Source organism: Sarcophilus harrisii, chromosome 4 (assembly GCF_902635505.1).
Source record: "Sarcophilus harrisii chromosome 4, mSarHar1.11, whole genome shotgun sequence".
Lineage (NCBI taxonomy): Eukaryota > Metazoa > Chordata > Mammalia > Dasyuromorphia > Dasyuridae > Sarcophilus > Sarcophilus harrisii.
In genome coordinates, this window is record NC_045429.1 from 413,483,335 (window position 1) to 413,555,423 (window position 72,089).

A 72,089-nucleotide genomic window follows, 5' to 3' on the forward strand; every position below is an offset into this window, starting at 1 on the left:
TAAAACAGTGAAGTCTGCCACATTGATTGACCCTTCATTCCACAAATGATTTCTCTGTAGCATGTGATGCTGTTTGATAACATTTTACCTACCGTAGAACCTCTTCCAGAATTGGAGTCAATGCTCTCAAACTCTGTCACTGCTTTATCAGTTAAGCTCATGTAATATTCTTCAATATTATTGTGTCTCAAGAGAGAGATAGGGGAACTCAAGGACAGGGAGAGAGATGAGGGAATGGGCAGCCAATAAAGCAGTGAGAAGACATATAACATTTATTGATTAAGTTCGCTGTCTTATATGGGTGCAGTTTATGGTGCTCCATGACAATAATAAAAGTAGATCACTGATCATAGATCATAGATCATACATAGATCAATAATTTGAACTATTATAAGAATGACCCAAATGTAACAGCACGTGCTGTGGGAAATGTGAGCTGATTCAACACAGAGTTGCCACAAGCCCTCACTTTGTAAAAAAAAACCACAATTATCTATGAAGCACAATGGAAAGGGTTATGCTTATATAAACAAGACATATCTGGGGTAAATTGGAGATAATCTCAGAGGGAAGATATTAAAATTATAGAAGACTAGGAAAATTTTCCTTCTCTCCTTTCTTTTTTTTTTTTATAAACGAAACTGATTACAAATCTGTTGCCATCTATAAATGTGAGATATCACTGGGAACTGAGATCAGGAAGTGAAAGGTTGATTTTTGCCCCAGCAACATTTTCTTTGAGAAAATGAGAGGTGGGGTGAGGGTTGTTTACAACCTTACCCTAGTATAAAAATAAATGAAACTTATACCTGCAATACAAACCAAAGGAAGTGCTCTGCTCCCTGGGCCTTACCCAGTGGTTGTATTTCCTGCCAAAGCACCCAACAGCACAGCTGTTATTTCCACTGCCTTCCGAACCTTTTGTTCTAACCACTGACTCCTTCCATCCCTAACTTTCCTGTCTTCTCATGAACTGGACCAAGCTTTCTGTTCCTGCCCCCAAGCCCTGTCACAGGTTTACACATATTCATCCAATGACTGGACCCTCACTGCCTTCCTTAGACCATTCTCCCTCAACTTTAACAATAACAATGATCACAATATGACTACAGCATTGTAAGGTTTTCAGAACCCTCTTCTTCAGTGAGATAGGTACTGCAAATGTTATTATCCACATTTTTCAGACTTGGAAAATGAACCTCAGAAAGTCATTGAAGAGCTATCATATGGAAGGATTACACTTGTTCCATTTGATTCCAGCAGACAACACCAGGAGCAGTGGATAGAAGTGGTAGAGAGTCAATTTTAGGCTTGATCTCAGAATAGATTACTTAACAATTAGAGCTGGTGGTACCTCAAAGTGGTACCATTACTCGCCTCTCAGATTGGCTAAGATGACAGGAAAAGATAATGATGAATGTTGGAAGGGATGTGGGAAAACTGGGACACTGATACATTGTTGGTGGAATTGTGGAATGATCCAACCATTCTGGAGAGCAATTTGGAACTCTATTTAAACGTTTATCAAAGTGTGCATACCCTTTGATCCAGCAGTGTTAATACTGGGCTTATATCCCAAAGAGATCTTAAAGGAGGGAAAGGGACCCACAAAAATGTTTGTGGCAGCCCTCTTTGTAGTGGCAAGAAACTGGAAATTGAGTGGGTACCTATCAGTTGGAGAATGGCTGAATAAATTGTGATATATGAATGTTATGAAATATTATTGTCCTATAAGAATTGATTAGCAGGAGGATTTCAGAGAGTCCTGGAGAGACTGACATGAACTGATACTGAGTGAAATGAGCAGAACCAGGAGATCATTGTACACAGCAACAAGAAGATTATACTACGATCAATTCTGATGGATGTGGCTTTTTTTTTTTTTTTAACAATGAAACTATTCAGGTCAGTTCCAAAAGACTTATGATGGAGAGAGCCATCTGTATCCAGAGAGAGAGGGAGATTTAATGTGTATCACAATATAGCATTTTCACCTTCTTTCCTGTTGTCTGCTTGCTTTTTTTCTTTCTTTTTTTTCCCCTTTTTGATCTGATTTTTCTTGTGCAGCATGATGGATGTGGGGTTGCACATGCTCAACATATTGGATTGCTTGCTGTCTAGGGGAGGAGGGGGAGGAGAAGGGAGGAAAAAAATTTGGAGCACAGGATTTTACTATGTTGTATTGTATGTGTGTGTGTTGAAGATGAAAACTTATTATTAAAAAAAGAAAAATCTTTATGGGATTCCATTAATCAGGCTCAATTTAAAGACTCCATTCATTCTCTTTAAAATATGAAATGGTAAATAGAGGAGATATTGTAACTTAGGCAAAGAGTGTGATATATTAGCAGTTCCAGTGAAAGTGGCAGATTGAGGTTTGAAATGGCAAAAAAAAATGTGAAATGGATTATGGATTATGCAGAGGACTTCATATGAGCAATAGCAGCAAAATAAGGGAAGCCATCATTAAAATATATAAAGAACTGACATCAGAAACATTGGAAGATGAAAACAAAATACAAAGTTATAAATGTGAGAGGAAACAGAAATAATAGAGTGTTGGTGTTATAAAATAAAAGTTATGTTTTTCTCAAAAAAGGAACAAATCACTTCATGTTGAAAACTATTTTTGCATGTATTTGAAAAAAGAAAAAGCTATTTAAAAAAAAAAGGAAAAAAAAAAAAACAATTAGAGCTGTTCAAAAGTGAATGAGCTGCCTGGAGAGGTAGGCTCATTGAAGGAGTTCAAATAGCACTCAAAAGAACTACTTGTCAGGGATATTTTAAGGTTGTTTCTTTTTTTAATAACACGGACTAGAACTCTGCTACTAGATGACACTCTTTGAACTCTAAATTCCATAATTCTGCCACTTGCCCAGAAAAATTCCCAGTATTTCTGATTCTAAAATTAATGTTTTCCCTAATACATTACCCTCTTCACATCTCTACATCAAACAAATCTGCCTTCTCCTTCAAAATCCTATTCAGAGCTTAATTTCTCCATGAAGAGTTTCTCTGTCTATTTTCCTACACCAAGTTCCAGTTGTTTTAGCATCTTCTTAATTCTTATTCAATTTTAAAAGTATCCAGGGTATCAAGTGCTTAACATGTTACTAAGATTTTTGGGCCACTCTCTATAATTGTGCATCTATTATATAGTCTTTTATATGTAATATAACACTATACTATTCATATTTGTACTTATTGAATTAAACCCAAAAAGCCAAATTAGTTTATTGTTATAACTAACAATAATTAATGATAACAGATTCTATTTCTTTAGTCCTTCACAGTTTTCAAAATCTTTTCCTCACAATGACCCTATAAGGTATGCATTGTGAGAAGTGGTACATTTCTAGCTCTGAACAAGATTTTGCAAAAAGTATATTCTTTGTCAAACTATACTCCCCAAATTTTGGTTCTGAAAATATCTAAAGACACATAGGCCATCACTTTGCTGCCAGGAAAGTTGACGTCTCTGATGACCTAGAGATAGGTAACAATTTACAGGAAGGGATTCGGTTGCTTTAAGAGAGAGAAATTGAGACAGAAAAAGGAGAAGTTATTTAAATACTAAAGGACGCAGAGCCAGACTGAGAACCCAGGTATTCTGGGCCCCCAGATCATCAATTCAAGTTTTTTTGTTTTTTCCCAAAAATCATAGCAGCTGATCATGTATGTGGAGGGAAAACACACTTTTCCACAGTAAATCATAGCACTTTTGCTAGCACATATAACATGGAAAAAATTACTTTCCCAAATTAAACAGAAATCGAGGAAAGAAATTTGTTTCTTCTTTAATGCAAAGATTGTAAAAAATAAAAATTACTTTCATGTTTTAAGCTGCACTTCCTCTCTCCCAGCTACAGCTTGTTTTCTAGTTCCTTGTTGACCCCACAGCACAAGTGTTTCAGCCCAACACATGAAATCTTCTATGAACAAGAGTCATCTGGCTGGGCTTCTTGTCATGAGTTTCTGCCCACTCTAGTCCCTACTTCATTCAACTGTCAAAATAATCTTCCTCAAGGGTAAGTCTATAACCATTTTAAATGCCATTAAACTCCAATCACTACTACTAAAATAATTTGGCCATCCATTTTTATCTTGAGAGATGAGTAGTGGGATGTTAATTAATAGTCATCAAAATTTGGTAGTATCAGGACTTAGTTATGTTATTACTGGGTCAAAGGGTATGCACAATTTTATTGCCCTTTGGTATAGTTCCAAAGGGCTCTCCAAAACTCCCCCAATAGTGCACTAGTGTCCCAATTTTTCCACATCCCTTTTTCTAAATTCCATATTTGTCATTTTCCTTTTCTGTTATGTTAGACAATCTTATTTTGGTATTTCATCATTATATGGATAACACTTCTATGATAAGGAGTTGAATCTCCTTATCACAGTCCTTCAGACATGAATCATCCTTCAAACACATTCTTATTTCTTATTTTGGTATTTCATCATTATATAGATAGCAGTTCCATATGAGTTGAATCTCCTTATCATAGTCCTACAAACATGAATCATCCTCCAAACACATCCTTATTTCTTATTTTAGTATTTCATCATTACATGGATAACAGTTCCATGACATGGAGTTGAATCTCTTTATTCTTACTTCTTATTTTGGTATACATCCTTACTTCTTATTTTGGTATCTTAGGCTGGGGTGAGGGAGGGGATGGATATCCCTAAAGAGAATGGGTTATAAGTGGGTTATAACTGAAGTCATTTACCTATATTTGAATACAAATGTTTTTTTCAAGACAGCCTTGGAGAGGAAAAAGAGTAATAATATGGTATCCTGAGATGTGGGTAAGGGTAAAATACTTCCAGAGAAGCCTCAGCTTTGTGTAGCTTTAAGATAGAGAGAAGGTTAAGAGCTTATATGTGTGTCTGGGATTACTTGCTCCCCCCCCCCCCCCCCCCCGAGATCTGACTCGCCACCTGGTCCCCAGCAGCAATGACCTGGAAGTGGCTGTGGTCCTAACTCAGGTGTTTGTCTTGGGCTCTGTGCTCACAGCAGACATTAGTGACTGAATACAAGCCTAGATAGGATGATTGTTGAAACAAAGGTACTTGCAGGTTTCTAGGTAAGGTGAGAGGCCCCCAGATAGCATCCCACATCCTGTCTGAGTGTGTTAGGTTCCCACGTTGGGTTTTCACCTAATAACCTTCTTATACAACAGGCTTCTTATTTACAGCCTGCTCAGAACCACTGAATCATTAACCTCAATAGGTCATATGGGCAAGCTCCCCACCATTAAGCATGTCAGTATTGCTACTAGTTAACTGGATGGCTTTGAGTACGTCATCTGGGGTACCTTGGTGTCAACTTTCTCATCAGTAAAACGAGGGGGATTGAACTAAATAAACAGAAATGTTTCTTCTATCACTAATGTTCTAGGTTAAACCATCCAAAAAAAGATTTTGATCTAGTTTGCTTTGAATTTGTGACTTTTCTGGTAGATATTGAATCTCAGTCCCATTTCTCATTGCTGCCCATTTTCAAGACATGTGAGTTTATTTTAAAATGATCCTTAGTAAAGCATATGTAGGAAGGCAAGTCTCATTGGGAAAAAAAGTATTATTAAATTATTATTTACCAAAGTAAAATAGAAATACTTTGGATTATCTGCTGCTGAAGAAGGTCATTGTTACTTTTTCCTTTTTCAAAATGATACTTTTGTTATTACTTTTAAAAAAAAGTTAGTAATAGTTTTTAATTTTCAAAATACATGTAAACATTCATCCTTGTAAAACCTTGTGTTCCAAATTTTTCTCCCTCCCTTCTCTCCATTCTGCACCCCTTAGACAACAAGAATTTCAAATTTGGTATTTAATTGGAGATTTTTAATTTGTTCTTTTTCTAGATTTTTAAGTTGCATGTCTAATTAATTGATTAATTGATCTTCTTTTTCTCTATTTTATTTAAGTAAGCATCTAGAGACATAAAATTTGCCCTAAGAACTGCTTTGGCTGTATCGCATAAATTTTGGTATGTTGTCTTATTATTGTCATTCTCTTGGATGAAATTATCAGTGGTTTCTATGGTTTGATGTTTCACCCATTCATTCTTTAGGATTAGATTATTTAGTTTGCACTTAATTTTTGGTCTATTTTCCCCTAGTCTTTTATTACATATAATTTTTATTGCATTATGATCTGAAAAGGATTCATTTACTATTTTTGCCTTACTGCATTTGATTTTGTGGGGTTTATGCCCTAATTACATGATCAATTTTTGTGTGGGTTCCATACACTGCCAAGAAAAAAGTATATTCCTTTTTGTCTCCATTCAATTTTATCCAAAGGTTTATCATACCTAACTTTTCTAAAATTCTATTTACCTCCTTAACATCTTTCTTGTTTATTTTGTGGTCCAATTTATCTAGTTCTGACAGAGAGAGGTTGAGATCCTCCACTACTATAGTTTTGCTGTCTATTTCTTCTTGCAACTTATCTCCTCTAGGAATGGATGTTGTACCACTTGGTGCATATATGTTTAGTATTGATATTACTTCATTATCTATGTACTCTTTAGTTTCTTTCCTTATCTCTTTTAACTAGATCTATTTTTGCTTTTGCTTGATCTGAGATAAAGATCACTACCCCTGCCTTTTTTTTAAACTTCAGCTAAAGCATAATAGATTCTGCTCCAGCCTTTTACCTTTACTTTGTCTAAATCTCTCTGCTTCATATATGTTTCTTGTAAACAACATATTGTAGTTTTCTGGCTTTTAATCCAGTGCAATTCCATTTTGTGGGAGCATTCATTCCATTCACATTCACAGTTAAAATGACTAACTCTGTATCTTATTTCCTGCCATCTTATTTCCTCCAAGTTATACTTTTCTCTTTACTTTCCCCTTTCCCTCCTCCTCATTGTTTTGCTAGTAACCATTACCTCCCTCAATCTGACCTCCTTTTTTTCAGCCCTTTGCCCTTTCTTAACCCTTTTCCCTTCTACTTTTGTTCTCTTTTCTTTCCCTTTCCCCCTCCTCCTTCCTTATAGCATGAAATAAGTTTCTATATCAAACTAAATATGTATAACATTCCTCTTTGAGCCAAATTTGATGATATTAAGGTTCAAACAATGCTCACCCCCTTCCCTTCTTTCCCTCAGCTGTAATAATAGGTCTTTTTTGCCTCTTTGTTTGATGTAATTTACCCCATTTTACCTGGGTCTGTTATTCCAAAATCTGTTCAGAGCCTTGATCTGGTGTTGATTCTGAGGGAAAACAGGAAGAACTCAAAGTGCTATCTACTCTTGACTAGCTTGGTTCCACCTTTTTCATTACTTAAAAAAATAAATTTCCTCAACATCACTTCAGATATTTTCTCCTCCTTCCAGTACCTAAAATCCTGTGCCTCTTTCTGTAGAAATCAATTTTGGATCAGGAAGGAGATTCAAGGATTACCTAGTCCTAATACAATTCATTTTTCGGATGAGGAAGCTGAGGCTCAGAGTCTCTTAAAGCCACAAAGCCTGATTCTTCAGTTCATTTTCATCCTTATTTAGGGTTGGATCACCAATGACATATTCCAGGTGCTGAGCTTCTCACAAACCACCAGAGGGTGCCACCTTCCTCTATTACAAAAAGGAGAAATTTCTTTCCTTCCCCTCACCCCAAACAATTCCTCACTCACACTGGGCAGAACCTTGGAAGGCACAGAGCTCTGTGGGAATTTTATGCCAGAGAACTCAATGTCCAGGCCCTGGCCCAGACCCTTATTCCTAGCCAGCTCTGTCTAAAATTCTGTGTCTGATCACCCCATAGTTACTAGAATAGTAAAAAAAATGCGCAGAAAGTTTCTGAGAGGTGCAGAAAGAGACATGCATTTTCAAACTTGGCTAATATGTTGACTTCTTTTCTTAACTATTTTAATTTGTTCCAAGTGAGGGATCTATTGATAGAGAACAAATTAGTACATAGTGATAAGGGTGCAAAACAAAGGAAAGGAAAGGAAAAAAGTATTAATAAAACCCAAAAAATACACAAAAGAAAATGAAAAATTCAGAAAGGGGTATAATATGGGTCAATTTATTGCTTTCTTAAGTTTTATAAATAATTTAAAAGATAAACTATGTAACAGTTCATGGTTTCATATACAATCCTCTTTTTGGTTCTTTGTATAACTAACTATTCACTGATTATTATTAGGTTGATAATAATGGTAAATAGGAGAAGGGAAAGAGGAAGGAAGGAAGGAAGGAAGAAAGGAAGGAAGGAAGGTGAGAGGGAGGGATAGAAGGGAAAATGGAGCAAAGAAATCTGTTAATATCTTTTGTCTACTTGTCTATCAGGTAATGGCATTTGTTATTTCGATTATATCTATAGCTTGGTTATCAGACATTTCTATATCTTGGTTATCAGACATTTAGTAGTCAAACTTTCTGTTAAAATGAATTTTTTCCAGTCAATTCTTTTCTTACTTTAGACACATAAAGCTATTTACTTCATACAAAAACATTTTAATTTGATCTAGTAAAAATGTTCAATATTAATGTGCAATACGAATAAATTATATTATCATATAATTTATATTTTATATTATCATATAATTCATAATTTTAAAAGTCTATCTGCTTTTTATTTCCATAGGGGAAAAAAAAACAACTCAGAATAAGAGTTAGCAACTTAATTACTATTATTTCAATCTGCTGGGAGGCTGATATGTAAAACTCATCAGAACAGAAAATCACTTTATCGTATTCCTGAGTACACTGTGCACTTTGGTTCTGCACTATCTGCCTCAAAGTCCATGTCTTCTGGCAATTAAGCCCAGGAATTTGGTCTCCTTCTGTTGATGGTGATGACAGCCAACAAAGAAACTCCCTGTTTCCAGCAAGAGCGTCATCTATGGACCCAGGACTTCAAAACTTCTCCCACTCACAAGGTTGTTTCAACCCTGGGCATATCCATTTCAAGGCTGATGCTCAGTTACTTATTTAGGGAAAGAAACACAAAGCAGAAGATGCATCTAAGGAGACAGTTCAGACTCTTCCAGGAGACTTCCCTACTCTAGCATAAAAGCAGTTAGCATTAGATAGTGTGCTGGTCCTGTGAGAGGAAAGGGACAGCTCATCTCTTAACTTCCATTGGACGTTTTGGAGTTACATGATGACACCTGGAGGATAAAAGGAAAAGGAAAAGAGTGTGATCTCCAGAAGCTGTCTCTCTTTCCAACTCCCATGGATCCTTTCCCACTTTCATTTTCCCAAGTCCTTGAGCCACCACATATCCAGAGGAAGCCATTAAGTTCATCATCCTCAAGAGACCTAATCACTGAGTCACCATATTCCTGGAGTCCCCAGAAATTTCTAGGGGAGCCTTATGTACACAGTCCCTAGGCTGACCCTAGTGGATACTAATTCAACTTCTGATAGGCCAGGTTTGTTAAACATTAGACTGCTATGTTCTGTTCTTCTGAGTCTTGCTTACATAGTCTATTCTATTGATAAATTTTTCTATTTTTTAACCATATCAAAGATTTTAATGATTACTGTCATATAATATAATTTGAGTTTTGGTAATGCTATGGTCCCTTCAATTTGACTTTTTTCATTGTTTCCTTAAAGATTATTGACTTTTAGTCTCTTCAGATGAATTTTATTATTAATTTTAGTTCTTTAAAGAAACCCTTTGGTAATTTGATTGATATGGTACTAATTCTATAATTTATAACATGTATGATATATTACATTATAATATATACATTATGTTAATTTATGCATTCATGTAAATTAATTTGGGTAGTATCTTTTAAAAAATATATTGATGAAATCTAACTCCAACTATAACACTTTTTTTCTATAAGTAATGTTTTGTAGTGGGATTCATATAAGTGTGAGTATGTCTTTATAAGTTAATTCCCTGATATTTTACACATTTTGTAGTTAACTCTGGAATGGAATTTTTTATTTCCTTTTCTTCTTGAGTTGTGTTAATAAAATAGAGAAATGTGATGGTTATGTGGGTTTATTCTCTATCTGCTATCTCACTGAGTTTTGTTGGTTCTTTGAGATGTTCTATGTAAAAGTTCATCAATTTCTTTTTCCTGTCCTATTGCTGTATTTAGCATTTCTAGAGCTACATTAAACAATAACCCTGATGATGCACATCCTTATTTGCTCCTAAACTTCTTTTATTGCTTCATAACAAATAATGCTAGCTCTTAACTTAAGAGTCAGTTTTACTAAAGAAAAGTTGAGTTATTTCTATGCATTTTAATGCTTTATTATAAAAGAAAGTTGAATTTGTTGTATCTCTTGATGTAATAATCTTTTTATATAAGCCTTTTATTTTAATTTCTTTTATTATTAATACTGAAAAAGGCAACCAAGAAAACAACTACCTACCAACTTTTGTGGTGTGTGGGACAGTGACTTTTACCCAAATTAAAATCAGAGACTTTTAAGGTCAAAAGCAAAAAGGATTTATTATGATCTCCTAAGAAAGGGCAGTTCCCAACAAAAGTAGTGTCTGTATAAGAGTGTAAAGTGCAAGCTGCAAAATATAGAATTATACAGACCCTAATATGGAAGCTCCATACCTTTCCTGGCCTTTCTTCCCATTGACTGGGAATCAGGATTTCCATTTTGAACGTGGAAATCTACCCCATAAATAAAGAATAATGTGAATGAAAAGTAAGGGGATACAGAAGGGGAATGTAAGTTTATCTAAGATAATCAAGCACCTGTGGCTTTTGGCTATAGTACAATTTGTTAGTGCAAAGTTTCAAGTTATAATTAGAATATAGGTTGAGGTCATATTCTTATGAGAGGCCTTCACTCAGTTTATTTCATTCAGTTCCTCTTCTTATTCATTAATTTATTATTATCAACAATATTAATAATTTATTATTATTTAATGAAGACCCTCACACCCTTCTTGATACATTTCCTCAACCAGTCTCCAATCCTTCTGGGCTTAGTCTGCTAATAAATCCAATGCCTTAATTATTTTGACCATGGTCTGGAGTCTAATGGACCTATTCAGTTTATAAATTGGGGTTCTGTACCCCCAGCTCCCATATAGGGACCATGTGTCACCCCAATCATTTGCATCCTCAGTCACTGTAGTAGATAACCCTTCACAAATAAAGATGCCATATAGTATCATCAAAACTGATCCGTCAGACCTCAACCTGAGAACACTTACATGACAGGATAAAATATCCTTTATGTAACTTTAGGTAATTGTTTATTTTCAACCAATCATTAAATAACAATTCCATCTTATAGCCAGACTCAGGAATAATCAGGTGAGCTCTTATTCAAAAGAACACCACTGGGAAACTGAGTCAGAAGGACCTCACCATAAGTGGAAGCTAAGGTTGTCCTCCTTAATTCAAAACTCCAAATGAGATCAGCTACAGTTCCAAGAAATTTTATCTTAAATAGCAATTCTAAGTTTCAGATGAATTTAGTTCTCAGGGATCACTTATCCTAAATAGGTACTGACTATAATTTTACATTGATAACAATAAGAGATTCATCCTAGAAAGTTCACAACTCATTTTCATATCTAAGTAGATGGTTTTAAGCTCAACATTACACAAACCATTTTATTTAAGGAATTTGTAGATTTTCAATAAACCCATTTCTTTTTGGAAACTAATAGCTTCTAACAATTTTCTTTATTTCTCCTTCATTTGTTTCAACTTCTCCATTTTCTTTTTTTTTTTTAATTTTGACAATTTTATTTCTTTCTTTAAAAAAATCAAAGTAGCTAATGGTTTCTTTATTAGTCTTTTTAAAAGTAGCTCTTGGTTTGATTACATCAATAGTTTTAGTTTTGTTTTGAATTTTAGGATCATAGATTTGGAAAAGGTCAACTAGTCAACTCCCTCATTTAACAGATAAGAAAACTGAAACATAAGCAAGTTAAGTGACTTATAGCTATGGGCAGGGGTGGGACATGAACTTATAGCTAAAAGGACATATAAAAACGGAGAGGCAGAAATGGGATATAACTCAGGTCTTCTGACTTCAAATCTAGCACTTATTTTATTTTACCACTGATTTATCTCTCTTGGATTTTTCCTAGCTAATATGGTTGTGTTTAATTGTAGCTATTAATTTGATGGTTTTTAAAGGTTTTTTTCTGTTTGTTGGGGTTTTTGCTTTTTGTTTTGTTTTGTTTACAAATCTGCAAATTTTATCAGTCTTCTGGTTCAATCCCTTTATTTTGCAAATGGGCAAGGTAATATTTAAAGAGAGAAATTTTTCCAAAGCTACATAGGCAGAAAGTAGAAAAGATTGGGTTTAAATCTAAATTTTCTGACTCCAAATATAAGCTCTTTCCATTCCTTCTCTAGGGAATTCTTGTTCTTTTTGTTCTCTCTCTTCTCCTTTGTCTTCATCTTCATCATCATTTTCTTTTTCATCATTATCATCTTCTTTTTTAAGTTTAAACTTTAAAGTTTAATCTACTATATTTACATTTTTCTCTATCATTTTAAGTCTAGAAAATTAGCCAAACAATAAATCAAACCTTCATTTTCTGGAATTTGCTCATTTCTGAGATGAAAATGCCCACAATTAAAATTTAACAAAACAGTTCTCCAAGTCAGTGCCATCTGGGTAGAGACCAAAGTAGGAAATTCATGTACTCTACCCTTTCCATTTCCCTCCAGGATCCAAAATAGGGTAGAACCAGGGCTGGAGCAGAGGTACCAAAAATATGGTACTTTTGTCTTTTGTTTGGATAGAGATTACCTTGCAGTATTTTCTTTTTTATGTGCTGATCTTTTGTTTCTTCTAATTCTTGCTAATAAGTTTCTTCTAATTATTGAGGATCTATTGAAATTAAATTCTTACCATCACCTCACTAAGATCTTGGTCCTCCTACTAGCAAACATTAATATAGCATTTTAATATTTACAAAACACTTTACATATGTAAAGTATGTACATATCAGCTCTGTAAAGTAGGTGTTATTATTATTCATATTTTACAATTGAGGAAGTTGAGACTGATAGAGCTTAACTGACTTGCCAAGAATCATGCAACTTGTAAGTATTTGAAACTTGATCTCAAGGGTTTCAAAGTCCTAGAACAATATTCTATCCACTGTGCCACCTGGTGGTCAAGATGCATTTAATTAGACTTGACATTCTTTTTTTTCCAATATTTATAATCGTTGTCATGTAAATTCCTTTCCTAGTTCTTCATTAGTTCACACAAGTCTCTTCAAATTTCTCTGAATCATATGAATCATTCATAATTTCTATCATTTGTATATATAAATATATATTTAAAATATATAGTATCATTTTATATATTTATTTTTCTATCATTTTACAATACAATTCTAGTATATTCATTTACTAAAAAATAATGTATTCATATCATAATTTTCTTTAGGTATTGACCAACATGGTCATTTTCTTGCCAGGTTCCCATCACTTGACTTAATCAATCAGTTCTTCCTTATTAATCAGAATCAGACCTAGAATAGTAATTTCCCTTCTTGGTTCATTTCTCCCCCTCCCTATTTACGATGCTTTCACACTTATCCTAAAAGATATGGGGAGATGTCCCAGAAGAATAACAGAAACAGATGTACAAACTGGGCCACATCTTAACAGCCTTACCACCACCCATATTGGAAAGGTGGCCTCCTACAAAGAATAAATGAAACAGATATACAAATTGGGCCATGGTACCCACTCTAACTGGAAAGTTGGCCTCCTACCATTGGAGGAGGTGTCAAATTTTACTACAGCAATACTACACCTGGACAAGGAAAATAAATTTATAATTAATTTGCTTACTCAACTAACTTTAGCAATAGTTGAACTGGGAAAATAAGCAGCAAGATATCCATTGAGCGGAGATTGTGACAATGAATTGATGTCCTTCCTAAGACCCAGAAGTTATCTCGAATCCTATCCTCCCCAAATAACTGAATATGCCGAAGAGCAGGGCTGTTGCAAGCCTAATAATCTACTGATTCCATGAATCTCCTTTTTTTTTCCTCCCATAAATAGTCCAGCTAAAGGTGACATTTTAGGACATCTAGGTCTAATTGTGACAGCCAAATGCCTATACTGTCTATACATTTACTAGCTATAGTATTTAGCTTCTTAGAGATATTGATTTCCTTATTTATTTTACTAACACTACTCCTCCAGAAAAAGTGGAAGGGGATTCCCAGGGCACCCGATTATCAGGGAGATTTCTTTTTATTAAATAACATGTCTTCAGCATGAATATTATCTATTGGCATTCTTCTTTATATGAGATCACACTAGTTTTGCAAACTCCTATATTAGTGTCAAGTTATTATTTTTATTGAGAGACACAATATGAGCTAGTAAATAGAAAATTGGTCTTAGAATCAGGAAGACCTGGATTTTAATACTATTTCTTTTTTTTTTTTTAATAGCTTTTTATTTACAAGTTATATGCGTGGGTAATTTTATAGCATTGACAATTGCCAAACCTTTTGTTCCAACTTTTCCCCTCCTTCCCCTCGCCCCCTCCCCCGTATGGCAGGTTGACCAATACATGTTAAATATGTTAAAGTATAAATTAAATATAAAATAAATAGACATGTCCAAACCGTTTTTAATAGCATTTCTAATAAACATTGATTCTGTGATTATGGGCAGGTGACTTAATTTCTCATAATTCCAGCCAACCCTCTAAAACGATATATGCAAGAGGAGTTGACAACCTGCAGTGAAGTCTTAGAGGTAATTTCTGTACCAGAATTCCACATTCTAATATGTAGAATATAAATAAGTTTAGAGTAAGATAGTACCACCAGGCCAGCTTCTATCACAAATCTAAAATATCCTGTACCTTATATTCTTCTCTATTATGTTCTTTAAAACTTCCTTATTTTCTTCTCCAGCTATCAAATTCTCCAGAACCTCATATTCTTTTCTTCTTTAGATCCCAGCTATAGGCTGTTAGCATTGTTGCTGTGGAAATGGAGGCAAACATACTCACTGGAAACATAAAATGACTAGGTGAGTTCCCCAGAATTGTGGTGACTTGTTGTTCTGAAACTGAGTCTCCCTATATCACTAGGGTGAAAGTACGTTGTAACCAGGTGCTGTAGTAGACAGTGCGCGGGACTTAGAAGCATCTTCCTAAGTTTAAATCTGATTTTATATACTTAATACCTGGGTGACCCTGGGCACATCACTTAGCCCTTTGTCTCCATACCTCATCTTTAAAATGAACTGAGGAAGGCAAAGGCAAATCATTCCAGTATCTTTGCCAAGAAAACCCCAACTGGGGCCAAGAGGAGCTGGACATGACTGAGATGACTGAACAGTAATAACAACACTTTTCCTGTTCCACAGACCTAACCCCAATATTGATCTTACTTGCCCAGAATTTCCTGTTTGGACTGGTTCTCCCTTAGCCCTCGTCCCTCAGGAGCTCACTGTGTTTGTGCCAGACTCAGATTGGATTCCCAGTCACCCTTAGCCACAGTGCAAGCTCAGAACTTCCAGATTCAAACAATTCAACTGGTTCAATCTCTTCTGACATCAAGGATTACACGGTCGTGGTAACTGTCACTCACAGATTACAGAGTTCAGTCACTAAAACATGACGAGATTTGTGTAGTTTTTTTTTTTTTTTTTTTTTTTTTTTAATGAGCCTGTGACTTTATTGATGTAGAGAACTCTCTACCAATAGAGATTTATCTTCACAGAGTTAATTCTCTTGGATAGGGGTTAAACAGCTTGCCCAGGAGGTCAGAGGAAAGACTTTAATCCAAGGATGTCCTCCTCAGGAACTGGCTTCCCATCCACTCAGATACACTGCCTCTTTTATATGTATGTACATGAACTTGTACACATATGCATTTGTGTATGTATATGTATACATATACATATACACACACATACACAAATATATGTACATGACAAATTTATTTATTTATTTATTTTTGAGGCTGGGTAAATTTTTTTTTTTTAATAATTATAACTTTTTATTGACAGAACCCATGCCTGGGTAATTTTTTACAACATTATCCCTTGCACTCACTTCTGTTCCCACTTTTCCCCTCCCTCCCTCCACCCCCTCCCCCAGATGGCAAGCTGTCCTATACATATACATGACAAATTGAAATGTCATCCTATACAGAACAAAAGATGCTATGTAAAGAGGGGGTGATCTAGGCTGACCCAGGCTCTGAGTTCAATAACTGAGTCTTTGTTCTTTGCTGATCCCTTTGTTGCCTTCCCTGTTCCTATAAAAGATTTAATGCTACTTGAGTGGCCCGGATTTCCTTTTGCAGGTATTATCCCCAGTTCATTAAGCCTGGCACTTACTGAGTCTCTAACCCAAACAAGATTGATTGTTTGGTACTCTGAGGGCAGAGTGCTTAGAATTTTTCTTTTCTTTTCTTCTTTTTTCTCTTTTCCTCCTCTTCCTCCCTGAAAAATGTATCAGTTTGACCATTTATCATTGGGGAATGTTTCTTATTTTCATAAATTTGAATCAGTTCCCTATATATTTTGGAAATGACTTTTTTTAGGGAAATATTTCACAAAGAATTTTTCCTCCAATTCCTTGTTTTCCTTCTAATTTTAGCTGCATTGGTTTTGTTTATGCAATATTTCTAAAATTTATATAATCAAATATGTAGATTAGATAGATAAAGATATAAATGCGTGTATATTAGATATAGATATAAATGTGTATATGTGTATATATATATGTGTATAATTGATATAGATATAAATGTGTATATTAGATTCTGTATGTATACATTAGATATAGATATAAATGTGTGTGTATATATTTTTATATATATAAAAATATATATTATATATATTTTTTTCTTTCATTTCTTTCGTATTTATGACTTTTTAATCACAAAATAATATTCCATTATGTTAAAATCTTTCTCCTCACTTTTGGGGAGATGTGATTTCGCTGATGCAGATTAATGGGTCTCTACTAATGCAGAGCAGTGACTGTTCTGAAATTCATAGCTTGGATAACTGAGCAATGAAGTGACCTGCATGTGTCCTATCAAACTCTGAGGTCAGCCCCTTACTACTCTGCCTCTCCAGTGTTAACCACATGCAATTATCCAACCATTCTCTCATTATTTGGCCATATAAGTTGCTTCTGATCTTCTTGCTGGTACAAATAGAGCAGACAGCAATGTTTTTTTTTTTGTTTGTTTGTTTTTATAAAGATAGTTTCTTATTTCCTTTGCTTTTATAATCAATTCCTAGCAATGGGCTAGATAAAATTGAAGGATAATGGTCCTAAAGACTGGACATGGGAATGGGTGGAGGATAAATATACCCTGTACTGGTTAGCCTTCAGAGGAAAGAAAATCTCAACAGCAGTCCATAATTAAGGAAAGAAGCACAGAGTGCTTAAAGACAAGGTACAGGAGAGGTTGCCTGAGACTATGCTTCAGACCAGAACAATTACAAAGTATTTAGTCTAGTTCTTCCTTTCCTTCAGACCAGAACTCAGTTTGCAAGGGGTTTTCAAGCAGACCATGTAAGAGAATGGAAAGTAAAAAAAGAAAAAGAAAAAAAGAAAAAAAAAGGAAAGTACGCAGGATTTCTCTTCAGAACCACATATTTTATCCTTTGGAGAACCTGTGTTCAGTGGTGGATATTTTTATCATAAATTGTACCTGAGGCTATTTCTGAGATTTTCTTTTATCCTAGGTGTGGGTTAGCTAGGTGACAGTAAATCGAACATCAATTAGGAAGACTCATCTTTCCAATTTCAAATCAGGCAGAAAGGTACTAGCTGTGTGATCCTAGACAAGGTATTTCATCCTGTCTGCCTCAGTTTCCTAACCTGTCAAATGAGCTGGAGAAGGAAATGGTAAATCACTCCAGTGTCTCTGCCAAGAAAACCCCAAAAAGGGTCACAAAGAGTTGGACAAGACTGAAAATGACTAATAGCAGTAACAAGACAAAATAATTGGGGAAGGGGGAAAGGGAAGATTACAAGAATGAAGGTTTTTTGTTTTGTTTTTTGTTATTGCATCCCAAACTGTCTGAAAAAGAGATTGGTCATCCCCCAAAAAGTTATCTAGTATTGTTAATGATAAAAATTAATATTATGTTGTATCATTTAATAGTATTACTCTGTAACATACCCTTTACCTCATTTTGTCAGACCCCATTTCTCGGTAGCTTAAAAGATATGGGTGAATAATGTGATCACTCCTTGCCCCCAAAAATTTACTAATCACTTTAAGGAGGACCCTTGTTTCTATTTACAGATAAGCAGAAAATCAGCTTGTGTTAGACCCTCTCCAAGGGACAACTCTTTTGTCTTTTTGTCTTCATATCAAAATTAGGGGAAATTTGGTTTTCAAGGAGGAGGCCAAAAACGGGGAGGGGAAACCTGATTGAGATAGTTCTGACTTTCAGGCCAAGATTACTTGAGGCAGCTGAGACCTATAAAGCAATTAATCTTTCTTTCTTTCTTTCTTTCTTTCTTTCTTTCTTTCTTTCTTTCTTTCTTTCTTTCTTTCTTCCTTCCTTCCTTCCTTCCTTCCTTCCTTCCTTCCTTCCTTCCTTCCTTCCTTCCTTCCTTCCTTCCTTCCTTCCTTCCTTCCTTCCTTTCTTTCTTTCTTTCTTTCTTTCTTTCTTTCTTTCTTTCTTCCTTCCTTTCTTTCTTCCTTCCTTCCTTTCTTTTTCTTTCTTTCTTTCTTTCTTTCTTTCTTTCTTTCTTTCTTTCTTTCTTTCTTTCTTTCTTTCTTTCTTTCTTTCTTTCTTTCTTTCTGTCTGTCTTTCTTTCTGTCTTTCTTTCTGTCTGTCTTTCATTTTCTTTCTTTCTTTTTTTTCTTTTGTTAGAGAGACCATGATCAGTCACACCTGAAGACCAACCCACTTTCCCTAGCTGCAGGTTAATATAAAATGGGTTAGGAACAACAGGATCAAAGGAGACCACACAGTTATTAATAGGATGCAAATCTTATGTAAATTTTAAACAAATCTGTTTATTAGTTTCCCATCAGCAGAAAATTTCTTCACCTTGGGTATGGTAAGTTACAAGGCGTGTTTCAAGGATATCTGGTGGGATCCATTAAGTTCTGGGGAATGAAGTCATTAATAATGGGCACCGCACCTTCCTCTGTCTCTTGGGACAGCAGGTATTGTTTTCAGGATGGAAAGGACAAATTTGGCTTGAAGGGAATAAAGATGAGGTTACCCTGAACTGGCTAACCAATCTCACTGTAGGCCCAAGGAACCAACCAGGAATCACTGGACTCATTTTGAAGTGGGAATTCAAACAACAGAACCAACAGTGGGACTGGCAAACCAGGAACGTGCAAATGGAGGGTATCATTGGAGTTGTGGTTAGTATACTCCCTGAGACCTAAAAGATCCTGGTCCAGATGGCTAATGGGGAACAAGGACTTAGAAGGAATGAGTGAAGACTTAACTCTCCTCTCCCAACCAAAACAGTTGGAGCAGGAACATGAGGGGGCATCCATGGCTAAAACAGAAAAAAGAAGCCCCTATATCCAGGGGATTAGGGACCTTTTTCCCTGTGATTTCTTTTTTCTTTTTTTTTTTGCTGAGGCAATTGGGGTTAAGTAATTTGTCCAGGGTCACACAACTAGGAAATGTTAAGTGTTTGAGGCCAGATTTGAATTCGGGTCCTCCTGACTTCAGGGCTGGTTCTCTATCCACTTCACCACCTAGCCGCCCCTTCCCTGCAATTTCTAGGGAGAAAAATAGGTTGCTCAAAGTAAGAAAAAGGGAAAAATTGTGATCTCTATCTAGCTATTTAGTTGGAGTCCCTTAGGATACCTTGGCAAGTCTGTACTAGGATTCTCAGGCTAATGATTGAGGCATTTGTTTTTCTAATGACCCCACTGACAACAGACACAAATATTCTGAGGGAAGAGGGTCTTCTTGTCAGTAGAGTGAATTATCCACTTTTGATATGAAGACAGACAGGGACCCTCAGAACTGGGGGACAAGGTGCCACCTCAATTCTCTTCCAATGACTGGATTGTAACACAATTATCCCTCGTTCTTTCTGTTTTCTCCTAGTAGAAATGGCCTGAGGTCACCCAGGTAACGTCCTCCAGGATAGCTTCTGTCAGACTCAAAAAGCATTTCTAGTAGTCTGACTACAGAAGTTCCCTGAGATCTTTAACAAACTGAAATTGGAAGACTTCCTTTCCTTCTGAAGGATCCTTCAATCTGCTATAGTTGTGGCAACAGTGATGGAAGCATCCAAAATGCCCCTTGGGTTTCATTCTCTTTCTGGACACACCAATTAATTTTTTCCCAATCTATTTTATGGGGAAAGAGCTTCCTGATGTCTTCCAAAACAGCCCTGTGAGTCATCTCCATGGTATTAGAGTTACAGGGAAGGCTCCTAGGTTAATCAGACTTCTGGCTTAGATCCAACCCAAAGAGCCCTTCCCACAACTACTCTCATTAGTTGGTTTGTGTCTACCCAGGTAAATCACTAAGCTTTAAACATTTACAACTTTTCAATGAATTCCCCTGTATTCTCTATGATTTGGGGGGGGAATTGGCTCTCTGGGGACATAGATCAGAGAATAAGAAACATAAACCAATTGTGGGGGGGCATTTAATTAAAGAATTTTTTTTTAAATTTTTTTTATTATAGCTTTTTATTTACAAGTTATATGCATGGGTAATTTTACAGCATTGACGACTGCCAAACCTTTTGTTCCAACTTTTCCCCTCCTTCCTCCTATCCCTTCCCCCCAATGGCAGGTTAACCAATACATATTAAATATGTTAAAGTATAAATTAAATACAATATAAGCATACATGTCCTAACAGTTATTTTGCTGTACAAAAAGAATCAGACTTTGAAATGGTGTACAATTAACCTGTGAAGGAAATCAAAAATGCAGGTGGACAAAAATAGAGGGATTGGGAATTCTATGTAATGGTTCATACTCATTTCTCAGAGTTCTTTCCCTGGGCGTAGCTGGTGCAGTTCATTACTGCTCCACTGGAACTGATTTAGTTCATCTCATTGCTGAAGATGGCCAGATCCATCAGAATTGATCATCATATAGTATTGTTGTTGAAGTACAGAATGATCCCCTGGACCTGCTTATTTCACTCAGCATCAGTTCGTGTAAGTCTCTCTAGGACTTTCTGAAATCATCCTGCTGGTCATTTCTTACAGAACAATAATATTCCATAATATTCATATACCACAATTTATTCAGCCATTCTCCATTTGATGGGCATCCACTCAGTTTCCAGTTTCTGGCCACTACAAACAGGGCTGCCACAAACATTTGTGCACATACAGGTCCCTTTCCCTTCCATTAAAGAATTTCTTAAAGAAGGATTGTGTATGCTGTGGGGGTGATCAGGTTTTATATTTCACCTTTGGAACACTCATCACATATCCAATGTTCAATTTGTGAATTTAAAGGAAACCCAGGGAACACGAGGGTAGAATCTCTCCTGGTGGTCTATGGCATTCTAATTAACAGCTCTTGCAATTGAGATTGCTGTTACAGAGTCATGTTCAAGACAGCCTCGGGATGATTGTCATTAATTGTAGTTTTGGGATGGACATCTGGCTTATGAGTGAGAAATGTTAATAGGATGATAAAGGATCCATTGTTCAAGAGCAGGGAATTCTTCTACTAGAGAACAACTCTAACTGAAATCATACCCAAAGCAGACAGATAAATGGATACTTGCTAGGGAAGTCAAGATCAAACCAAAAGTACTTTCTAAACATAAACTAATTCTCTTCCTCAGCTGATTAGGTCAAAGGGGTTGTCATTCATAGACGAATGAGTCTTGTCCAATTGGGACCTGCCTGAACAGTGATCCCATCCGCTGAAAGAAAATGGGTTAGAAATAAATTCTACTTAATCATTTCCTTATCCCTGACACTGAAGTAGGCCATTTCAAGTGGATAAATTCTGCCACATCCTGATTCATGATTCTGAGATAATCCAGTTGTCTAGTTGTTTCATTTACCTTGAATCCCACTGCTTTCACCAACTTTGGGTAACTTGGTATTAATGAGAACCCAAAGAACCAAACTTGTTTTGGGGATCATTAAGTTTTCCAGCAAAGGCATCTTATTCAAAGGGCAGAGACCCCCCCCCAAAGTGTGTTTACATGGGGCTTATATATGCTTAAATAACAAAGGAGAGGGGTTAGTTTCAGGCAAAGGAAATTGGGAAAGGATGTTGCAATTAGAAATGTTGACCTGAATGATCAGGGAACTTTTGAAGTCTCCCTAAATAGAAATTATTACACAGAATGTTCTTGTGGAGGAATCATTGTGGTGAGAAATGTGGCAAAAATTCTGAGTTAATGCTTGACACAAAATTAAGGGGCTTGGCTCAATTTACCAAGATGGAAGGAACTGTGCTCGGTTTATGATCCACAATGGCCAACACTAAGTACCTCTGACCACAAAAACAGAAAATGGCTTTTTGTTTAGATTTTCCCCTTCTTTGGAGGGAGTTAAAGATAGATCTTGGAGAAGTTGCTTAGTTAGAGGTGGTAAAATAGAAGTGTCTTAATGGGCAGAGTCAAGTGAAGTAATGACAGGAATTTGCCTGAGCTCTCCCAAATTCCCCTCCAAACAACTTTAAATAATACCTCAAACTGAATTTTAGTGCAGCAGAATGAACAAAAGGATGTGATGAAACAATTTTATAGCCCAGGACCACTTAGAGGTTCTACAGGAAAAGTCTGTTTCACTGGAATGAATATAGCACAGTCTAGTATAACTAGAAAAGCCAGAAAAAGACTTCCCCAGAAAACCAGTGCAGTTTTTGAGGGTCAACAACAGTGACTTGTAGAGCACTCAGCCAACTCACAGAAAGCAAAAAGTCAGACAACTGGTCAGAAAGAGATTACAGTGGACACTTAGCCCGTGCTGGGTGCAGGAATCTGTTGCATTGCCCAAACACAGTTCTGGGATGCAGTTCCAGAGTAAAAGAGGATCACTAACACCCCAGGCCACAGGGGAACAAATTCCAGGGCAGAAAAGAATGTTTGTGGTCACTCACAGACCAGAACACAGGCAGGAGAGGAGTGAATTCATCTGTCCTCAGATCATACCACCTTGGAAGAACTAAAATTTCCAAACCCCCGGAATTAGTTCTAAAAAGAACATCATGAAAAACATGAAGCTTGGAACAGCGCCTTCTCCTTTTAATACAAAGTTAAAAGTCATGAAATAGGCTAGAAAAAGAACAACAACAAAAAACCCAACCAAAAAAAAAGTTATTGTGGTGATAGGGAAGATCAAAACACAAACTCAGATGAGGATAACAATGTTAAAATGGTTACAGGCAAAGCCTCAAACAAAAATCAGGAAGAACTAATGAATGAACCATTGTTTCTCCTATTCTAGTATGTTGGAGAAATGTGAGGAATAAGTACTTTAGAGTAGAGAGCAGCCTGAAGCAGATTAATATGTAATTAGGAAAATTTAACAAAATAAATAAAAAATACAACAAAACATAGATAATATTACATTTTAAACCTGTAAATATGCAGTTCCTAGGTATCCTTATAAATGGATTAATGGTTCTTCTTTCTGAGTTTAACATCACTATTGTAGAGAGTAGGCAAGGGTAGTCTCCTGGAAGAAGCCAAATTTCTATTCTTGCAATAGTTTAAGGTGTTGTGAAAAGAAAAGATCTCATATAAAGGGAAATTTGAAGGGAATTATAAAAGGCATAGTGGAAGTAGAAGGTAAAGTGGGATTATAATTGCATGGGTAGAGCCGAGGTGGAGATAAGGGAATAGAAAATTATAGCAAGGGAGGGGAGTTTCCATTTAGGCATTTTAAACCTTTGAATCATAGGGATTCAAAAAGGAGGAGAAAGAGGAGAGGGTTTGTTAAAGTTTTCCATATCCCTGATGCTTTGCCCAGTATCATCCACGAATAGTTGTTTAATAAATGCTTATTGACTTAAAATATCTCTCTTTACTCTTACCATTGCCAATACTTTAATTCAGATTTTTATTATGTCTGACCTGAATTACTGTATTAATCTCCTCACCTCCATTCCTGGCTATTCCTATATTTCTGCTCCAATCTTTTGTAGACATTGCCAATGCAATCTTTCTAGTGCTCAACAATGATCATGTTCAAAAGATCATTACTTACTGAATAAAATACAAACATCTTAGTCTTTTTTTGATATTTCTAACTTGTCATTCCATTCTCATATCACACTAAACAGTCTGTCTCAAATACCCAATGTTTTACAAAACTATACTATTCATCAAGTTTAACAAACCCATTCCTTTGCTCAGACATGGAATAGCTTCCCCCATTATCAATTTATACTTTTTGAAATAATGCCTAATTCTATGAAACCTTCCCTGAGGGATTTTTCCAGCCTCTGTTACACATCATTGGCTCTTCTTTTATGCCTTTATCAAAATCTTATTTAGATGAATTATATTTATCTGCATATATGTTTATATGCCATGGTCTATTACTGTTCTATCAAGAGATGGAAGATATGCTTCATCATTAATATTTAAAATTATGACTCTGCTTTAGTCTAAGTTCTGTGGTCTTTCAGTGCTGTCTCTCCTTACATCATGAAGGTCAGTGATAAATTTTCTCCTGATTCTGCTCAATTCACTTTGTATCAGTTCATACAAATTTTTCTCTGTTTCCCTGAATCCATCATACACATTATTGCTTATGGTTTAATAAAATTTTATTGCATTCATATACCATCATTTGTGCAACTATTTGCCAATCAGTGGACACCTATTTTGGTTTTGGTGTTTATCACAATATAAACTGCTGCTATACATATTACACATAAACCCTTTCCTTCTGACCCTAACTTACTCAGAATAAATACCTAATTGTCTATGACTACATCAAAGGGTATATTGTAATTTAGTGAATTTTGGCATATAGTTCCAAACTGTTTTCCAGAATGGTTGAACTAATTCAGAGATCCACCAAGAGCCCATTAATGTGCCTACCTTTCTACAACTCTTCCAAAAATGCCTGTTTTTCTCTTTTATTATTTTTGCTAATCTGCTGAGAGTGAGGTAGAACCACAGTCATTTTTATTTGTATTTCTCTTATTATTGGTGACTTGAAACTTTTTAAAAAATAGAGCTTGCTGATAGCTTGCATTTCTTCATTTGAGAACTGCCTATTCATAAAAAAAAGGAAGGTTTTCACAATTATGACAAGATGGAGAATTCTTATCAAACAAGAGTTAAAGGTTAATTAAAAAAATAAAACAAAACCCTTTAAATTATATGAACTGAAAGGCTTCTGTTAAAAACAATAAATACAATTAGAGTCAAAGAGGAAACAATTATTTCGGAAAATTTCCCCAACAAATTTCTCTGATAAAGTCCTAACATAATTGATACAAATATATAATAATAAAAGCCAATCTTCACAATATAAGTTGTTTTTTTTTATGAATAGGCAGTTCTCAAATGAAGAAATGCAAGCTATCAGCAAGCTCTATTTTTTAAAAAGTTTTTCCACCAAGTTTTAAAAGATATGATCTTTTTAATTTATGCAATTTATTTCTTTGTAGTTAATTATAGTATACAGTACAAAGAGTGCTGGTGTAACTCTAGTTTCTCCCAGTTTACTTTTCACTTTTCCCAGTAATTTTTATCAAGATGGAAGTTTTTTTTTTTTTTTAAATAGGGAGTCATTTCCTGAACTTATCAATCATTATACTACTATATGCAACTGTTTCATTTACTTGTCTAATCTAGTCTTTATTTCATATTGAATAGTAATGTTCTGTTACTTCATGTATCAAAATTTGTTTAGCTATTCCCCAGTTGGTGCATACTTACTTTCCTTCCAGGCCTTCCAGGCCTGTACTATGACAAATTGCAACTAATATTTGGGGAATTATAGAATCTTTCTTTGCAATCGTTTCTTAGTTTGGTTTCCAGTTCTTTCTCCATCCTCTGGTATCCAGTAATCAATCTTATGGATCTTGTCCTAAAATTATATTTTTAAATATTTTATTTTTATTTTTAAATGGCTCAAAACATCCAATTGTTATCCAGTTGCTTCAGTTATATTCAATTCTTCATGACGCCATCTGGGATTTTCTTGGTGAAGATACAGGAGTGGTTTATCATTTACTTTTCCAGCTTATTTCACAGATGAAGAAACCGAGGTAAAAGGTTTAAGTGACTTAACGTAGGAAAATTTTCCTGATTGCAGGCTGGGAACCGTGCCACTTAGTTGCCACATGATTTTCCATGGCCCACATTTTAAAAAAAAATATTTTGACACTAGAATTCTTGAAGTCAAGGTGGTAAACTCAGTGCAATGTTCTTAAATGCCGCCAAACCAAACTAAAATCCAATTAGGAAATGTTTAACAAAATAAATAAAAATACAATAGATTTTTGTTTGTGATTTTCTAAGTCAACACACCACCTTCAGGGATCATTTTCTATTTGAGTTGGAGTATCTCTCCCAAATAATTTCACATGGCTCTCTCACAAGAACCCTCCCATCTTTCCAACTATCTGGGGAAATCAGAATTCCCTGAAACATTTCTCTAGAATTTCTTACTATACAAACCTTCTCATTGTACTTCCCTTGCCTGGAATGTCTCCCTTTTTTTTTTTGTTGGCCCATTTGCATCATGCCCTTCCCTTAAAGTGCAGCTCAAGTCTTTATGTCCATGAAGCTTTCTTTGACTAGATCATCAGGAAGTTGAGGGGAAAAGGAATTTTGTGTGGGAGGTGATGGAGGAGAGAGATGGCAAGTAGTACAAAGGGTTCTCTCAAGTCAGCTTTGTAAATCATGATGTAAAAATAATAAATATCTCCTATATTTCATGCACCATGCTAAATGCTTTTTACAAATATCTCATTTGATCATAAAAAAGGGAAAGGGACCCACATGCACAAAAATATTTGTGGCAGCCCTGTTTGTAGTGGCAAGAAACTGGAAACTGAGTGGATGCCCATCAGTTGAAGAATGGCTGAATAAGTTATGGTGTATGAATCTTATGGAATATTATTGTTCTATAAGAAATTCTCAGCAGGAGAATTTTAGAGGCCTGGAGAGACTTATAGGAACCGATACTGAGTGAAATGAGAACCAGGCGATCATTGTATGCAGCAATAGCAAGATTATACAATGATCAATTCTGATGGACATGGCTCTTTTCAAGAATGAGGTGATTCAGATCAGTACCAATAGATTTGTGATGAAGAGAGAGGATTATAGGGCCTGAGTATGGATCACAACATAGCATTTTCACTTTTTGTTATTGTTTGCTTGCTTTTTGTTCTTTTTTTTCCTCATTTTTTTCCTTTTTGATCTGATTTTTCTTGTGCAGCATGATAATTGTGGAAATATGTACAGGAGAATTACATATGTTTAACATATATTGGATTACTTGCTGCCTAGGGGAAAGGGTGGAGGGAAGGGAGGAAAAAAAAAATTCGGATCACAAGGTTTTCTAAGGATGAATATTGCAAACTATTCATGTATATGTTTGGAAAATAAAAAACTTTATAAAAAATCAAAAATTAAATAAAAAATATCTCATTTGATGCTCATAATAATCCTGTGAGCTGTTATTGTCCCCACTTTACAGTTGAAGTAACTGAAGCAGACAGAGGTGAAATGACTTGCCCAGGTTTACACAGTTGGTAAATATCTTAGTCTGAATTTGAATTCAAACATTTCTGATATCCAGCCCATCACTCTCTTATCTACTCTGCCATGGCTTCTGTGCTACTAAAGAATCCATATGTGCAATGTTTCTGATTTTCATACTTCAGTTCTCTGGAGATATTTCTGGTACCTCTTCTCCTCCTGTTGTTACTATTGCTCCAGTTGGGCATAGGGAAGTCTGGGAATAGAAGAAAAGGAGACACTTGTGTAAAGCAGTTGGAAGAACTGGTTACAGTTTGATTAATGGATGAACAGTTGGGAAAGAACGATATAAGAAGTAGGAAATGCAGGATGGATTTCAAGAGAAAGTCCTTTGAGGAATAATAGAATTCACAGAACTTGTATAGATCAGTTGAGGGCTCAGGAAAATAATGTAAATAAATGATGAAGAGACAGGGCTGAGTGTGCTATCTTCCTTGGCACTTTTCTAGAGAATAAAGTCTTTTTAGGAGGCTACCTATTGCTTTAAAAAACATCTATTTGCAAAGGGTTCCCTTTAACACATGTGAGGAAGACCCAGGACCTTGACTCCAGAGTAAGGCACGTGAAACTAGGGAGAAGGTCAGAATTGCAAGACTATCTCAGCCCTATGGGGCTGTCCTTCTAAATCCTTGTGACATAAGAGTGTGAGAAGATGCTTTGAGACATGTTGAGAAAAGATATTGCTTAAGTGACTTCCAGAAAATTTCACAAGGTAAATAAAGCCAGGGAGGGACAATGGAATGATTGGGTGGATGCTACAGCTTCCTTCCTGAAAGACAGGCTTTTAAAAAAATCTTGGATTATAAAAGGACCCAAGAACATGAAAAAAACAGAACGAGCTGTGAACTGGGAGTTGCCATCATGGGTCAGAAGTTCCTCTGGTGGGGTGAGTATGGATCTAATAGATTCATCAGGTGTAGGATTTGGATTGGGGTAGGAACTAGATGGAAGGGAGAAAGGACACTCTATGGAAAAAAAATTTAAATGAATATCATGTTCTATCCCTGGAGAGTGGATTATAGTGGAATAATTGAACCAGAAGTTTCATTTCATTTTATCTAGTTTAGTCCCTTCCTTACTATGAATAAGCAAAATTAAGCCCAAGGAATTAAAACCTTTTTGAGGATAAAATGGAGAGATGTGGACTAGATTACAGGAATTTCGTAGATTCAGAATTGGTCCAGAGACTTGACCCATAATGATTTGATTTTGTAATCATACAATATTTCATGTATATATCTTTGGCCATGTGTGTTGGATGTTCTTAAAATCATGGATTTAAATGAGTGTGTAGATGGCATATTTATCAAATTTGCAAATGATACAAAACTGGAAAGGATAATTAATAGGTAATTTAGAGGGGGGAGAGTCAGGATTCCCAAAAATTAGGTTAGAGTACTGAGTCAAATCTAATAATATAAAATTAAATGGGAAGAAATGTGGTCACAGGATCATAAAGATGGGTTTTCTTTAGGAAGTAATGGAGCAATGTCTGAAAAGTTCATTGTGAGAACATAGTTTTTTATCTCTTTCTATCTGTAAGTGATGACCAGTGACTTGGTCTCTTGGAAAGATGTCAAGAAAAGATTGGGGCCTATTTGGATTGGGGCCATAAGATACAGGCTATGCATAAAGATTGTACATGAAAAATAGGACAAGAGAAACACAGAGAGTCTGTGGGTCTCAGTTTCCTTATCTTTAGAATGAGAGAATAATCGAACTAATTGAATTCAAAGGTCCCATCTAGTTCTAACATTCTATGAGATCGGTCCTGAGAAATAAGGAACAAAGGAATCCCTGCATTTCCCTCTTCTATCTTCATTGACAATAAGAACTGGAAAGATTGTTTAATGGGTATGGGTAAAGGAAATGAGAGGGAAAGTCAGCTTGGCAGAGGTAGGACTGCAAATCTCTGATTTGTATTCCCTTTTCCCTTATAATTTCTAATTATGTAACTATCTTCATGCCCACAAAGGCACCTAGTACCTCTGTAACTTCTAAAGCAATCAACCCAGACTCATTAGCAAAATAGAAACTATGGAGGTGACCTCCACCATTTGGGAATGACCTCTCCCTTTCCCCTTGAAAGCTACTTTTCTACTACCATGCCATCTTTATTTTTCCTTTTACTTCTAAAATTCGTGGGGAAAATGTCTATACCCAATACTTCTACTTCATTCATTCATACATCCAATAAACTCTTACCTCAACCCTCTGTATTCTAATTTACATTATCACTACTCTACTGAAACCATTCTTTCAAAGGTCATCAGTGATATCCTAATCATCAAACCTAATGGGTTTTTCCCTTTAATCCTTATCTTGCTTCAGCCATTTTTGGTAGCCATTTACTATCCTCTTGTTTTAAATATTCTCTTCACCCTTGGCTTTAGAAATACCACATTCTCATTTCTCTCCTACTTGTGTAGCCTCTCCTCTATGTCCTTGGCCAATTCTTTGGCTTTTTTTCAACTCTTTAAGATGTGTGTTCTCCTAGGATTTATCTCTGGTCTTCTTCAATTGTTTTTCTCTATTCTCTACTTTTTTAATCTCACCCTTTCCCACAAGTTCAGATCTACCTTTATGCTGATATGAAGCAGGTATTTAATGCTTTCTGCATTTTGCATAAACTGCTCAGGATACTCCCATAAAGGGAATGGAAGCCAAACCTTTCCCTGTGAGTGGGAAGATTCCCATGGCCAGTTCCCTGAGCATGGGAATTATTCTTTCCCAGCCTGGTTGGGTGTTAAGTCAGGCTAGAAAAGATGAATAGCATCCATTAACCGAACAATAAATGGTACTAGTTCCCTCTTCCCACCATTTTCCCAAGTACAGAGTTCAAGGAAGGAACTTGCTTCTCCCATAATTAGAAAGAAAAAGTTGTTACTTCCCTCTCCCTGGGCCTGCTTTTATTTCTTTGTATGCCAATGGGTGTTTCCAGCTAGATAATTCCTTCCCTACCTCCACAAGCAATCTCAACTAATTTGCAAAAGATTAGATTCAGGAATAGACATTATGAGGTACTCAGATTTCTGCTGCTCTATCAACCTTCCAGAAATATAAAGCAAATAGAAGTGATTTCATAGTCCAGTTCGGGGAGAAAATGATCCATTTGCCCCTAGTGAGAAAAGTGCCCTGGCTTAAGGCTTAATGAATACTCCCAAGGTTGCAATGAGCAAAGCATTTGAGAGTCGGGAGGCATTTAGGGTTAGGGTCCTTTGCTAAGGTCAGAAAGTCCTCAGAGGAACAAAAAATAACTCGAGTTGAATATATTGGGAGTTCTTGTCCATGAAGGGATATTCATTTCTGGACTTATAAACATCCCTTTTTTGGTCTTTATTTCTGCAGGGTTTTTGGCCTTGATGCTACTTCAAGGTGGTAAGTAGTGATTTTGTTACATTATCTTTCTCTAGCTTTTTAGGTCTGGTATAATGGGTAGAGGGTTGAACTTGGACTGAGGAAGACCAAAATTCAAATCCTGCTAGTTATTTTAAGTTCTTCTAGCCTGAGTTTCCTCTTCTGTACCATAAGGATTATGATAGCACCTATCTCAATGAATTGTTTAAAGGGTAAAATGAGATATTTCTAAATCACTTCACAAACTTCAAAGCACTATCTAAATACTATTGATGATGATGATAGTGATGGTGATGATGGTGATGATGTTGGTGATGGTGATGATGGTGATGGCAATGATGGTGATGATGATGATGATGGTGAGGGTAATGATGGTGAGGGTAATGATGGTGATGATGGTGAGGGTGTTGGTGATGGTGATGGTGATGATGGTGATGATGGTGAGGGTGATGATGGTGATGATGGTGATGAGGGTGATGAGGGTGATGAGGGTGATGGTGATGATGGTGATGATGGTGATGGTGTTGGTGATGGTGATGATGGTGATGATGATGATGGTGGAGGTGATGATGATGATATAATGGAGGTGGTAGTGGTGATATAATGATGTCTGTTTTTTTGCCTCTGCCCTCTGACCTCTCTGTACTTCTCACTTTCTTTCTATATATCTCTACTCCTGTGCTTTAATCTCTCTATGTTTAAATATTTTCATTAATGTCTGTTTCTCTACTGGTTGTCACAGCAAACATTCTTGGAGCATTTACAATGTGCAATTTGATGTATTTCTTTGTTTTGAAGAGCCTCTCTATCTTTAGATCTTCCACTATCTAGAGAAGGAAAGTCCTATGTGTCAGGACCAAGACTCAAATCCAGTTCTTCTGACTTTGAAGCTTTCTCTTTAGCCACTATGGAACAGTAATTCTCAACACCATGATCTAAATTGGCAAAAATCTAATGGTACTTTAGGCCAAATAAATAGAGGAACAGTGTCTAGGATCAAGATTATTATAATCCTGCTATATTCTTCCCTACTTAGGCAAAATCTGAAATGTTGTGCTCCCTTCTTGGTGCCATATTACTGTGCAGAGGAAAAATTTAGACAGGATAGAGCTACTTCAGAGGAGAATGAATAGGTTGGAGGAGATGGGAGAAACTAGAAACCATTCCAATAAGAGGGATGCTTGAAATAATTGGAGATGTTTAGCCTGGAAAACTGAAAGCAATGGGGATATGATGGCTTCTAGCATTTGAAGATCTGACCCTTAAAAATGGTATTGCACTTCTGTTTGGTGCCAAAAAACTAAGAACAATGGGGCAGGAGGGAGGAGTGACTGTGATTTTGACTTGATATAAATACTTTCTAACAATTGAAGCTATCAGAAAGTGAACTAAACTGCCTCAGGAGGTAGTGAGTTCTTCATTTTATTGATGCTCTTCCAACAGAGGCTGATTCATCATTTGTATTTGTATGTTGTAAAGGCGGTTCCTATTAAAATATGGGTTGAACTAACTAGGCTTTGAGGTTCCTTTCAATTTGATGATTTTGTTATTTGTCTAAGAAAGAATCTGGCAACTGACCAGTCTGACTTGTTCTCCTTTATAGGTTCTGCCTACAAATTAGTTTGCTACTTCACCAACTGGGCTCAGTACCGAGCTGGGCTGGGATATTTCATCCCTGATTCCATTGACCCACAATTATGTACCCATCTTATCTTCTCCTTTGCCACTATCAGCAAAAATAAGATCACCCCTGAGGAGTGGAATGATATTACTCTGTATCACAACTTCAATGATCTTAAGAAGAGGTCAGTGGGATGAGAATGATGATGGATGGGATGGAGGGTGAATTAGGCAAACCCATCTTGAGTTGATCTAGGTCCTTGACTGCTGTGGATAAGAGGAAGATGGGAGAGCCTTGATATTGGGATTCCCAGGTTATATAGAAGAATAAAGCAGAAAAGATGAGAAAGAAACACCCCTCTCTCATTTCTCTTTGGTAACCTGGTTACCTACAGGTAGGACAAAACTTGGGCAAAGTTATATAATTAATGAAGTTATATTCATCATATCCTGCTTTTCTTTCATCTGTCTTCTTAAGTCTCATACTTGCTTTCCTTATACCGACCCTGGCTTCTCAGGACACTCCACAACTCTAATTCTAGCCAATACTCCATCAAAATCTGCTTGTCCTTTGTCCCTCAAAACTATAATTGGGTGTCTAATTTTTGCTAATATGACAGTGAGTGGTGATGAGTTAATGCTTCTTCTCCTAAGTCATTATGAAAAGAATCTATTAAAGACATTACTGAAAAAGACATGGAGCCCTAAAGAAATTTGGCTGTTGGGGTCATGACAGTTTGAGCTGTGAATAAACTAGCCCCAGCTCAGTAAGGAGTAACTTTCAATTCTGGAGCTAAGAAAGAGTTACTTGGATGTTCCAAATGCAGAAAGATTCAATGGATCTTTCAAGAGTCAATATTAATTAGAAAATAGTATATTAATGAGGATCTTCTAGAAACACAATATTTGAATTCAAAGAAATATTTCTAAGGGGGACATTCGGGGTCCCATGACAGGATGTTAATGAAGCCCTCAGTGAAATAAACTCATTATCTTTCCACTGCAGAAATCCCAGCCTGAAAACTCTCCTGTCCATTGGAGGGTCCAAATTTGGTTCCAAAGGGTAAGCACATAGCTCCTAGTATTTATTTCAGTCGTTAACTAATGTTAATTAAATCAGTACGATATGTCAAACATTGTGCTAATCTCTGGGGATATAAGGAAAAAGTAAAAAACAGTGACTGTCCTCAGGGAGATTATATTCTACTACATTAAATATATTAATTTCTACACATGTTTAACCTATATGCTACTGCTTGCTGTCTTGGGGAAGAGGGAAGTGGGAGAGGAGAGGGAGAACAATATGAAACAAAAGGTTTTGCAAAGGTAAATATTGAAAACTATCTTTGAATGTATTAGGAAAAATATAATATTAAAAACAAAAATAAATAAATTTTTAAAATATATTAATTCCCCTGGCCACAGGGAGATCTTCTCTCAGCCAATTCAATTCTGTGTCCTTGGGGTTTTCTGAAGAGTAATTGATATTATAAATAAATTTAATAATATATTATTATGTAATTATATCATAATATGTTTATAAAACATTTATATACATTCTTTCATAACAACCATGTGAAGAAGATATTATCTGCATTTTACAGATGAAGACATAGAGGCTAGAGGAGGTTTAAATGAAATAAAAAGAGGAATAAATAAATTTTTATTATTACCCAGTTAGGATGTGTGAGAGGGAAGATTTGAATCTAAGTCTTTTTGACTTTATAAGAGCATCATCACATATAGAAAATTAGTCTTAGCACTAGGAAGTTAAGGATTCAAGTCCTGCATCTGACATATACATTTGTGCCAAGAATCTGCTAGGATGTAATCCTCATAGTTAATCGTCCCTATCCTCAAGGAGTTAACAATAGAAATCACACGTAGAGGGAAAGCAATATTCAGGGAAACCTATCTTGATCTAGACCCCAGGAAATCAAAGGGATATAATAGTCTGTCTCTTGATGTGCCTTTTACAGAGGTAATGGAGATATTGATTTGATTATAGTTCCTGGAGGAAGAGGTGGAAGAGGAGTGAGACACAGAAAATACTTGGAGTAGTTGAAACAATGAAGAATTGTATACACAAATACCAGGAAACTGCTGCAGGGCAGTGGAAAAGAAAAGCTCCCTCATTTGGGGAGAAGGAATAACTTTTTAAAAATACTAAAGCGGCTAAATTTACTTGGTGCAGTTAAGGATTAAACCTGAAATTTTAACATGATATTGTTGTTACATCTGAAATAAACTTAAGTGATGTTTAAAAAAAAAAAAAAAGAAAAGAAAACAATTGGAGTGAAGATGATGATTCAGGGACCCCTGGGTTCAGACCTTAGTGTTTTTTGCACTTGAGGCATGGTTTTTGGAGATCCTATTCAGACTAGAAATGAAACTGCATTGGAAACTTCCCTAGACTCTGGAGTGATATATTATGCTAACTTCCTTACCAATTTTTCCCAAAAGACATCAGACTTGTTTCTACCAGGTTCCATCCCATGGTGGAATCTCCTGAATCACGATCAGCATTTATCAGCTCTGTGATCCCATTCTTGAGGAATTATGGCTTTGATGGGCTGGACATAGACTGGATCTACCCTGAGCTGAATGAAAAGCCCTTTTTCGCTTCTCTGATTCACGTAAGGCTAAGTCTCATGGAATCATTGGTCCATTCTTCTTATGACAGAGCAGACCAGATCCTCTCTTTGGTCAGCTCCCAGAGCAAGAGGGAATCCTCAGTGGCAAAGGAGAAGGATGTTATGGATCAGGGAGGGATGAATGGAAAGTAGCCCTCTTGACCCTTTCCTAGTGTACCTTTGGGGTACACTCTGTTTTAATTCTTGAGGAGCAGGAGGATAGGGATGGGTGGTCCTGACACCTGGAGGATTGCTCTTTCCTAACCAATAAGATTCCTGGATTCCTCAGGATTTCCTAGGAAAGGAGACTATTTGCTTTGTCACATTTCCCAAGCCCCAAGCTAAAGTCTTGTTCTCAAATCTGACACTTAGACATCTTCCTTCTTATGTTCCGTAGGAGTTAGCTGTTGCCTTTCAGAAAGAAGCCGAAAATTCCAGGAAGGAGAAGCTTCTCCTGTCTGCAGGGGTGGCTGCAGGAAGGCAGATAATTGATAACAGCTATGAGATCAAGGACCTGGCAAGGTGAGGAAAACTAGAGTCATCCGAGCTACTCTTCTGCCTTTACCTAGTTTGGACAAATGATCTGGGCAGGTATGGGATGTGATAAAGAGGAGAATACTTTGTTTTAAAAGATTTCTCTAGAAAGCCTTTTTAATCACCTGTCCAGACTCCAAACCTTTCATACTTCTTTCACAGCTCACAATCCCTTATACTGTACCTTAAGCTTTAAATTCATGATCCCTTATAGTTTTTTTTAAGGATTTTCAGAAGAAAATAATTTTTTTCTACTTCTTTTGCTTTCTGGATTCTCTAGTGATGTGGATTTCATCAACCTCCTGACATTTGACTTCCATGGATCCTGGGACAATCCCCTAGTTACTGGCCATAACAGCCCTCTGAAGAAAGGGAACCAGGACCAGAGGAACAGCGGTTACTATAATGTGGTAGGACTGAAATGCTGAGAAGAATGGTCAAAGGAGAGGGATTTTTTAAAAAGTATAATCTTTATTAATCATTATACAATATATATTATGAGTTCTTGTACAGAATTATGATTTATAAATATATCAGTTACATATGATATATAAAAGTTCACAATCTTCCTCTTAATTTCCCCTATAAGTGAGAAACATGATTTGTAAATATATCAATATATAAGGCAGCTAGGTAGTGAAATGGATAAATAAATAAGATAAAATTAAATTAAATTAAAATGATTTTAAAATATTACTTCATTTCCCCCTTTCAACCACCCTGGGACATAGGCGCCATTATTATCCTCATTTTACAAAGGAGAAAACTGAGGCAGATGGTCACTAAATAGGATTTGAACTCAGATCTTCTTGACTCCAGGCCCAGTGCTCCATCTACTGCATTATCTATCTTTTCACAATTCTGCCTATGGCAAAAGCAACTACTATCCTTACTAAATGGAAAAATATGTGTTGGCGTATTCTTCATTCCCCAAATTAAACATCCCATCCTGACCCATTTCTACTAACAATCATTCCTAACCCCATTCCCTTAACCCCAACACCAACTTTTCCATCATATTGACAAAAGAAGTGAGCATCCTTTCTCTGATTTTATCCAAATGATGGTCCTGGAAATTTTTTCTGGAAATATTTTTGGGGGGATTTCTGAAAAAATTTGGAGGCCTTCACATCTTTTTTTCATTTGACTTGTCAGTTTAAAAAATGGTACCATAATTAATTAATCTCTTCGCTGCTCCCACTGTGTTTCTGTCAGATCTCAGTGTAATGAAGTATAAGGAGTTGATTTGTGGTTGTGGGATCTGGATTCAAATCATAACTCTGGGTTTTACTCCCTGTGTGACTCTGAAAAGGCTACTTTAGCTCTCTGTGTTCAATTCTTTATAATGAAATCTAAAAAAACTAAGATGTTATTTTTAAAATAAAGGAATGAATGCCTGAATTTTTTAAAATTCTGAAAAAAAATCACTGAACTAGGTGATCTCCAAGGGCCTTTGCCAGCTCTGAGTTTTATGATTCAGGACGTTTCCCACTGTAGGGATCTCTCAAATCAGATATCTTACCTTTCCATTTCTCATCCATTCCCATAATTCATTCTATAGAAATTTCATGAGCACTCACCATATATAAGGAACTGGGAATAAGGAGGATGGAGACCATTTTACAATTCCTTTCTGGCTTCCAAAGTAACCCATAGAAGGAAAAAAAGTTCCAAATTAACCTCTCTTCTATTCTCATCTGTTAGAGCGAGTGAATCTTTTTGAATGTTGGAGAATAATGAGTTCTACTTCATGAAACTATGGGAATATGGGACTCCATGGAAGTAGGAATTTTATCCCTATTTCCATTAGCAGTCAACACAAGGAGAGGATGAAATGAGCAGTCTTGATGACAAAGACCTCAATGGCTAGTTTTCTGATATCTTCTTAAATTCTCTGACATTTTTTTAATTTTTAAAAATTCAGGCATTCATTCCTTTATTTTAAAAATAACATCTTAGTTTCTTTAGGGCTAGTGAATCACATAGGAAGACCAATTAGCAACTTATTGCCAAGAATCAAAGTACACTTTTTGCCCTCCCCAAATAAAACTGTGTCTCCACGCCCCAGTGATGGAGAAGCCAAAAGTTTCTAACAGAAAGGGACAGATTGTAATGACAAAGCCATTGTGATCTCCATTTCTCTCCATTCGAGGCTCAGTTTGTCTTCTCTTCCCAGGAATATGCTGTGAACTACTGGAAGAAGCGGGGAATGCCAGTGGAGAAGATCATCATGGGTATCCCTATGTATGGCCGCTCCTTCACCCTCTCTACACCTGCATCTAACTCAGGGGTGGGAGCCCCTGCCAGTGGCGCTGGCACCCCTGGCCAATTCACTGCAGAAGAAGGCTTTTTAGCCTACTATGAGGTACCAAGAATTTTCCCTGATATTAGACTTCCTGCCACATACAGGATGCCCAGCTTAGAATAGATAGGGGAGATAAGTACATAGAAAGTAGATTGACTAATCTCAAAGGTGAGGTACTACCAACTTGGGGGACTGGGATCCTATTCTGGCTGATCCCCATTAAGTTCAAATTGAATCCACTCTGATGCAGGGGTCCTAGGTAAGGAAAATTAAGAAGAAGCTGGTATTTGGGGGCAGAGGTCATGAGTAAAAGATAAATTCCCAGGAAGCCAGTCCATATAGAGGGCTCCAAGATTCAGGTCTGTACTTGGTCTGTACAGGTCTGTACAGGTCATGGATGGGAGGAGGGAGAGAGAGTCCCTTGCTACCTTTCAGTCTCCCCTAGAATATGTGCCAAAAAGTACAAAGGACTCTGAAAGAAAATGAGTCATTCAACAAACGTCAAGAATGCACTACATCTAAGGCATGGTGGGTGGCCCAAGGATGAGTAAAATACTCCTGTCCTCTCTGGCCTTATGGTACAGCTGGAAAGACAGAAGATGAGTGATTCTGTTCAGACCCAGAGGGTCAACGTAGGAACAATTTGTAGAAATTATTGATTCAGATTTCAGTGGCTACAAGGTAAAACTTAACAGTCAGAATCCATTCAAAAATAGAATGAATGGAGGGATCTTGGAAGGAATCTCCTTTACTAGCAAACTTCAGGTGATGACTTATTGGGAATTCTATAGCCAGGTGTTCTTGTTTAGGTATAGGATAGTCTTACATAGAGTTTCTTAGTCTTTTTTGTGTCATGGGCTCCTTGGGAATCTGGTAAAGCTTTGAGGTTCCTCCTCAAAACAATATTATAAATGCATAAAATGAAATATATCAGATTACAAAGAAACCAATGATCAAAATATCAAAACAAAACAAATCCATAAATACTCTTGAGATCTATCCAGGGATTGTTTGTGGATATTGGGCTAAGAATCCTGCCATAGAAGAATCCAGGGCTAAATGCTCTTTCCACCCCTCTCCCCACCTCTTTCCGATTCTATTAGGTATGCCAGTTCTTAGAAGGTGCCACAGTCAAAAAAATCCCAGAACAGCTGGTGTCCTATGCAGTTAAGGGGAACCAGTGGGTTGGCTTTGATGATGTGGAGAGTGTGAAGACCAAGGTAAGTGTAACCAAGGGAAGTGGAGACAATGAGAGAATCCTGGTCAAACTTAGAACACAAAGAAAAGAGGCAGAGAAGTCCCTAAAGTGGCTCTAGGATGAAGTTCCAATGGATTCTTTAGGCTAAAGTCAATAGTGAGATCAAAATAGGTTTCTAAGGACCTGAGCCATAGAAGTTTGAAAGGGGGAAAAGAAAAAAGAAGAAAAAGAAGAGCAGAACAAGAGAGAAAGAAAACAGAAAAGAAAGAGGGAAAGAAAAAAGGGAGGATATATACAAGGAAGCAAGGAAGGAAGGAAGGAAAAAAGGAATGAAGGAGAAGAAAGGAAGGAAGGAAGGAAGGAAGGAAGGAAGGAAGGAAGGAAGGAAGGAAGGAAGGAAGGAAGGAAGGAAAGAAGGAGGGAAGGAAGGAAAGGAGGAAAAGATAAATGAAACAAAGAAGGAAGGAAAACAGAAAGGAATCAAAGAAGGAATAAAGAAAAAAGAAAGGAAGGAATAAAGAAAAGGGGAATGAAGGAAAGTAGAAAGGAAAGAAAGGGGGAAAGAAGGAAAAGAGAAAGAAAGGAGAGAGAAGCGTTGATGGTGTCAGTGGGTATTGAAGTTACCTCCCTTTTGATCTCAGGAAGTTCTCTGGAGCACTACTAGTAGTTCCAATTACTTGCCCTTGTTTTGGGTAGGGGGCAGCTCTCTTGTTTCCATAGCTTCCTGTTCTACTTTTGTTCCTCACAGCTGGCATCATCTATCTGGCCATCTCAAGGCCACTGTAACTGAAGCAACCCCCTTTCTATGGTCCATGATCCTAAAGTGCTAAACACTTTCAGATCCCTGGGAATTCTGGTGTCAGTGACTTCCCATTATTCCTCGGAGCTTTGTTGTATGGAGAGAAAGTGAGGAAAAGAAATGAAAGTGTCTGCCCTGCCCTCTGGGGATGTAGGGTCGGTGAGCTCCCTTAACTGCCCCTTCTTACCAGGAAGTCTTTTTCTCTGTCTAAACGTAATGTTTGCTGCTAAATTATTAATCCATTCCCTCATGTGGACTAGCACCTAATTTTGAGACATTCCCAGAGATGTAGGAGGATCATTAGATGCTTTTTTTAGTGTCCCGGCTCACATCTCTATGTATTTCTTTCAGGTCCAGTATTTGAAAAAATTAGGGTTAGGAGGGGCCATGATTTGGGCCATTGACCTGGATGACCATACTGGCAAATTCTGCAAACAAGGCGCATTCCCACTCCTTCAGGCAATCAAGACGACACTGAACTCTGGCAAAACAGGTACTGGAAGTGGGAAGGAATACTTGTCCTTCAGGGGTAGTTATGTGAAATGACTTTATGTCAGAAGATCTGAATTCAAATTCCAATTTTGTTGAATACTAGCTGTGTGATTTTTGCCAAGTCACATCCCTCTCAAACTAAGTTTCTTTGTTTAAAATGAGGGAATTATATTTGATACCCTCATAGATCCTTTTGAATTCTGTAACCTATGATGATAGAATCTTGAAGAAATAATATGCAAATATATATGAATATTTGCATTGTTGGATTATTAAAATGACTCCATGGTGCATAGTGTCAGACCCAGAGTCAGAAAAACTTATCTTCATGAATTCAAAACTGGATTCAAGTATTTCCTAACTGTTTGACACTAGGAAGTCACTTAATCCTGTTGGCTTCAGTTTCTTCATCTGTAAAATGGGAAGATTAAATACCATTCCAGTATCTTTGCCAAGAAAACTCCAACAGCAATAACAACATTTGTATTGCTATACAGAAATTCATTCCCTTGTTTCTCATTTTTGACCCAAAGAAGTTCTTCTAGACCCTGATTCTGATTTCTGATTCTCCCAGGCTTGGCAAACAAATAAACAAACAGACAAAAACAAACAAAAACTAGACAAAAGCAAAACCAGATCCCTCTAATAGAAGGGTTGATGAACTGTTCCTCAGATTCTAATAGGTTTGTAGCTTTGCTTCAAGAGCAGAGAGTCTTGGTTTTGATTGTTCTCTTTTTTTTTTATTTACAGTTTAAACTAGAAATTGAATATCTGGACATTCGTCCATTTTGTCAATGTTCACAGATGGATAACCTATGGCATCCGCGCCTTCCTGCCCATCCCACCAGTGACAACTTTACTTCATTCTCCAGCTGCTGAACAGAATAAAACATAAATGTTTTTACTAAGAAAATTTACCTTTATAATAGCATTCTGTCTTCATATTCACACAGTCTCAAACCTATTTGGGGCTCAAGTCATTCATCCTCCTAATTTAAGATCAAACAGTACTTTTCTCATTACCCCACCCAACGTCCCCCTTCCCCTCTTGCTTTCTGAAGCATCATCCTGCAGGACCAGGAGACATTTCCCTGATGTATCCATCAGTGATTTTGGAAAATCTTTTGCTTTCTTCCATCCAAGGATTGGAAGTGGACTCAAGAAAGAAAGAACCAACATAATAATTTTGCCTTCTAGCAACCATATAGAGATCAATGATCAACTCTATAGACCTCAAGAATTCACTGGGTTCTGTTCCTTGACCCATAGAATCTGAACTCTATAGAATTCTCCCTCCCTCATGCCTGCTTTTAAAGGGAAGGAGGAGATATTTACCTTGCAAACATCCTGGAGCAGATAAGGAAACTAGAAGGGAGGGAGACCATTATTTGATTTAGAGAAGATTCTGACCTGACATTTTCTTCCAGGCTCACTGCCCTGAGGAGACCCTGGGATTAAGGGGTCTTTCCAAAGGGTGACAAACCTGATTCTTAGAGGCAGGGTGGTGATAATAATCAGTGATGAGGCAAGAAGTAGAAGAGTTACTTGACTGGAAGCATTTACAAAACTGATCAGTCGGTCAATAAGTATTTAAGGCTTACTATTTATCAGATTTAGGATTCAAAGAAAATAAAAAACAACCATAAGGAGTTCTCATTCCAATGGAGGTAATGACATCTAAGTAACAAAGTACATAGAAAATAGATTGAATAATCTCAAAGGGAAGTACTACCAACTTGGGAGACTGGGATCCTATTCTGGCTGATACCCATCAAGTTCAAATTGAACCCGGTCTGATGCAAGGATCCTAGATAAGGGAAATTAAGAAGGAGCTGGTATTTGGGGGCAGAGGCCATGAGTAAAAAAAATAACCTTAGTGTTATCAATTGGTTCTGAATCATCAAAGATCCCTAAGATTCTGGAAATATAAGTCACAATGCAATGGCCTTCAAGGACTTTGCTATTTGATGGACCTAAGCCAGAGATCTCAAACCAAGACATCGTGAAACTTGGTAAATTCTAAATTGGTCACTATTGGCTTCTATCCCTCCTGAGAATTCTATCAAATTTGAAAAAAAGGGGGCTATGGAAGTAGCAACTGATTCGGAAGATGGTTGGATGAGGCTTTGAAACTGATTAGGGAATGACTTTGGCAGATGGGAACCAGATACAGATAATGAGGGAAAAGCTTACAACCAGAAGCAGAAGTGACAAATGGAAGAAGCACCATCTTTCAGTCAAACCAGGGCAAGAGGTCATGGGACATGATCCTATGAATGCAGACAATATAAAAGATTTAGAGTGAAAGAAAGTAGAGGTCATCCAATCCTTCCTTTTGTATATAATGACACTGAGAAGTAGAAGTAGAGAAGTCATTATATGTCCTATAGTCCCCATGGCACTGTCATCTCATATACTTCAATAGAATCTCTCTCCTTCTTTCCCATTCCCATTCCTCCATTATTGCTACATATTTAGGATTCCATGACTTTTCTATCCACCTAAACCAAGATTTATTTTTATGTATTGTCTCTGCCAATTAGAGTGAGAGCTCTCAACAATAGGAACTGTTCCCTCTCTCTCTCTCCTCTCCTCCTTCTTTCCCTCCTTCCCTGCCTCCCTCCCTCCTTTCTTTGTATCTTCAGTATTTAGCACAGTGCCTGGCACATAATAGGTGCCAAATAAATGCTAGCTGACATACTGTAAGACCAATGACTCATGTAGGTGCTTCTAGAGTCCTAGTTTTGTCCTATGGTCCTTGAAGTCACAGTAAATCCTTTACCAACCAGATGGAGAAAGTCTAACAAAGGTCTTGACTTTGATAAGAATATCCTGGTGAGGAGTCACAAAACATGCAGAGTTTTTTTAAAAGACAGTTGTAGGTGGATATATGAGACCATCTCTTGACCTGTTAGAGTCCTGTTAGCTGGCCAAGGAATCATGACTGCTAGAGTATCCACCCACCTCATTCCCACGGTCCCCACTTGAGTTGAGACCTCATTACCTATTCCTCAGAATACTGTAATAGTCCCTTAATTTGTCACTATATCTCAGTCTCTCCTTTCCCATCTGTCTTCAAACTGCCACCAGAGTAGTCTTGTTTGGGCACAGATCTGGTCATACTACCTTTTACTCAAAACTCTTCCTTGGCTCTCCATTGTTACCAAAAGTTCAAACTGCTTAATCTGGCAGTTAGATGCCTTATATAATCTGACATCTACCTTCTTAACTTTATCTACAGGGGTATACCAAAGGGGGAGGAAGAGTCCTAATTTCTCTTACTTTTTAATTTTGCTAAAGGGTAGAACCAGAAAGCATTTCCCCAGCAGCTAACGAGAGAAGAGTGTCCCTTCCCATTTCATAACCCATCACCAACTCCCAGATACCCTGGAGGGGGGCCCTTCTTCTCAAGCAATGACTTTGGCTCTTTCAGTTGGCCTTGTGCATGTGACTACTTTTCCCCACAATGGTCGGTAACTTCAGTCAACAGCCAAAGTTGCTTCAAAAGTTTCCATTTTAGTGTTCCCTACACTTTGGGCTAATTACACAAGATGAAACACAGAGATAAGATTCAAAGGAGATGAAGGGGAGCCACGTGTAAGCTCACAACTCCATCACTCCACCATGTATACCACTGAGCTTCATTCCAGGGTGTGGGTGGGGGCAGGAGGCGGGCCACCATAACTCCCTACAAAAGTGAGTCGAGAGCTCATTTGGGCCAGGGCCTTGCAGTGACAACCCAGCATTAAAATGGGCAAATTGCTGATCCTCACTGGTGAGTTTGCATCTCAGTGAATGGGCCAGTTCCTCCTCTGAGAGCTACTCTTTTTCCTACTATGGGAATTAACTTCTCAAACTTTTCTTTCCCATCTATCTATCCATCCATTCATCTAACCATTAGTCCACCATATAGTCTCTGCCACTGCCCAGTACTTCATTGCTTATAGCTCATATATTTTGGCTTCTTGGAAAGAAAGACCTTTGAGTTGAGCATATGCCAGAGGATGTCATGATTGTTTTCACTCTGGATTTCTTGAAGTGCCAGAATTGGTGCCAGATACTTTAAATTTTATTGATTTACTGAATCAATTAGTGATTGATGGGACCAATGCAGTCCCATTGGTTGATGAAACTAAGCTAGTCTACCAAATGGAATAAATAGCAGAGAAATATGGAGCTATATTAAAGTTTTCTCCATATGGGAAGAAGAGGATAATCCAGCAGAGCTAAAAGGGCAACATCCCGAGTATTTGATTTGGTACCTTGAAGAAGCACACTTGGACTCTTAGAAGAAGAAAACTCACTGAGATTCAGTTGATGAGTCAAACAAGTAGAATTGACTGTGTGGATTAGGTTTGGAGAAAGATGGGGGAGAAAGTGAAAGGAAAAGGAAAGGGGGGAATCTAGAGATTGCTGATTTCTGACAGAGGCAAGATACTAACATCTCAGAGAGATAGGAATGGAGCTAGCAGAGAAGACTGAAAAAAAGAATATTTAGTGATCACCGCTGTTAACTTCCTGAAGTGTTTCCACCTGGAAAATGGATTAACCTTGTGATTTTGGACCCCAAAAGGCAGAATTAAAAATAATAATAGACTTGGGCTTTAAGCAAAGATTTTCTTTTTCACAATTACAGCCATTCCAAAATGGGGTACAAGCTATCTCAGGAGATATTGGGTTCCCTGTCATTGGAGAGAAGTTATTCAGTCAACAAGCATTTAGTAAGCTCTTGCTATGGTCAAGGCACTGAGCTAAGTTCTGGATTATATAAAGAAACCACTAGTCAGGAATGTTGTAAAATCATGGGATGCTTGTTCAGGTTGCGACAGGAGTAGAAACTCTAAGGTTTTTTTCTGTGATCCTGTAAGAATTGGATGCCAGGGCAAAATGCCTTCATTTAAGCCTTATTATGCCCAGAAAATATTCCTAATTGTTTCAGAGACTTGTAGATGTGATCATTGGGCTTACTTCCCATTCCCACTGAATAAAATTGAAGAGATTAATTGAGACATCCAGTAGCACAGTTGAGCAAGTAATAAGATCCTTGCTCCTCTTTGTCCTTTCCTCTTTACCGCCCATTTGGATTTTAAACCTCCTGCCTTCAGCTAGGAAAAGGGTATGACTGGCATCCTCTGATGAGACTCCCTTTTCTTCTTCAGGCCTGGCCCTCCTGCTGCAGCTGCAGCTGCAGCTGGGTAAGTATGTTTCCTCCCAGTCTGGGAAGGTGGGTGAATCTGGGAGGGAAGTTAGCCAGCTCACTTTATTCCTGTTTTCCCTTTTTGGCACATCCAGGCTCAGCTGTCAACATCGTCTGCTACTTCACCAACTGGAGCCAGTACCGCCCTGACATTGCCCGCTATATGCCCGAGAACGTGGACCCCTGCCTCTGTACCCATATCATCTATGCTTTTGCTGGCATGGCCAACAACCAGATCAAGACCATCGAGTGGAACGATGAGGCTCTCTATGCTGGTATCAACAATCTCAAGACCTAGTAAGTGATAGACTGCGTTCTTTGCCCATGGCAGGAAGTTTTGAACAAGGAAACTGGAGGGCCCCAAAGAGATCTAGATTCAATCTACATCCACCCAACATTTAGCTCCTCCAAGATTCTATCTTAAGTAGGCTGCTAAATGGCACAGTGAATAGAACACTAGACTTAAAAAAAAATTTCTGTCTGCCTCAGTTTCCTTATCTGTAAAATGACCAGGGAAAGGAAATGGCAAATCACTCCAGTATCTTTGCCAATACTACAGATGGGATCATGAAGAATCAAACAGCAACTGAAACAAAATCTTATATTTAATTATATTTATTCCCTTTATATTTATTCTTCATATACTTCTTTATGCATTTCTTGTCTTCTATGTTAGAATATAAGCTCCTTGAGGAGGGATTGTTTTCTTTTTCATATCAGTATCCCCAGAACATAACGGTATCTGGCAAATAGCTTAATAAATAAATTCTAATTAATTAATTGACTGAATAACTCTTTTGAGAGGAATATAGTAAAACAATTTTGGAAAGGCAAGACACCTTTCTCAAGTCACACAGCTAGGAAAAATCTGAGATGAAATCCAAACCCAGATGTTTTGACTCCTGGACCAGTATACAATCTATTCCCCTCCTGGATAGAGGAAAAGTTGATGACTTCCAATAACTGGGGAGAAGGGGTGACTCTAGGATGCATTATGAGGTTGTTTGCTTGAACATGTGGAGAATTACTCAAAGTATTGTTTTGCTATGGGATGGCTGATTTTCTTTGCCCATGGCATTTCTATTAACTGGTAGCTTTCTATCAACAGCAACACTGAACTGAAAACCTTGCTGTCTGTCGGAGGCTGGAATTTTGGAACTCAGGGGTAAAGTATAAGAACTGTGGTATCAGTAGCTAAATCAGAACTACTTTTTTTTTTATTCCCAGTTCCCTACCCCTCCCTACCCCAAACCTACAGAAAATATCTCTGAGTCTCACCCAGAGCAATTGTTCCCTGGTGCTGCTGCCTGAACCTGTTATCAGTAAAGCTTATAGACATTTCCTCATCGGCACCTCATCAGGCATCCAGGACAAGGCTGGACAATATTCTTAGAAAAGAATGGACAAATCCCAAAATCCCTGAACACTCTGGGGGCTCTGATTCTTGGAAAGTAAATGAAGAGTAGTTTGCAAGGGGATGGATTCCCTTTCAGCTCTGAGGAGAGCTTAAGCCTGTTGTCGATTTTTCTTTGTTTTTTTGTTTGCTGGTTCTAGATTCTCCGATATGGTTGCCTCTGCTGCAAACCGCCAGACCTTCATCCAGTCGGCCATCCAATTTCTGAGGAAGTATAACTTTGATGGACTGGACATTGACTGGGAGTACCCTGGGAATCGTGGCAGCCCTCCAGACACCCAGCGGCTCTTCACTGTCCTATTGAAGGTAAGCTGACTCTCCCCAGTGTTCAAGAGACAGGACGACTCCAGCTCTGACCCAAGATTGCCTCTCCAAAGAGGAACTCCTTGAATTGATGCTTTTTCTGATGTAGAATTCTGAGGGAGAGGAAGAGAGAGAGCCCATAGTGGGGACTAATATATAAGGAAATAATTCTCAGGGAGATATTAGCACTAAAAAGAAACAACTGTATGAGGGTGGGGTTAAATTAAATGGTTGAAGGAAAGGGATGAATAAATGAGAAGAAATGAAAGATAGTTCATGTAAGACTACAAGACCTAGAACTAAGAAATGTACAAATCATCCAATTCTACTCTCCTTAGATGAGGAAATTAATGTAAAGAGAGATTATGTGATTTTCCCCAGAATCTCTCAATTATTAAGTGGCACAAGTGAGATGCACAAACAGATCCTCCAGACCAGCTGTCCTCCTACAGCCCCATAGTAATAGAAACAAAATTGTGACATTCCAAAGTCTTATCTATCACAAAAGTTCATTGATACATTCCAACACAACCACCATTTACATATTCATCCATTTATAGTTCTTAATTCTTTGCTGCCAGGAGTTATTGAGCATATTTCAATTGATCTAATAACATACAATCAAATTTTAACCAAGTCAAGTTTTCAAAGGCTATATCAAAGAGAGAACAAATTCTGACAGGTCCCACAAAGTCAGAGGAACTTGGGATACCCAATGCTTGTCTTTAGTCACATAGAAAGGCAGAATATTAATGTTTCAAAGGATCTCGGGGATCACTTAGTGTACGGTGAGAAAAAATGTCCAGAAAGATTGTGACTTGTCCAATGTTGTATTGTTACCAGAACTTGAACTCAGAACTTCTAACTCAAAAGTCTTGAGCAACTTGTTCTACTCCTCTCTCTTCTGTTCCTCTCTTCTCTATTCCTCTCCTCCCCCTCCAATTTCAGAACCATGATAACAGTCAAATATTATAAGAGTGTGTGTAATTATAAGGAATATTAAATAGCTCTGAGTTCTGTCACACACACACACACAAACACAACTTTACAATATGAGACCTATGCCCTTTGTGTCCCAGGAAATGTATGAGGCTTTTGAACAAGAGGCTAGCCAGAGCAACAAGCCCCGACTCCTGATTTCTGCTGCTGTGTCTGCCGGCAAAAGTACCATTGAGACAGCCTACCAGATCCCGGAGATGTCCAAGTAAGAGCGTCAGCCCATGAGAGTCCTCATGTCAGCCCCCCCAAGAGGAAAGCAAGCCCAGAGCCTTGGGAGACTGGAAAGGGCTTCCTTTGAGGGAGCTAATTTGAGAGTTAAGACTTTAGTTTTATCTTTGGAGATATTTGCAAGATTGTCTGAACAAAACAGACTATTCCATATCACTACTGTCCTAAATTTCCCCTATATTCTGAGCATAGAAATTATTTATTTACTTTCCTGCTCCTAGGAAAGCAATCTGAAAGCCCTCAAAAGCAAACTTCAAGCCCTAAATAGGAATATGGGAGACATCAAGCTCTGACTACCTATAATCTCCTATAACCCTGGTGGCAGATAAATTCCATACAAAAAAATTAGTTCCCACTCTTAAGGTCTTTGTTTTTTTTAATTTTTAATAAAATTTTATTGAAATCTTTTTTGGTATAACATCAGTACATTTCCCGTAATATTTTCCCTCCTCCCAGGATATCCCAGGGAGTATCTCCTATGTGTTCAATCATTTTCAGTTGCCACTCTAGAATCCATTTGGGGTTTTCTTGATAAAAATACTGGACTGGTTTGCTATTTCCTTTTCCAGTTCATCTTACAGATGAGGAAACTAAGGCAAAATTAAGTGACTTGCTCAGGGTCACATAGCTAGTAAGATTCGATGGCTGAATTTGAACTCAAATCCTCTGGACTCTAGGAATTATACTCTAATTTACTGCATCATAAAGCTGCCCTATCTCATATAATAAATACTACTTTTAAAGAGATGAAAAGAAGAAAAATAGGAGAGAAAAATTAAAAACTGACCTATCTATTGAAAATGAAAATTGATTAAAATTGAAAATGTGCAATCTACCATTCCCACTTATCTCCTCTGCAAAGAGCTGGGGTAGGGATATCTTTTCAGAACTAAGCTCCAAAGATCTTCCTCATTTTGCCACCTTCATTTTTGATGGTTTTGTATGTTTTTCCCCCATTTACCTTGTAATCACTGTACATCATTTTTAGAAGTCAACATTTATGAAACAAACTTGAGACAAATTACAAAGCAACCCAATGGATAGGAATTAGAGATGATCAAGAGGGCCTCGAATGAAGAGTATAGAGAAGAAAAGACCTAATGATGGTCAAGATGTAGGAAATAAAGACCTTAAAAGGAGGGAAAGTACACTCCACAGAGGGAGCAGAATGAAAACCATGAGCCTGATCTCTCTTGGGTTACTTATTTCTTCTTCCTCACCTTAAGGTATATGGATCTTATCAACGTGATGACTTATGACCTGAGAGGCTCCTGGGAGGGCTTTACTGGAGAGGACAGTCCTCTATTTGCTGGACCCAATGACCAGGGTGACTACATCTACTTTAATGTGGTAAGAAAAGCTCTGTTGTGAAGGTTCAAACACAATAGTCACCTTAATCCTTCGGACAGAGAAATGTACCCCTGGGTATCCAGGAGACCCAGTTCTCAGGGAAGCTGAAGAAGGCTGCAGGTCATAGGTCTCATCTCACAAATGTAGAGCTGGCAGCAAATGTTCATTTGAAAGGGGAGACAGGTTCAGAGATTTGAAATGATTTGCTCAATAATAATAAGCACAATAATTTGCTCAATAAGTAATAAAAAGCAGAGTCCTTTCAAATCTAGTGCCACTGAATCATAGCATCTTTCCCTTTCACCATTTTCTAACTTCTTATTTTTGTCCTCATATTCATGATTAACTGCCCTCAACTCTCCACTCTTTGTGCTTAAAAGAGGAAACAGGGAAGTTAATTATCTACAACAGATAATCCAGAAATTTTTTCTATAATTTCAGGTCTCCATTTTATGACTATCTGCCCACCCCACCATTATCCCCAATAAGAAAAACCTTTTTTTCTCCAAAAGAAAAACCTTTTAAACTTCTGGGGCCAGTCAGAAATATGCTGATTGTCCATAAAAGCCAGTTTAAAATTTTAAATTGGATAAAAATCTGAAAGGGGGATAAACTCCATATAGATGATGGAGAATGATTTGTATTTTCTATTAGACACCCCAAGAAAAGAAATGACTCTATTTTGGGTCTCAATTGTACTTCAATTGTCCATTTTAGAGAGAGAACAAGACATTGAGAACATTTTCCAAAAGTCATTCTCCAAAAGTCATTCTCCTAGTATTCCAAAGTCATTCTCCTAGTATTTCTGTTAAGTACCTCATACATACCTCTTTAGTGTAAGGTGCTAGCAATAAAGAAGAAATGTCCTCTTGCTCTAAGGGAAATTTCCAGTGTAAATTGTGAGCTCTTTCATTAGATTGTGAATTTCTCAAGAGCAGGAACTGTCTTGCCTTTCTCTGTTTCCCTAGCTCTGGCACATAGCACTTAATAAGTGTTCATTCATTGACTGACTATATAATATTGCATGGCCAGTCCTCTTTACTTAGGAAGCTTATCCCCCTGCTCCAAAGAGAAGCTTCTTGTTTCCCTCTTTCTTTTTTTTTGCTAGGCCATCTTATGTCTGTGGGCTGGCCAGGACCTGCACCCAGATACAACAGTGTTGATGTGGCTAAGTACAGACAGGACAGATTACCCCACAAGCTGCAGGACACATACCTCTTGCTGTCTCAGCTTGGTGTCTTTCTAACTGTTTCCCCTCCTTTATCTCTGAGGACTATGCCATGAACTACTGGAAGAACAATGGGGCCCCTGCTGAAAAGCTGATGGTTGGGTTTGGCGCCTACGCCCGGACCTTCACCCTCACCAATCCCTCCAATCATGGCTTGGATGCTCCCACCTCTGGCCCTGGTGCTGCTGGACCCTATACCCAGGAAGCTGGAACACTTGCCTACTTTGAGGTAAAGTCCACAGGGGGCTCAGTGGACCCGTGGGGATCTCTACAATATCTGGAAAAACACAGTGTGAGAAGTTCCATTCTGTTTTCTAGAGAACCCTTTACGTGGATGTAGGCACATGGGAACAGAGGGGTGGGGATGGGACTTTTCAACTCAATTTAACAATCTTAAGTACCAAATTTAGTAGGTACCAAAAAATGTGTGTACAAGGCACTGATAAGAATGCAAAGACAAAAATGACTGAAAGAATCCCTATCCTCAGAGACTTATAATCTCCTGAGGGATACAACCATCCTTGTTTTGAGAACAGTACCTTCCATTTTAACTTTTCCAAGCACTGTCATATTATGCTCCTTAATCTCCATGAGCACAAGGCAATTTGTATTATTTACACAAAGAAATTGAGGTCTGGGGCAGCTAGATAGTTCAATGGATAGAGTGCTGGCTCTGAAGTCTGGAGGATCTAAATTCAAATTTGGCTTCAGATGCTTAACACTTCTTAGCTGTGTGACCCTGGGCAAGTCACTTAACCCCAAATGCTTTAGCAAAAAAAAATGAGGTCCAATGAGATTAAGTGATTTGCCTAATATAGCTCATCAAAAGCATGAGTCTGCAGATATGAATTTAATGAGCTTATCAAGGGCCATAAGGCATTCAGTTTGGAAACAGAAGAGGATTTAGTTGATTCCAAAACTTCAACTACTTCATTCCCACTGATATTCTAGGAAGTTAGAGGGCAATACCTTGTCCCAGGAGAAGAAAATGGTAGCCAAGTTTGATGGAAGAAATGACCAGAGCAGAAAAAATGTTCTGGGATATAGAATGTGTTGTCCCAGAACACAACTGGGGACTAAGAGGTTATCAAGTCTAGATCTATCATTAAACAGGGGAGGAAACTGAGGTCTAGAGAGGTGACTTGCTCAAAAGGTTACCCAACTTACAGTGGCAGAGTCAAGTCTAGAAGCCAGTTCTCCAGACTTTCAGTTTTTATTATTTCCTGTTCTAGGTCTGTGGCTTCCTGAAAGGTGCCACCAAGGTGTGGAATGCCCCTCAAGAGGTTCCCTATGCCTACAAAGGAAACCAATGGATTGGTTATGACAATCCCAAGAGTTTCACTATCAAGGTGGGTCCTGCTTCTTTCTCTTATAGTTTGAGGTAAGGTCAGGAGACCCCAAATCTAATGCCACAGTAGTGGTATTCTACCATCCCTCCATCTGTGTTACATTCTTCTATCCCTTTCTCAAGTGTTTCAAGTCATTCTTTTCTCTCTGCCTTTTTCTTTGGCCTTAGTGATTCACTGTTATTGGCTATCTTTGCTTGTATCCTCAAAACTAAAGAAACTGAATATTGAGTGACCTGGGTCTGATCCAATGATTCATAGAATAGCTGAGTATCCTCCTGCATCTTCTGTTATCCCCAAAACCTTCCCTGGCATGTAATTCCAAATCAGGGATTCTTAACCTTTTTGTATCATAGATTCCTTTGATTGGAGTTTGGAGGTTTTTGTGCTTTTTTTCAAAGTTTACAATTTTATTTTTTTCTCCCATAGATTCCTTTGATTGGGAATTTGGGGTTTTGTGCTTTTTTTTTTTCAAAGTTCACAATTTTATTTTTTCTCCCACTTAATAATACTTTCCCCAATTACTTATAAACATAATTTTCAATATCCATTTTTATAGGATTTTGAGTTCCAAATTTTTTTCTTCTTCCCTCCTCCCATCTCCCCAAGATGGCAAACAATCCCTTATAGATAGGGTTCTGACAATCTGGAGGTCCCCACTGACCATGAGCTCTACATGCCTTTGATTCCCCCAATAGGCAGACTGGTTGCTGAAGAACAATTTTGGAGGAGCCATGGTCTGGGCAATTGACTTAGATGACTTCACTGGCACTTTCTGTGGACAGGGCAAATACCCACTCATGAATGCCATCAAATCTGCCTTGGGTGTCTCCACTCCAAGTAAGTAGTGATCCCACTCCACCAGCACTATCCAGGGATCCTCAGAGCAGAAAGGTTGCTGAAGAAGAGCATCAATCTGGAACTCTTCCCACTTTGATTCTATTTTAAACACTTTAAAATCTATTTTTCTACTTGCTCTAACATGTCCAAACTGGAACTGGCAAGGGAAGACCAAGGAAGTCCTATAAGATCATAGCTTATTGAATGAATGTCGCTGGTGAAAATTTAATCCTTTAGCAGAAGGATATAAATAAGTTTCAATTAAATAGGTTGACAGGATAGAAGATTTGAGGGGAAGGGAAAATCTTGCCCTTTATACTTTAATTCCTTCAAATCCTGCCATCAGCCGCTGGAATTGATGAGAAGATAAGAAAAGTCAGGAAGAGATATATGGAGAGAAGATAAGACTAAAATAAAGAAGAGAAGTTGGGGGGGTGGATCAGTTTGCAGTCTGCTAGGAAGTAAGGGAACAGAATTAAGCTGGTTTGAATCAGTTCCCAGACTAAATAGCATGGCAGTAACAAGTATTAGAAAGCTATGGGAGAAAACTGCTTCCCAGATACTATCTAGAAGCCAGCACCTTGCTTCTGTTGGACAGCTCCCTGGGTGTAGGCTAAGCTACAGGTACCACTAAGCTTTGGGAGGATTTGCTGATCCTTGGTCAGGAACCCACTAAGAAATTTAGCTGTATTGATTCAGTTGCCCTTTTTGGGAAGTTAAGGAGATCCTTAATGCACAGAACACTAGTCTTGGGTTCAGGAAAATCTTTCAAATCCAGAATCAGACTTTTCCCATCTGGGTGACTCGACTAAAATGGGGATAATCACAGCATTTATCTGGCAAGGCTGTTGTGAGGATTAAACGAGATGTTTGTAAATTGCTTAATCTCTTAGTAGACACTTGAAAAATACTTATTTCCTTAGGTTGCCGAGTGCCAACCTCTACCCTGGGCACTAGCATTGCTCCCATCGTCACAGCAGCCCCTGGCAGTGGCGGTTCAGGAGGCAGTGGATTCTGTGCTGGCAAGTCCAATGGCCTCTATCCAAATCCCAAGAGCAAGAGCGCCTTCTACAACTGTGTGAATGGGCAGACCTATGAGGAGGCTTGCCAGGCTGGCCTAGTCTTCGATACCAGCTGCTCCTGTTGCAATTGGTCCTGAGCTTTCATGAATACCCATTAAAGATACACTTTGCAACTAAACCCCAATTTGTCTGTCTTGCTGAATTAGGTTCCTGGGCATTGGGACCTGCAATGCTCAAGGGATTGCAATAAAACCCTGGGTGTATCACAGAGCTGCAACTAGCATGGACCAAATAGGGTTCTGTCCTCAGACACTGATTTTTGAAGTGGGGAGCAGAGGATGAATTTTCTGGGGCTGGGAGACTTCCTTTCTATGCTAACCACTATCCCTACCCCTCACCTTTCAGTTTTTCTCTGGGTTGCCATATCTTTCCTTCTAACCCTTTCAAAGGTAAGGGCTAAATTTCCCTCTCTCTCAGTTCAGATATACCGGTGACATTTTTGCAAAGTCCTTTGTGTAGCTGCCCCACCACCACCACTTGGTGGTCCCATTCTTCAAGAGAAACTATTTTTGTCCTATGTGACAAAATTCCCAGATATGTCTCTAATGGGCTGACTTCTTTCCTGTCTCCTCCTCACTCCCATCATAACAAATTGTCACCTATGTGATACCATTGGCAGCAGGGAGTTGATGGGAACTTATCCTTTGCCCCAAACTTCTCAAGGCTCTTGCCCAGTGATCTGGAGTGAAGGAGATATTCTCTTCTTCCCCCATTGAATAATGCATGGCATAAGAGGAATTGCATGTTCTTATTAGTAGTCTCTATTAGTGGTCCTCCCCTAAAAACTGGTGTGGTGGTTAGAGAGAGAAAAAAAGATGGGAATGTTGTGAAGAAATATCTATCTATTACCTTAGCAATCTTCATTAGGTGAATGTGGGGAGGAGAAGCATCAATACAGCTGACAGTGATGGCTACTGGACCACAGAAATGGGATTCCAGTTCTTTCATAGTATATTTAAAAGGAGTGGTGTGGGGGTGTATGTATGTGTGTGTGTGTGTGTGTGTGTGTGTGTGTGTGTGTGTTTTAACATTACAGGTACACCCATATTTTACACTGATGAAACTATCTGGGAAGTACAAAAATAATCAATTAGGGGATGATTTTGATTTTTACAAAAGTTTTTATCATGAGAGATATTTTAACAGATACTCTCCTAGTTCTTTGAGAATGATTCAATATTTTTAAAAGTTGAATTCTAGATCTGCTACTTACCACTTTACATTTGTTGCTATGTATCAAGCCCTGAAACAAAAGTAAAAATATTATTTGCCTTCTAAGGAGGGGAAGCAGTTTTGAATAGAGAAGTAAATACAAAATATGTGCAAAACCCATTCCTTACAGCCCTCCTCAGACTCTAGGTTCACATGGACTCATTCTAAGACTGGAAATGATCCAGAAAAGTCATTTTCCCTTTGGCTCATTATCTTGGAGTGTGGGATTTACTCTGGGAAAACATGCAAACATATTTCATGTCTAAGTTTCCACAGATTTGATTTTTTTAAGGCCTCGGTTCTTAGAGAATCGTCCAAAATAGCAAGCACATATCAATAGAAGACCGATTTTGTTTACCCACAGAAAATATAGAAGGTGCAAAGAATTTATAGCAGCCCATCATCATCATCATCATCATCACCGTTATCATCATCATCAACAACAACAGCAATAGCAAAACATATAAAATATTCATATTGATTCTTTTTGGAAGAAACGAATCTTGGTTTTTCCCTAGGGGCAATGTTATGACATATAATATCTCCCATACTTGTAGTGCCACTAGTAATTTGAAGTCTCAGTCTCTCTCTCTCTCTCTCTTTCTCTCTCTCTTTCTCTCTCTCTCTCTCTCTCTCTCTCTCTCTCTCTCTCTCTCTCTCTCTCTCACACACACACACACACATACACACACACACACACACACACACACACATTTGGAGGCTATTGTTTAAGGTGATTAATTCCCCATCAAAACTACGATGTCTATATCAGTCACCTAATAATGGTGGTATGATATGATCCCAGTCTCTTCTAATTCTCTTCTCCCACATTGCAGCTTTAACCCTTAAGCAATCAGAACCATATGAATGATCCTCCTTTCCTCCAATAAGCATGTTGGAAAGGAAATCTTCTCTCTTTAATAATAACCAGCAATGTTAAGATTTTCAAAGTACTTTTAAAATATTATCTTATTTTAGCAGCCCTGAGAGATTTTACAGATGAAGAAACTGAGGCAGATAGAGATAAAAGGATTTGTCCTGGTTCACACAGCTAATAACAGATTGAATTTGAACTAAAGCCTTCCTGAAGCCAAAACCAATTCTTTATCCACTGAGCCATCTTGCTGCCTTGTTAGAATCTGATCCCTAGTTATGCCTCTGGTGGGTTGGGCTTTTCATAGCACTTAGTCACTAATTCAGTGATCTGAGCAACAGGGGGTAGATTGGAGTCTATATTTTGTTCTTTTTCTAAAGTAATTGCAATGGACTGAGCCTTTACAGCTCTATCCAGAGCCCTAGCCATTTGTCCCACCTGGTTGAAGGAATTTGGGTTGGTCATCCACAAGGCATCCTCCAAAATGAGATTTACACAAGAAACCAGAATGCTAGATTCTAAGGGCATGTTGCTCCAGAAATAAAAAATCTTCCCTATTCTACACTTTCATTTTAATTGTCTTAGGAAGACTCTGAAAATCATAACAAGATAAGGTGCTGGAAATTGAAGTCCCTTTTTGGGCTGAACTGCCAAGCATTCAGGCTCAGCTGCAGAGATCACAATTCCAACAGACTTTCCATAGTGTTTGAATGCCAAATATATGCTTCTGAAAGATTATTTTATGGAGAACTCATACAGGGGTGCTCTCATGATGATCAGAAGAATGAAACAAAGACACCTTCAAGCTCTCTCTGAATAAGTTCTGTTCCCTCATAGGTTAAGAAAGTCCATTTATAGGAACTCTTCTTTTTTAGATGAGCCTGGACATGAACAATTTAAATAACAAGTTATGCCAAAAAAACCATTTCCATTTGACTGTGAATGTGTCACTAGACAGCATCTATGTAGTAATAGAAATCAGAACACCTGTGCTTACATCTCAGCATTACAATGTGTGAGCCTGGTTGAATTACTTAACCCCTGTGTTTTAATTTCTTGAAATGTGAGATGAGAGGGTTACCTAAAAGTGATAAAACTTGGTAAGTTGATTGATACTGGGAATGAGGAAAACAAAATGGTCAAGATTAAGTCCTTGGTTGCAAATACAGAGTAACTGAAAGAATGGTAGCACTAGCAACAGAAATTGGATAGCTCAGAAGAAGGATGTTTTGGAGGGAAAATAATGAGTTCTATTTAAAATATAGTGACTCGAATGTTTGTGGCAGCCCTTTTTGTAGTGGCTAGAAACTGGAAACTGAATGGATGTCCATCAGTTGGAGAATGACTGAATAAATTGTGGTATATGAATATTATGGAATATTACTGTTCTGCAAGAAATGACCAACAGGATGATTTCAGAAAGGCCTGGAGAGACTTACACGAACTGATGCTGAGTGAAATGAGCAGGACCAGGAGATCATTATATACTTCAACAACAATACTATATGATGACCAGTTCTGATGGACCTGGCCATCCTCAGCAATGAGATCAACCAAATCATTTCCAATGGAGCAGTAATGAACTGAACCAACTATGCCCAGAGAAAGAACTTTGGGAGATAACTAAAAACCATTACATTGAATTCCCAATCCCTATATTTATGCCCACCTGCATTTTTGATTTCCTTCACAAGCTAACTGTACAATATTTCAGAGTCTGATTCTTTTTATACAGCAAAATAATGTTTTGGTCATGCTTACTTATTGTGTATCTAATTTATATTTTAATGTATTTAACATCTACTGGTCATCCTGCCATCTAGGGGAGGGGGTGGGGGGTAAGAGGTGAAAAATTGGAACAAGAGGTTTGGCAATTGTTAACGCTGTAAAGTTATCCATGCATATAACCTGTAAATAAAAGGCTATTAAATAAAATAAAAATAAATAAATAAATAAATAAAATATAGTGACTTGGGTATGTTAATGCATATCCAAGTAGAGCTTCTCATCAAGTAGTTGGTGGTGTGGGACTGGACTCTAGAAAAAAAGATTAAAATTCTGTGAATAAATCTTGGCATCATCTGCTTAAAGATAATAACTGAATCCCTGGGAAACTGATGAAATCATAATGGATGGAGGAAAAAGACAAGAGAAGGGAACAGAAGATGAGAAAAGAAGGGAACAAAAGAAAAGAGAAGGGAAGGGGGAAAAAGGAAGGGAAGGGAAAGAAAGAAAGAGAATGGAAGCAAAGAGAAGAAAAGGAAAAATAAAAAGAGAAAGTGGGCCCAGAGAGCCTTTTGCCCATTTGGCCTAATACAAATGATCGAAGCAGATATCATGGCATAATAATTGGAATTCCCCAAATAATGGTCTCAAGGAACTTTTTATTGTCTTGAGGTCTTTACCACTTTGTGAAACCATATTTCCTTTGGCCCTTTTTAAACCCCAAGTCATTGTCCCACAATAGTTGTTTTAGCTACCATTTTTTTCCTGCTTAGTCACTCCATAATTTCATGGGGAAAAGATTGCTTAGGATTTAATCATTATAAAAGTGGACACCATGTTGACCATAGAGACTTATATATGGGCACAGTCACTAGTTAAAGGATTTCCCAGTCAGACTCTGAGGTTATACTGTGGTTAATGTATTCTATCTCTCACCTTCCTGATTCCAGATGATTCCTCAAGAGCTTTGGCAGTTTATCTCCTAAAAGCAATTCTTTCCAGATAATTTTCTATCAAGACACATCATGCATCCCCTTTCATTAATACTCACCCACTAACACCACCACTCTATAGCTTTGTCATTTGATTAAATCATGCTTTTTTTAGGATATTAAATGGAGAATGAAGGGAAAGATGAACTCTATATCATTACAGAGAGGCTCAATTCTGCTGGAAGTTAGTTCAATCATGGCAGAACATTAAACTTAAGAGTAAGTGGTTAGAAATCAAATCACCATTGCCTTTTACTAGCTATGTGGCCTTGGAAAAATGTTTTAGTCTCAGTTTTCTAACATCCAAAGTCTTGCATTGGGAAAGAGGTCAATACTTGCCTTATATTTCACATCATTGCATTATCATCAAGTGAGAAAATATTTGCGACATCCCTCTATAAGCCATCTTGGACCACCAAAATATCAGATTCAGCTGAATTCCACAAGTAATAAGTGCCTACATGTAAAGGTACAATGCTAGGAATGGGCTACAAAAACAAAACCAAAATGGTACCTATAATATACACAATATACACACATGTGTTCTATATACATATACACATATGTATATGTGTGCAAGTGTGTATAGTGTATGTTATGTGCCTTGCACACACAAAAGATATAGATATGTGACTGTATTGCTATATGCTCTCTATATATTTATATATGTACATACACATATATACATATATATGTACATATGTTCATAGAGAGAGAGCCTGTCATTTTGGGCATATAATACTAATTCAATTCTTCTTCCTTCCCATCCCATGATTCTTTATGATTGAGAGAAATTATTATTAATAACCAATAATTTGGAGAGATCCATAGTTCTCATTTCAAAGTTCAGTATCTTGAAGGACATTATTGATAATGAGATTGAATTAACTCTCCTCAGTCTTGGTCCCTACTTACTTTATAAATAATATAATCACATTGTTTTCTACTCAGGTTTTAGTGGGGATATATCCATTCATTAGATTGCCCAAAACTGGAGGTAATCTGGATGTAGAGATAGTCTCTTTATTCAAGAACAACATAATATCTCTCCCTAAGCTCCTCGCTGGAGTGAGCCTACTTTTCATTGTAATGTTCATTTTCTCATGAATTGTTAACCAATCAGAGTTGATTGCCATCTTCAGGTACATCTTCCAAATGCGTATAAACTGTGAGCCTGCCACCAAGAGCTTTTTAAACATCACATCATCTTAAATCTTTAGGGCTTTAGAATCTTTTTCTCCTTAAATGATACTTTTTGTCCTTTTTCTTTGCCTTAAATTTTAATTTCTCTTTTCAAAAAACAATAGTCTATAAACATGACAGAATTTATTTCATTGCTTGGCCTTTAATTGGTACTTGTGCTTTTGTTTGTTTACTTTCTTGTGTTTCTCTTATTTAGAATGTTTGTAAGTCGTGTTCTGCTCACCTATGTGACACCTCCTCCAAGAAATGCCTCAAATCTCTCTGGTTTATAATTCATCTATTTTTCATTGATGATTTGCCACAACTTTTGAAAATTTTTTTTGCAGGTTGCAACTTGAGTTACTTTACTTTTGGGCATATCCTATTCCATTATTTCCTATGATTTTTCATACTTGTGACATAATCCTGAGTTACTCAAATCAATGTTCTTCAAAGCCAAAGGCTTTGTTTGTTTGCTTGTTTGGTTGTTTGCAAAATTTGTTTGGTATTGAAATTTTAAAATTAAAATGCTTCATACCTTGGAAATTTAAGAATGTGTTTTCTTCCTTTAATAACATTGGGTGGGTTTTCTAAATTAATACTTGTTTTTCTGTGTTGATTATCTAAACTTTTTGGAAGTTACTTTCTAAAGTATAGTGTTCTGATTTTAAAATGTATCATGTTCTAGGATATCTGTGATCTAAAAATATAATCATAATTTAATGTGTTACGCCCATTAACATGACATAAATTATATATCCTTTAATGTTATGTCCTTTTTTTTTATTCCTTTCCTTTTTATCTTTATGAGCTTCACTGTTAGTTTATCTCCTTGCACCCAACTTAGCCTTTCTCCCTTAGATTTAAGGCCCTATGTACTCTTCCCCAATGGTTCAATTACTTATGCAAGGTCAAACAATTAGAACTGTTTGTAGGCAAGATTTTAACTCGGCTATTCCAGACTAAGTCACATTAATTGTAATGGAAGGAATAGGATATGGTCATCTGAGCTGAAAATGATAAAGGGAAATAAGTAAACTTAGAAAGTCTAACTACCTAGTCAAGAGACATAAAGAAAGCTAGATAAAAACTGAAAAGGAGTCATTGAGGTTTCATCCATGCTATTGAGATTTCTTGCCTAAATAAATATCAACACTATGGACTTTTTGCATTGAAATGAAATGCCTTTATTTCTAGGTGCTCCGGCAGAGTTTAGGACTGTTTACCCATAACTGATAAAGCATAAAGTACATACTTACTGGCGGGTAAACTCCCACTTGACTCAGCTTCTTATATAATGGCTCCCTATGTCTATAGAGCAAAATTCAACCTCCTTGGTTTAGCATTTAAGATTTTTCCACACTCTGGCAGCACCCTACTTTTACAGCCCTCTTTTTCATGTACTCTGTGTTTTAACTTAATAGAACTACTCATTCAATTCAACTTACATTGATTAAGAGCCTACTATGAGCAAGGGAAGTTACTAGAGACATTTAACTGCCAACCACCACAGCTAACTACCAACCCATTAGATTAACTCTCCAGCAGCATGCAGACTTCTTTGCCATCTCCACGTGGCTCCAGTAAACTCATCATTGGCAAATCGCATCATCTTGCAGGTTTCAATTAGCCCAGTTACTCTCCCCTGGCTTTCTTCTGCCCCTTGAATAAAGCCATAAACTATTCCAGGTAAGGAGAGAGAACAGAACTAACATCTTGGATATCTCATTTCCACTCAGCTGCACTCATTTTGAACTTCTTTGGTCTGTCTTTCATATAGCATTTAGTGCAATAAGCAGTATATAGTAGAAACTTAATAAGGGTTTGGGCATCTAAGTGACACCGTGACTGGAGCACTATAGTGGTCTAGAGTCAGGAAGATCTGAATTCAAATTTAGCCTCGGACAATTACTAGCTGTGTGACTCTCTGCAAGCCATATAACTTAAGCAGGTCTCCTTATCTCTAAAATGAGGAGAAGAAAAGGCAAATCACTTCAGTGTCTCTGCAAACCCAAAAAGGGAACCATGAAGAGTCATACATGATTGAAATGACTGAACAACAAGAAAATGAATCGACTGTTGAAGAAGCAAGGACAGGCTGTTCCATGATCACACTGATGGGTATGTCTCTCCACCTCCGAGGAGTGGAAGCTCTGTGGGAAGGGATAGGAGAAGGGAAGAGATTAAGTACTACTATGTGCAAGCCATTGTACCAGTCTGGGAGATGGGTACCATTATTATCCCCATTTTACAGTTGAGAAAATTAAGGCAGACAAAGATTAAGTGACTTTTCCAGTCACGCAGGTAGTTTGTCTCTGAGCTCAAATCTGAATTCAGGTTTTACTACAGAATTAGTGCTCTATCCACTGCATTACCTAACTACTTTTAAGGAAAATCATTGTAAATAGGGCTCAAAAGGTAAATCTGAACAAATCATGAGTCAGTCACATGGTATTTATTAATTGCTTTCTCTGTTCTAGGAACTATGTTAAGCATTGGGGATAATTAGAAAGATACCTGCCCTCAAAATGCTCACATTCTAAAGAGGAAAATATTTAAAGAACTATGTCCCTAACTTAAAACACGTAGAAAATAGGTGGAAAGCAATCTCAGAAGGGAAGGCAATGGAAAGTCTTACTAATTATTTAAAGTCCAAGTTAAATCTTCATTTCTTCATTTATTGATATTAATTGATTCCTGTTATTTATATTCACTTGGCTAGAAATGTCTTCCTTGGATTTCACATTTGTCTTGTAGGCATTTTGTGTTTTATAATTGTTGTTTGTCCTTTGTTGTCAAAGGGAGCCAGTGATAGCTGGCAGTGATAGCAATGGGTGATGTTTTGACCGACACATGAATGGGATTTAAGCAAGCCTTAGTTGCCCAAGGTCCTCAGACTCTCTCTCTCTCTCTTCCAGCAGGACAAAAGTGGGCACAGGATGCAGTAGATACCGTTGATGTCTTCAGTGTCTGTTCTCATTGGCCCATTCTGTCAGGAAAACCCTTCTTGTGCTTGATGGAGATATTCCCCTTAGTTTTTGTCAGAGATTAGAGCAAAGGAAGGAAAATATAGGGAATGATGTCAAATTGACATGTAGAGTAGGGGAGAAGGATGGCCTGTAGATCCAAGAAGCTATAACATGTATGGTGGCCACAATCTGGTAAAAACCATCTTGGCAGATGGGCTAAACCTAATTAAGCTTAACAGAGAAGCCTCAAATCTTTCACTGAGTTGGGTGATGTCTTCCCCAGGAAGGTGAAGATTTCTCTGGCAGAACAGGTGAAAATGAATTTTGTTTCAATGGACCATGGAGCCGGGGAGCACATAGAGCTTGGACAGCCATTAAAGACCACTAAAACCAGCTCATTTCCAGTCATCTTGATTTTATCTTGGATTTCAATGACTGAGAGAGTAGGATGACAGAGAGAATGAGGTGATGACTTTGCACAACTCTGCCTCACATAAGTTAATTTTTGTGCCAGTCAAGACAGCAACTTGTGATGTCATTGACCCTTTCCAAAAATGAAGGATAAACAATGGGCAGAAGAGGAAACTTGTGGCTAATAGCCTCTATTTTCTTACTGAAATATAAAGTGAAATCTTCAGTGAGAGAGTAGATGGTAGGAATTGTGTGGAGCACTTGAGGAGAAAAGCTTGGAACAGTTTTGAGGGTAGTGATTAATTATTAATAATAATCAATTAATTATTAGTCATTAATAATACTTTTTTTGCTATTTCAGTTGTGTCCAACTCTTCATAATCCCATTTGGGTTTTTTTTTTTGGCAAGAACACTTCGCCAGTTCATTTTACAAATAAGGAAACCAACATAAACAGGATTAAGTGACTTGCCCAGGATCACACAGCTGGTAAATGTCTGAAGATGGACTTGAACTCAGAAAGAATGAGTCTTCCTAACTCCAAACCCAGCTCTCTGTGCATTATGGTTCCACCTAGTTGACAGAAGGAAAAAAAAGAGAAAGAAGATGGAGGAGGAGGAGGAAAAAGAAGAGGAGGAAGAGGAAGAGGGAAGATGAGGAGGAAGACAAGGAAGATGAGGAGGAGGAAAGAGGAGGGGGAGTAAGGAGGAAGAAGAGGAGGAGGAGGGAAGAGGAGGAGGAGGAAGGAGAAGAAGCGCTTATCACATCAAAGTTTAATAAAGTGTTTCACATAAATTATCTCATTCAATCCTTACAACAGCCTGGTGAAATAGGTACTACTATGACAACCATTTTTTTTTTAATTTAATAGCCTTTTATTTACAGGATATATGCATGGGTAACTTTACATCATTAACAATTGCCAAACCTCTTGTTCCAATTTTTCACCTCTTTACCCCCCCACCCCCTCCCCTAGATGGCAGGATGACCAGTAGATGTTAAATATATTAAAATATAAATTAGATACACAATAAGTATACATGACCAAAACGTTATTTTGCTGTACAAAAAGAATCAGACTCTGAAATATTGTACAATTAGCTTGTGAAGGAAATCAAAAATGCAGGTGTGCATAAATATAGGGATTGGGAATTCAATGTAATGGTTTTTAGTATGACAACCATTTTTACGCATAAGAGACAGAAGATGAGACAGGTTAAGTGATGTGGGCAGAATCAACCATCTAGTAAATAACTGAGGCAAGATTTGGAAGCAAGATTTCCTAAATGCTACATATGCTACGCCATCTGGCTCTCTCTAGGAAAGAATAAAAAAATTATTTTTCTGCAGTGAGGGCCTGGTTGAGATTCAGTAACATAAGACTACTGCTAACCTCCTCAAGTAATACATGTGGAGGTGTAAAAGAGGCAGAAATTGCCAAAATTTCCCCAAGTGATGCAAGGAATTTCTCCTTGTGTCATCCAGTTAGCTGTGGATATTATGGCGCCACATGCAGTCCATCGTCCCTAAGACCAATCTTCCAAAACTTGAAGGTGATAAAAGGCATCTATTTTTGTCCCCTGTGCATTAAGCATAGTGTCACAATAGGATTATGACATACTCATAATTTACAGTGTGAAAATATTAATATGTCATCCAGGTAAGCAACATTGCACTCATCCAGCAGCCCTACAAAGCCATCATTCATGAAATCCTTCAATACTATTGGACACTGGCCAGTCTAAAGAATACACAAATCATGCATAGAAAGCTTTCTGCCCCTTATTATCTCCATCTCGAGTTCTGACAAGACAGTAACCTCCCTGCTGTAGTCTGGGGGGGGGGAAACATTCTAGGTTTACTGTTCTGTCCAATAGACTTCTACTTCTCACCTATACCCCTCTGTCTATCCTGCCCCTCCATTTTAAACCCCCAAGTCTGGAAGCATTTACTTTTAACTGCTTTCCTGGCTATGACCTCAGATGGAGAAAACCAATTAGCTTCCCTGGAATAGCTCTGAGAATAAAAGTACATTTTCCTAGTTAACACAGATGAGTTTGTGAAATAGCTGGAACTAGAATTCTGATTCCTTAACCCCAAAGCTGGGGCTCTTTCCCCCTCTACTAAGTTCAGACACAGGAGTATGACTTGAACTTGTATTTTTCCACTTCTGGGGCCATCTGGCTCTATCCCACGGTGGAGGACAAATGTCCTTCCTCCTCACTGCCACTGAAGGATTCCTCTGGAACAAACAAAACACCAATTAGGCAGGATCAGCCATCCGTAGTTTCTTGGGGCCTCGGGCAATGGGGCTCAGAAATTTTCAAAATAACCATATCCATCTCTGATGTTGAACTAACAATTCCCCGGAGCTCTCCTTCCTGATTCCTCTAGATGAGGGAAGAAGGGGAAACCCTAGTGCCATATTTCATTGAGGGAACTAGAGGGAGATAGTGGTAGGAAAGGGTTCCAAGAATCAAAGGCACAGCTCTAGGTTCTAGGTATTTCCTGAATCCTCTAGTTTAATTCCCTGGAGGAGAGAATGAGTAGTGGCAAGTGGGGAAGAGCTGACAACTATCTAATACATGAAAGGAACAACAGCTAGATGGCATTAATGGATAGAATGCTGATCCTGGAAGCATGGGAACATCTTCCTGAGATCAAACCTGGTCTCAGACACTGACCAGCTTTGAGACCTAGGCAAGTCACTTAACCCTGTTTGCTGCAGTTTTCTTATCTGTAAATTGAGCTAGAGAATGAAATGGCAAACTACTCCAGTATCTTTACCAAGAAAACCCCAAATGTAATCATGAAGAACCAGACATAACAACTTTCTCCTCAATTTATAGACTTAGAGAAGTGACTAGGGAAGGGCCATATAGCCAGTAATTCAGAGAGAAGATTCAAACACAGATCATCCTGGCTCCAAGACTAGCTTCTATCCATCACACTGTGCAGCCTCTCTTTTTTAAGTAGGTGTGTTGATTGTTTGATAGATTGATTGAGCAGTAGATGTATGGGAAGAGTTGGGGCATAAAAAGCTACCCCGTTTAGCCAGCCAAGGGGAACGGGCTCCTTTTTACTTTCCCAGCAGATGTGTTGTATTAAGCAAGAAGAGAAGCTTCCTTCAAAGCTTCCATCATTAGGAACTTTACCTCAACCTTCTTTGAAAAAGAAGAGGAAGTATAGAAAGGGTTATATGCATGGCATTTAGATCTCTAAGGAGTCTAAGGAGCATCTAGTTTAAGGTTTCTTTACTTTTCCTCTGTCATAGACCCCATCAGTAATATGAGCCCCCTTCTCAGAACGATGTTTTTAAATGCATAAAATAAAACAGAGGTAAGGTGATACAGAATGATAATTATATTGAAATAAATATGTAATTTTTTTCCCATTCAAGTTTATAGCTCCTGAAATCTAGCTAGGTTTTTTTTTACTCTACGTTAAAAACTCTGACAATCCAACCTACAAATTTTGCAGCTCAGAGAATCATAAAACCTAGAACTAAAAAAGAATTGTAGAGATCATCAAGACCATCCTCCTGCCATTTCCTCTTTGATCATTCTTTCTCCCTATTTTTCAACCTTTCCTTCTTCACTAGTTTTACAGAGATGAGACTGAGACTCAGGGTAATTAAATGACATTTGGCCCCATGGGCCAAACCCCCTGTTCTTCCACTTGACTAAGAAGATCTGTGATCCACATCAGCATCTATAGGATGATGTGTTACAGCAGTCAATGGAAGAAGCCGATTATGAACTGTAGCCCAGGAGGCTCCAACAAAGGTTCTTACCATTGAACAAAAAAGGCTCCCAGAACCATGGAGAGTTCTAGTTGACTAGAGTTCAGTAGCCATCCACTCAAACTTATGCCTCCAAAGAACTTTTGACTGCAAATCTCTGACAAGTGGTTACCTAGCTTCTGCTTGCAGACTCTCAAGGAGGAAGAATTCACCACTTCTGGAAGCAGGTACAAGAGCCCTTATTAGGAATGTTTCCTGTCATCAAGCCTGGAGTGCCCTTTTTAACAACTTCTACGTTTTCTTCCTTGCTCTGGCTTCTTAGAATCAAACAGGAAAAGTCAAACTTATTCTCCACATGAATGCCCTTTAAGTACATGAAAATTTCCATTATACCTGTCCCCTCCCCTTAACTTTTTTATTTTAAACATTTCCAGTACTGAAGGGCTCAAATGATCCTTAATTGCATGTACTTAAGTCTGTTTCCCATCCTCTGTATATTTTCCAGATTGTTGATGTGCTTCTTAATCTGTGCCACCCTAAATTGAACACAATATTATTATAAAAGTAGTCAGTCCAAGAAGATTTTCTCATTTATTCCTGAAAGCTATGCATGATGCTTTTATTTTTTTTTATTTTTTTTTTAATTTAATAGCCTTTTATTTACAGGATATATACATGGGTAACTTTACAGCATTAACAATTGCCAAACCTCTTGTTCCAATTTTTCACCTCTTACCCCCCCACCCCCTCCCCTAAATGGCAGGATGACCAGTAGATGTTAAATATATTAAAATATAACTTAGATACATAATAAGTATACATGACCAAAACATTATTTTGCTGTACAAAAAGAATCAGACTCTGAATTATTGTACAATTAGCTTGTGAAGGAAATCAAAAATGCAGGTGTGCATAAATATAGGGATTGGGAATTCAATGTAATGGTTTTTAGTCATCTCCCAGAGTTCTTTTTCTGGGTATAGCTGGTTCAGTTCATTACTGCTCCATTAGAAATGATTTGGTTGATCTTGTTGCTGAGGATGGCCTGATCCATCAGAACTGGTCATCATCTAGTATTGTTGTTGAAGTATATAATGATCTCCTGGTCCTGCTCATTTCACTCAGCATCAGTTCGTGTAAGTCTCTCCAGGCCTTTCTGAAATCATCCTGTTGGTCATTTCTTACAGAACAGTAATATTCCATAATTTTCATATACCACAATTTATTCAGCCATTCTCCAACTGATGGACATCCATTCAGTTTCCAGTTTCTAGCCACTACAAAAAGGGCTGCCACAAACATTCGTGCACATACAGGTCCCTTTCCCTTCTTTATAATCTCTTTGGGATATAATCCCAGTAGTAACACTGCTGGATCAGCATGATGCTTTTAATGCAGCCCAAGACTGAATTAAAAAATTCTTGTCAGTCACATGACAATTCTAACTTATTTTGAGGTTCATTAAATCTCCCAGATGTTTTGAAACTGCTGCCTTATTATTTCCCAATATGTTATTGTGAACTCAAAAGGAGCGGGCTTCTCAATGTTAAATCATAATCTTATTGGCTTTATAAGACTATGTCATTCCAAGCCTGTGACCTCACAGAGAAGGAAGAAATGGAGTGGAAGAGAGGAACAGAGATCCTTTAAACTTGGGAATCTCCCAAGAAGGTTCAGTAGACAGGAAAAGAAGGAATAGAGGTTACAGAAAACCACAAAAGGGAAGGAAGATTCAGCAGACACTAAGCCAGGCTACTCAGAAGATAAAACAACCAGTGCAACAAAAGCAGAGCAACAAAGGAAACCCCAAGCAAAAGCTCAGACTGAGCATATTCAGGGATATCCTAAATACCAATGGTCTTATGAGGAATTTAAACAACAGCATAAGGGACTTATATTTCACTGATAATTAAAAAGGAGCAAGAAAGGATCGGTGCTTTTGTATATCCATGGGAAGGGATGTGATTTAGCATGTACAAACATTTCTATTCAGAGTAGAAGTTAAATTTAATCTGTTTGCAGAGTAAATATGTTCTTTATAGATGCTAGCTGGAGTTATTGAAATTAAGAGAAATCCGTGTTTCTTCTAAGTTATACTTATCTGGGAAGGTCACAATTAAGGGAGGCTTAGTTAACAATATACTACAGTGAAAAGAATAATGGAGGTCTTTAGAAGACCTGGATTTGAGGTTCCTAGCCCCACATCCGTGCTATAGAGTTCCTCTACATGTTTATGCTATCCAAAATCACGGGCCTTCACCACTATCCAGCAAAGCTTATTCTCTTTATCTATTCTCAATCTCCAAAGCAATTGTTTTCAAACTCTTTATTCAGGAGAACCACATCAACCCATTCCCCTTCCTCAGCAGAGGACCTTCCCCATGGCTCACTGAAAAAATGAGTCCATTTGTTCTAAGCTTCCTCTCTTCACTAGTCCCACCTTCCTAATTACCCCTTTTTCTCTTTCTTTATTCTGGTCTTGGTGGATGGCACTTGGTGGATGGAGGTAGCACTTGCTGATCTTGCTCATATCAATTCCTCCACTTGTGTCCTGCATCCCACCCCTCTCATTTCCTAATGTAGGGTTGTGTTCCAGGTGGTACATGGCAGATTTCCCCTTTGATCATTCTTTCTCCCTATTTTTCAACCTTTCTTTCTTCAACTAGTTTTTTGCTTGCCACTGACATTCTCAGATCCCACTGATCAAGAAGACTTTTATTTTATCTTGCCATCCCTTCAAGCTACCATCCCATATTTCTTTTTCCTTCCACAGTTATACTTTCAGAAAAAGCCATTCCTTAGGCTTCCTTACTTCCACTCACTTCACAATACCTTACAGCTTGATTTCTGGTCATATCATTTAAGTGAAACTTTCCAAGTCATTAATGATTTCTTTGCTGATATAAATCCATTGATCTTTTCAAAAGTCATCCTTGACTCCTTTGCAGTTTTCAACAATGTTGATCTTGAGTTCCCTCTCTTTCTTGAATTTTCATGATACTCATCTCTCTTTTCCTAATCTAACCAATTTTTCTCAGACTTCTTTGAAAGATTATCATTCGTGTCCAGTCCCATATGATTGGATTGTACCCAAGGGCTCCACCCTAGATCTCATTCTTTTTTCTCTATATACTTTGTCTTGGTGACCTCATCAACTCCTATGCATTTAACTGTTATCTCCATGCAGATGATTCCCAAGCATAGACATCCCCTGTCTCTGTCCTGTGACATAATCCCACACCTCCAACTTTCCAACTGTTAGGCATTTCCTCCTGGATATTTCAAAGTAAAATCAAACTCAGAATGGACATTAAGTTGGAAAGACCTGAGTTCAAATCCAGCCTTAGATACTTACTAGCTGTGTGACTCTGAGCAAGTCACAAAGCTCTGTGTGCCCCAGTTTCCTCAACTATGAAGTGGGAATAATAACAGTACCTACCTCACAAATTTATTCTGATGATCAAATGAGATATTTTAAAGTACTTAGCACAGGGCCTGGCACATGGTAGGCGTTATACAAATGTTTATTCCCTCCCTCTCATTGCTCAGTAATTTGCACTACATCCCCATGACTTCCCAGACTGTCACATTCCTCCCTGGCCACCATTTTGACTTCCCCTATTATCATGTAAGCTCTTCAAGGACTAGGACCATCTCTCTTTTTATTTGTTTCCCCAGCCCTTAGCACAATCCCTGACATGTAATAAAGAACTTAATGGCATTTTATTCATTCCTTTCTTTGAATACAAACAGAAAGCAACATTTGTACATCATCTCCCCATCTCCCACCCTCCCACCATCATATTTATAAGAATGATACAACTATCCCCATTTCACTTAGGTCCCATATGGAATACGGTACCCAGTTCCAAATCCCATATTTTAGAAGAGTCATTGAGAAGCTGGAACATATCTATACCAGTCAAAATAGTGAGATGTGTCTGGGAAATGGACCAGATAAGGACTGGCTAAAGAAAGACCTATATCCCTGGAGAAGGGAAGATTTAGAAAGCAAGTAAGAGCTGCCTTCAGATATTTGATATTCAAATATTTGAAGGGTTGTCACATGGAGAGAGATCAGGGTCGGTCAGTTGACCTCAGGGATAAAAGCTAAAGGGGAATATTACAGAAGAGACAAGTTTGGGCACCATTTAATAAGCAACTTCTTAATTAAAACCATCAATAGTGAACTGGGCTATCTTTTCCTTATCATTACTGGTGGTCTTAAAATTGAGAATAATTGATCTCTTGTTGTACAAGTGATTCTTAAGGTTCTTTAATCTTCTAAAGCTACAGTTCTCAAATTCATTGGTTCCAGGACTCCTTTCCTTTTTTAGACAGTATTGAATTCCCCTGAAGAGCTTTTGTTTTATATAGGTGATATCTATAAATATTTACTACACTGAAGTTAAAATATTTTATTAT

General features: G+C 37.6%; 2 protein-coding genes across 2 annotated transcripts; both read left to right on the top strand.

Annotated features, from left to right (window-relative positions):
• The first annotated feature begins 8,611 nt into the window (after window positions 1–8,611).
• Window positions 8,612–41,478, top strand: CHI3L2 (chitinase 3 like 2). The gene is made up of 12 exons (XM_031967271.1): window positions 8,612–9,396; window positions 14,909–14,985; window positions 30,982–31,011; window positions 32,594–32,795; window positions 33,617–33,673; window positions 35,096–35,246; window positions 35,641–35,765; window positions 36,058–36,187; window positions 37,954–38,142; window positions 39,186–39,302; window positions 40,431–40,572; window positions 41,322–41,478. The coding sequence occupies exons 3-12, from the start codon at window positions 30,996–30,998 to the stop codon at window positions 41,324–41,326; spliced, it is 1,134 nt and encodes a 377-aa protein (XP_031823131.1). The 5' UTR covers window positions 8,612–9,396; window positions 14,909–14,985; window positions 30,982–30,995; the 3' UTR covers window positions 41,327–41,478.
• Window positions 41,479–44,321: 2,843 nt separating this feature from the next.
• LOC100934626 (acidic mammalian chitinase-like) lies at window positions 44,322–54,663 on the top strand. The gene is made up of 11 exons (XM_031968707.1): window positions 44,322–44,346; window positions 45,731–45,766; window positions 45,864–46,065; window positions 46,877–46,933; window positions 47,323–47,488; window positions 48,565–48,689; window positions 49,939–50,062; window positions 51,334–51,519; window positions 52,523–52,643; window positions 53,339–53,476; window positions 54,400–54,663. The coding sequence occupies exons 1-11, from the start codon at window positions 44,322–44,324 to the stop codon at window positions 54,633–54,635; spliced, it is 1,416 nt and encodes a 471-aa protein (XP_031824567.1). The 3' UTR covers window positions 54,636–54,663.
• The last annotated feature ends 17,426 nt before the right edge of the window (window positions 54,664–72,089 follow it).

Coding starts and splice junctions, on each gene's coding strand:
- LOC100934626 (XM_031968707.1), top strand. CDS start 44,322: ATGGGCAAATTGCTGATCCTCACTG. Junction 44,347..45,730: donor CAAATTGCTGATCCTCACTG/GTGAGTTTGCAT, acceptor TTTCTTCTTCAG/GCCTGGCCCTCCTGCTGCAG. Junction 46,934..47,322: donor TGGAATTTTGGAACTCAGGG/GTAAAGTATAAG, acceptor TGCTGGTTCTAG/ATTCTCCGATATGGTTGCCT.
- CHI3L2 (XM_031967271.1), top strand. Junction 38,143..39,185: donor GCTTTTTAGCCTACTATGAG/GTACCAAGAATT, acceptor CGATTCTATTAG/GTATGCCAGTTCTTAGAAGG. Junction 39,303..40,430: donor TGGAGAGTGTGAAGACCAAG/GTAAGTGTAACC, acceptor TATTTCTTTCAG/GTCCAGTATTTGAAAAAATT.